The 72,089-nt window shown below is 40.4% G+C and overlaps 1 long non-coding RNA gene across 2 annotated transcripts; it reads left to right on the plus strand.

Annotated features, from left to right (window-relative positions):
• The first annotated feature begins 374 nt into the window (after positions 1 to 374).
• Positions 375 to 46,413, plus strand: LOC110350811 (uncharacterized). Of its 2 annotated transcripts, none has more exons than XR_015444446.1 (3): positions 375 to 540; positions 37,908 to 38,000; positions 43,860 to 46,413. It is a non-coding gene; the product is annotated as an uncharacterized LOC110350811 (long non-coding RNA). The 2 variants fall into 2 exon arrangements; XR_015444453.1 differs by lacking the exon at positions 375 to 540 and adding an exon at positions 34,027 to 34,099.
• Positions 46,414 to 72,089: the final 25,676 nt, after the last annotated feature.

Consider the following 72,089-nt stretch of genomic DNA (forward strand, 5'->3'; position numbering starts at 1 on the left):
CCATGGTGGAGGACAGTGGTTTGCAGTCTTTCCTTGCACTGTGGAATTACCCGGGGGTACTTTATGCAACCTTAAGGGCCAGACCAGTTAATCCTGACACCAGGGGTGGGGAGGGCCCAGAGATCGGCAGTCAAAGTCCCTCGAGTGGTTCCAGTGTTCAGCCAGGAGTGAGCATCAGGGCAGGGCACACCGATGTGCCCTGCTGTGCCACTGATGCTACCCACGGAGCGGTAGCATCAGCATCCCCTGGGAACTTGTTGGAAATGCAAACAACAAGACCTACGGAGGCCTGGGGAATCACATGTGAGACCCACTGAATCACAAATTCTGGAGGTGGGGCCCAGCCATTTGTGTTGTAACCAGCTCTCCAGGTGAGCAGGCTAAGACTTGAGAGTTGTTGCCCTGAGAGACTATTTGTTCCAGGAACTTCACCTCCTTATTGATCAGCAGCTAGGAGCTTTGCTGACATCCCGAGTCTCTTGTTGCCCTGACTTCGCTTGGCCACAGAAGGGCTCTTTTCTCCATGGCTCCCTGGTCTGGGTAAGAACCTCCCTTTTTCTGCTGCTCAGGTTGTGATTTTCAAAATACGGAGAGAAAGCAAAAAGGGAACAAATGACATTCTAAAAATAAAAACGACAGATTATTTAGAACACTGATACCTAGAAGTTAACTAAAGCCCTGTCATTATATATTCATTTAATTAATAAGTGTACAGTGAACCTCAGAGACACAAAAATGAATTAGGAACACCTCTAATGTGAAGGGCTCGGGGTTCTAGGGCAAGACAGATATAAACAATGTGTGTGATAAAACGCGAGAGACACCACGGTAGAAACCTGTTCCTCATAAGACTCATTAACAGGAGTGAGGCCAGGTTGGAGGAGACCCAAGGCTTGTACATTTTGAGGGACTCACTGAAAGAAAAGAATACGAAAGTATGAAAAAGAATTAGATGCAGGCGTTGATCTGGGGCCCGAGTTATGGCTGTGTTAGACCCAGACACAGGTCCCCGTGTTATCCCAGTTCCGGTGGAGCCCTGTGTCACGTTTTCCCACACCATATCCTTGGAAACTGAGCACGGTGCCTGGCACTTAGTCAGGACTCAGTAACTATCTGTTGGAAGGAAGAATGAATCAGTATAAACAAGAGGCACAAACTAGTTTTGGGCTTACCGAGCCCAAGGAGCCTTCCAGTGCAATAATTTAGGTTTGCCCTTGATCCTGTGATTGGTTTCTTCCAGAGCTCGCTGTTGTCCTCGAGACCTGGGCTGTCCATGTGGACATCCTTACCTTGTTTTTTGGTTCACCCCTAGTGCCTGGACCTTTGGGTGAGAAAGCTCCACCCCGTCCTAGCTTTAAGAGCTCTACTCTGAGTATTAGGTTTGTATTCTGCAATGTCATGGTTATGTCTTTCATTCATCTAGAAGCTTTCTTCTCTGGCCTCAGAAACTTTTCACTAGTTCTTGATCTGCATCTCGGGGTCAGTTTACTTTAGCTATAAATTGAGCTATGTTTTCTTATAATAGTTGGCTATACCTGTTGGTTAAGACTGGTGTTCCTGGAAGTGCCTTTGGCTGTAATCTGGCTTGACGTTCACATTCACTGCATAACACCCCATGAAGGAGCCCATCTTTTCTCAGCATAAAAGACTCATGCCTACACTTCCCATTCTCAGCCAGACAGCCTCCCATATCTGCTGCTCACTCTGGCTTGCTTACGGTCCTTTGACTTTTGGTTTCAGGCGCAAGGGCTCTATCAGTTTAGACCTTATTTTCATTGCCACGATGCATGGTATCACTTGACCTGACTGCCATTTTTTCTTCCTTTCTTTTTTTTGAGACAGCGTCTCATTATATAGTTCAGTCTGGACTTTAACTCACTATGTAGCCCAGGTTGGCTTCCAACTCTCTGTGATCCTCCTGCCTCAGCCTCCTGAGTACTGGGATTACAGACGTTTGCCACCACCCCTGGCCTGACCACCATGTTTCTAGATGCTCAGCTTTATTGCTTAAAATTCATTCTCTATGTCCCATGTCAGGTTTTTCTTTATTTTTGGACATTAATGTTTCCATTGAAAAAACCCCTGTTGTATTCTGCGGTGCCCGTAGTATGTTGCTTGTCTGTTTGGGTGAGGTTATGCGGGTGGGGTCAGTTTGGAACTATTTATTGAACTGGAGACTTATGAACAAAGCATACAACAGAGTGTGTTATACTTTAATAAAAGGTAGAAAACCAGCCAGGCATGGTGGCAAATGCATGTAATCCCAGCACTCTGGGAGCCTGAGGAGGCAGGAGGATAGAAAGTTTGAGTGCAGCCCGGAGAATTTAATGATTTAATGAGACCCTGTTTTCAAAAAAAAAAAAAAAAAAAATTGGCCAGGGAAGTAGCTCAGTTGTGCAGGGCCTGGGTTCCATCCCAACCAGTAAATATTATCAAAATGTTCATATTTGTAGATAGGTCTCTTTATTTTCATTTTATAGGCATAGAAGTACTGGGTTATAAACTTTAATAAAGGCTCTTCCTAAATTGCTTTCAAAGGAGTATGTCAGTTTATATTCCCACTATCGGCTTTAAATCTCATTACTTAAAAATGTTTTGATAACATTTAAACCAAACCATTATTCTACTTTAAATTTGTTTAAGTATCCATATATTTGAAAACAAAGCAATTTAGAAATTTTAAATTATACAAGCAATCTCTATATTTGTATATTTACATATATCTACATATATCTACACATAGTAAGCATGTATCCATCTATCTACATAAGCATTATAGAGAAACTGGAAATGTATAAAACTAAAAAGAAAAAAAATGAGCTAGATTATCTTTAAGCTCTAAATGCTATGACTGTAACAAGGATTTTGTGTCTAAGGCCTTATGACCAAAGTCATGGTAAAGGGGGCTGGCCTTGAAATCATCTCTAATATGAACTAAGTTTTTATTCTTCAATAAAAACCTAGGTACGTTTCAGTCTAATTGAAAGTCATCCTGGAAGTGAGGACACTCTTGCCACATGTCTATAAGTTGTATTTACACATCTACGAATAGATTCTCTTAGGCAGAAGTACATCCAATAGTCAAACGATGGCTACTTTACTTCTTTGTTTAGTTGTATTTCACTTCACTTGGGATCAAGCAATGATGGCAAGTCCAATGACTCATTCAGGAGCGATTGTTGCCCAGAAGATACGACTGCTCCCCAAATGTATCACTGTGTTTACAATTCTCCATCTTTCATGCAGAAGGACGAAATGCCTGTAGCTACTCTTCAGAGTCTCAGAGAAGACTAAAGTGTATGTGTTCAATTGTGTTAGAACTGAATCATTTCTCACCCAAGTCTCTCTTTCTAAGCTTTCTTTTAAAGCAAGAGCTTGGCCAGTTAACACTATCCTGTCTTAGGCTGATTTCCCTGAGTAGATCTTGTTTTTTTTGGTAGTGGGGATCAAACTCGGACCCTTGCACTTGTGAGGCAGGTGGTGGAACCACTGAGCTAAATCCCCAGCCCCCTCCATTGGGTTTCAAGGAGGCTGCTGTTTTGCTCACTGCATCTGTTAGTCATGGGGTCAGGTCTGCTCCCTGCAGCCCCTTATAGATTCCCAAGCATTTGTGGCAACCCATGCAGGTAGCAAAGCAGATTCAGGATGCTAGAGGCCAGGCACGGAGAACTAGACACAAATGCCTGGCACTGGGCATGAAGGCACACAGTGAGCATTCAAAGGGAGCTGGGCCTGGAGAGCACTTGCTGCAGCTGCTGTGGCTAACACAGGAGGGGAAGGAGCAAGGACGTGAGTGTTTCCTCTCAGTGGAGCTGACACTCCATGGCCCTAGTTCCACAATCTCTGGAGGCCACTGTTTCTCCTTGCCATCACAGGAAGCACCTGGGAGAACTTTCAGGTGTGGGAGGGAGGTAATGAAGGTGATAACTGAAACTCACATTTATGTTATGAACCAGGTTTGGCTAAGTGGAGCCTACTTAATGTTAAGTAGCTCGCTCTAGGTCATTCAATTAGGTCAGAACACACCTGGATCTTCACGGTGGCCTGAGAACAAGCTCGTGTTCTTGGTCACATGCAGAAGGAGCCCCAGTATACCCTCAGGCTGTGGATCAAGGCTCTGCCTTTCTCTGAGGACCCTGGAGGAGAGAATTTTTAATGAGGACAAGAACACAATTCTTCTTTAGGGCACCATTTCCTTAACAGCACTCCGCATGGCTTGTAATTACAGTGTTTGTGTTTATTTCTCAATGCTCCGAATTGCCTCAGTGTGGAGCCACAGGAGAGCCAAGACCAAGCTGTTGTTCATGCAGAGCAGCGTGCTGTGAGTCAGTGAGGGGGCTGCCCGCCATCCCACCTTCCTGACTGTGCTGGGCCGTAAGAAGGGGCCTCTCTTCTCACCCGCATGAAGTTGAAGACCAGTTTTCCAAATGATGGACGCATTTAGCATCAACTTTCCCAGTGAAAATGGAGACAATGGGAACTACTTCAAAGAGATGTTGACATGACTCGTGATCATTATGTGGAGGGTCTGGTATAGAACAGGATGCAAAAAATATTGAGTGGGATCAAGTGGAAAAAAACTGCTATGAGGGAGGCCGAGAGGGAGACTTTGTTATTTCCCCTTTGATTTATAATCTGATACTCATTCTCTACAAAGGGTTTACTACGGATTGGATATGGTTTGACCCCATGGCGTGTCCCCCAAGGTTTGATGTGGTAGAAGCTTGTTCCCAGTACATCAGTGTAAGAGTGGTGGGACCCTTAGAACAGTGATGGCGAACCTTTTAGAGCTTTCAGTGCTAACAAACAGTTGACTGCAGGACACGTGCCATAGGTTTGCTACCACTGCCTTAGGAGATAGGGCCACTTGGAAGGAGGTTAGGTCATGGGGGAATCATACTGAGAAGAGGTTAATGTAGTTCTAGTGGCGCACTGGTTAGTTCCTTTGAAAGCAGGTTTTTATAAACTGAGGGCACTCTATGTACTTGGCTCCTTCTCTACATGCTTATTTTCCTTCTTGCTTTTCTGCCATATTGTAACGCAGCCAAGGAGGTCCTCACCAGAGGTAGGACAGATAGAGCCACTTGTTCTTGGACATTCAACCTACAAAACTATGAGCTAAATAAACCCCCTTTCTTTATAAAGTACTCAGCCTCATGTATTTTATTATAGCAACAGTATTTCATGAAACCAAAGGACTAATACAGGGTTCTTGGCTTTGTTTCCAATACTAAATGTGTCTTGACTGTGGGCCACACCTAAATAGGCTGAGCACATGTTCAAGTTTGGCCCCAAGGGCCTTGTATTCTAGTCACCCCTGAGAGGTGACAGAGGGATCCCTGTGACCTCCACCTGCTGCCATCCATCAGTAGAAGTGTTGTCCCTTAACCACATGGCTCAGCTCCTGGAGCGAATTGGTTTTCCAAAGGCACTTCCATTAACTACTTAATACACTTCGGAGCCAGTAACGCTAGAAGCGTCAGATTATCAGTGAGAACGTATGTCTCAAGTAGGCTGGAACATATTTATTTCCCTACTCTTCGTGTCCATTCGGAGCAGATGCTTGTTGTCATGGTAACAGAAACAAGAGCAAGTAAGAGTTTTTGAGTGCCCTGGATGCTTTTGTACAACGAGAAGGGTGAGGTTGAACTGAAATGTGGACTTAAAATGAAATATCATTTTCATCTCTGTCTCTCCACTGAGGGCAGATGTCGTGATTGTGCCTGAATCTATTCTCCAAAAGTAAGCATATTCAGCCCCTGCATTTGAAGATTAAAGGAAAGAGAGACAGGGAGATGGAGAGAAAAGGGGCTGTTTTTTCTCTTGGTTCTTCCAAAAATGTTTCATCCAGTGATTTGCCTCTGGGAAAATTTTACCTATTTTTCTCTTGGGTCAGGGTCACTAACCACTACACATTAAAAGGTTTTGAGAAAATTTCTAACATTTCCCCTTCTTTGGTGGCATTTGTGGTTCTGGGGATCAAACTCATGACCTTGTGCTTGTGAGGCAGGTGCGGTGCCACTGAGCTAAATCCCTGACCCAGGTGGCTATATTTTAAAAATACATAGGTCAGATTCTTTTTTTTTTTTTTTTAACATAGATTTGATTTAACTAAACAGGCAAGCAAAAAGCAGTAGATTCACCCTGGAGTTTAGTGAAGAGTGAACTTGACTTATTCTGTTGGACCCCAATGCCTCAGCCCCACCAAGGACAAAGATGCTCTGATTCCAAGTGACTCCTTCACTCCAGAGAACTTTTCCCCTGTGCATCTGTGTTGGATGCATCTATGTCCCAAAGTCAGTATGTTAGTCAGTTTTCCTGTTGCTGGGACACGACACCCAACACCTGTTACTTAAAGGAGAAGGGGTTTAATTTGGGTCATGGTCACAGGGGATTCAGTCCATGGTTGGTGGGCTCCAAGGCAGGAGCATCATAGTGGAAGTGTGTGATGGAGCAAAGTTGCTCAATTCAATGGTGGCTGGGAAGCACAGGAGGGAAACAGTGCCAGAGAGAAAGGGGCACCAGATGTAGACCCCAGGGTAACACTCCATGACCCACCTGGACATACCAAGGAGCATGCTTCACTAATCAGCTAGGCATTTCTTAATTCAGTCAAGTTGACATATCAGGCTTAGTGGTCACAATGGCCAATAGAATAAACATTTGCCACTAGAAATCTGAGGTTGAGGCTTGAGGCCCAGATATGGCTGGGCCCAGATAAGAAGGATGTCTTCTTTTTGGAATCTTGGACAACTTACTGAACATCTTGAGGCCTCAGGTTCCTCATCTGTAAAAGAAACTATCAGTACCACCTTAAAGTTATTTTGAGTATTGGATGAAATAATGCATACAGACTACTTGGTGCTATACCCAGCCCATGCTCAATAAACTTTATTGTTGTTTATTAATAGGATTACCATAGTTACATTCATCATTGGGATCTTGTACCATTACACAATGCATCTTGGTTCTTATTTTTTTCCCCTTCCCCTGCCCTCCCTTCACCCCCTCCACCCTTCCCTATTTGCAAAGACTTTGTTTCCATTTTTTTCCTTTTCTCATATTTTTTCTTTTCCCTTTCCTTTCCCCTACCCCTCCTACTTCCCCTGCTCCTTTAGACCTTTTCTTCCTATGACACAATATCAATTACACATTTTTAATTACAATATCAAGATTTAGAGGACATTACCACAGATTTTACAGAATTTAAAAGGATATAGAAAGCATATTACAAAAAATCTTTTTTGAAATAAATTTGACAACTTCTATGAAGTACCTTGGAAGACAAATTAATGAAACTGACTCTGGAAGAAATAGAACATTTCAATAGCACCTATTAAAGAAAGTATATTCCTAGCTTGAAAACCTACCTATATGACAACAACAGGCTCATATACACTTTAACTGATAAATTATATCAAACATTTAAAGCAGAAAAAAGAAGGAACACTTCTCCCCTCATTTTAGGAACTCAACATTGTGCTAATCCTAAAACTGGATAAAGATAATAGAAGAAAAAAGTATGAACATAGATAAAAATTTGTTTAACAAAACAAACTATTAGAAGTCAGATCTGGCAGTATGTAGAAAGTGGTTTTATTATAGGGATGGCAGTGTTGGTTCAGCATTGGAAGATCCACCCGCGTAAGTCATTATTGTAACAGAGGAATGGAAAAAGCCATATGACCCTGTCAGTAGTTGGAGAAAAAGTATTGGACTAAATTCTACAGCTGTTCATGGTAAAAGCTATCAGGAGACTAGAAGTAGAACAGAACCTTCTCAACAGATTAAAGACATGTACTCCATACTTCCATCGAGAACGCCTTATATGAATGGAGAAGATACAATGCTTTCTCTCTAAGGTGGGGAACAAAGGCAGATTTGCTTACTCTTCATCAACCCATTAAACTTTGAAACCTAGGCCCAAACAAAATAGTCTGGCAATAAAATGACACAATTAGGATAGGATTGGCAAGGTAGAAGCAAAATCTTTATATGTACATGAAATGATCATCTACAGAGAAAATACTAAGAAATCTCTAGCAGCCCTTAGAAGTTGTATTTGAATTTAGCAGGATTAGAAAACACAAGGTATATATAAAAATTCAGGTCTATGTATACTTTCTATAAATGAAGAATTGGATATTGAAATTTAAAAGTTATGTAGGAGTACAAAGGACCTAGAAAAGTAAAAAGAAAAAGGAAAAAAAAACAGTGTTGGAAGACGTTTAGTACCTAATTTTAAGATTTCCTCAAAAGCTACAGTAATCAAGGCAGTGTTGGTGTAAGGAAAGACATATAGATCATTTGAATAAAACAGAGAATCTAGAAATAGAACCACACATATATGGTCCACTGAGTTTTGAAAGATTATTTAACGTTAACATTTTATAGAACATAAACTCAATTCAAGAGCTGAGGAAAAGATAGTGTTTTCAGAAAATGGCACTAGAAAACTTGGTATCTGTATATAAAAAATTAACATCAACCCTTTATTTCCATACATAAAAATAACTTGAAAGGATCTAAGAACCTAAATATGAAAGCCTAAAACTATAAAATTATAAGAAGAAATTATAAGGGAAAATGTTTATGAATTTAGGGTAGGCAAGAACTTCCTAGGATACAAAAAATATGATGTATAAAAGAAAAAAATTGATAAATGCGATTCCATCAAAATTTACAACTTTAAATGATATCGTTAAAATGAAAAGTAGTCCTTAAACAGACCATATTTACAATGCATATAACCTATGACCTGAACATATAAAGAACTCTTACAGCTCCTTATTAGACAACCCAATTAAAAAGTAGACACAAGAATGATAAATAGTACAGCATAAGGAAAGGTGTGCAACACTAGAATCAGAAAAATACTAATCAGTACAATAACAAGATTGAATTATACACTGATTAGGGAGATGAAGTTAAAAGTTTTAAAAGCCTTGTCATGACTTTTTCTTTCTTTCTTTTTTTTTTTAAATTAAATTCTTTTATTGGTACATTGTAGGTATACAACACAATTACATTTCTCATTGGGAATTGTACCTTTACATAATGCATCTTGGTTCTTATTTTTTCCCCATTCCTAGCCCTCCCTTCACCCCCTCCACCCTTCCCTATTTACAAAGACTTTATTTCCATTTTTTCCATTTCTCATCATTTTTCCTTTCCCTTTTTTCCTTTCCCCTGCCCCTCCCACTACCCCTACCCTTTTGGACCTTCTCTTCCTATTTTGCATCATTGATTATTCATTCTAATCATTGATACATTTTAGGTATACAATGTAATGACATTCAAGAGTGGAAATTTGCACCTTTACATAGTCTCTCTTGGTTCTTATTTTTCACCCTTGCCCAGCCCTCCCTTCAACCCCTCCATTCCTCCCTATTTACAAAGATTTTGTTCCTAGTTTTCCATTTTCTCATATTAATCCTATTCCCTTCTATCCTTTCCCCTAGCCCTCCCACTTCCTTCCCCTTTGCCCCTTTTCTTCCTATTTCACATTACCTATTATACATTTAGTCCTTATTTACACTTTCAGTTTCTCACACCAGAGAAACTACTTGGTATTTATACATGTGTGTCCTATTTATTTCACTTAAGAGTATCACCTCAATGTGCATTCACTTAGCTATAAATGTCTCTAATTTCTCATTTTTTATGGCTGAGTAGTATTCCATTTTATAAAAAAACCCACATTTTCTTTATCCAGTCTCCAGTTGATGGGCATTTGGGCTGTTTCCAAGTTTTAGCTATTACAACCTGTGCTGCTATGAACATGGATGCACATATATCACTGTGGTATGATTCTTTTAATTCTTTGGGGAAGATCCCCAGCAGAGGAATAGCGGGGTCAAATGGAACTTCCAGTCCTAGTTCTTTGAGGTATCTCCATACTGATTTCCACAGTGGTTGCCCCAGTCTACACTCCCACCAGCAGTGGAGCAGGGTTCCTCTTTCCTCACAACCTCGCCAACATCTGTTATTGGTGGATTTCATGATAGCAGCCATTCTTTCTGGAGTGAGGTGGAATCTCAGCGTTGTTTTCATTTGCATCTCTTGAATGACCAGTGATGTTGAACATTTTTTCATGTATTTATTTGCTATTTCTACTTCTTTGTCTGAAAAAACGTCTCTTCATTTCAGATGCCCATTTTTGGATTGGGTCTTTAAATCTGGGAGGTCTGATCTTTTTAAGTTCTTTATAGATTCAAGATAGTAGACCTTTGTCTGAGAAAGAGCAGGTGAAGATTTTTGCCCACATTGTGGGTTGTCTCTTCACACTGCTGGTGGTTTCTCTTGCTGTGCAGAAGCCTTTTAATAAGAAGAGATCCCACTTGTTGATTGTTTGTGCTAGTTCACGGGCAACTGAGGTTTTTTTCATAAAATCTTTTCCTACACCGATGTCTTCAAGGGTTTTACCTAACCTCTGTTCCAACTGGTTCAGAGTTTCTATTTTAATATTTAGATCTTTAATCCATTTTGATTTTAGTTTAGTGCATGGTGAGAGATATAGGTCTAGTTTTAATCTTTGGCAAGTTGAAGCCCAATTTTTCCAGCACCATTTATTAAAGAGGCTATCTTTCCTCCAGTGAGGGTGTTTGGCTCCTTTATTGAAGATGAGATGGTTGAGTGTGTCTGGCGTTGTTTCTGCATCTTCTAATCTGTTCCACTGGTCCTCAGGTCTGTTTCTTTGCCAGTACCATGCTGTTTTTATCACAGTAGCTTTGTAGTAGAGTTGCAGGTTGGGGATTGTGATACCCCCTGCCATGTCTCTGTTACCTAGAATTGCTTTTGGATTCTGGGTCTCTTCTTGTTCCAAATGAATTTTTGGATTGTTTTCTCAAGGTCCATGAAGTATGCTGCTGGGATCTCAATTGGAATTGCATTAAATCTATATAGCAGTTTTGGAAGTATGGCCATTTTCACTATATTAATCCTTCCTACCCAGGAGCGGGGGATGTCTGTCCATTTTCTGATATCATCTTCAATCTCTCTTTTCAGAGTGCCATAGTTTTCAGAGAAGAGGTCTTTGATTTCTTTCATTAGGTTGATTCCTAGGTATTTCAGTTTTTTGGATGTTATTGTGAAAGGAATTGTTTGCCCTATTTCTCTCTCAGTGAGTCTATCATTGGTGTAGAGGAAAGCTATTGATTTTTGTGTGTTGACCTTGTAACCAGCTCCTTGACTGAATTTGGTTATTAAGTCTAGAAGACTTATGGTGGAGTTCTTGGGGTCTTCTATATAGAGTATCCTGTCATCTGCAAAGAATGACAATTTAACTTCTTCATTTCTTATCTTTATTCCTTTTATTTCTTTCTCTTGTCTAATTGCCATGGCTAATGTTTCCAGAACTATATTGAACAAGAGTGGTGATAGTGGACATCCTTGTCTTGTTCCTGATTTTAGTGTGAAGGATTTCAGGTTTTGACCATTTAGTATGATATTGGCTGTTGGTTTTTCATAGATGGCTTCTATCAGTTTGAGGTAGAGACCATGTATTCCAATTTTTTGTAGGGTTTTTATCATAAATGCATGTTGGATTTTGTCAAATGCTTTTTCTGCATCTATGGAGATAATCATATGGTTTTTGTCCTTGGCTCTATTGATATAGTGTATTACATTGATTTATTTGCGTATATTGTACCATCCCTGCATCCCTGGGTTGAATCCCACTTGATCAGGGTGTATGATCTTCTTGATGATCTTCTGCATTCTGTTTGCCATTATCTTATTAAGGATTTTTGCATCTATGTTCATTAGTGAGACTGGCCTATAGTTCTCTTTTTCGGTTGGGTCTTTCTCTGCTTTGGGGATCAAGGTGATGCTTGCTTCCAGGAATGAATTTGGGAGTATTGCTTCCCTTTCAATTTCATTGAAGAATTTAAACAGTAGTGGCAGCAGTTCCTCTCTAAATGTCTTGTAGAATTCAGCAGTGAAGCCATCAGGGCCCGGGCTTTTCTTAGTTGATAAGTTTTTAATTACATTTTCAATTTCATTGGTTGATATTGGGTTGTTCAGAATTTTTAGGTCTTCTTCATTCAACTTTGGTAATTCATATGTATCTAGGAATCTGTCCATTTCTTCTGTGTTGTCCATCTTATTGGTGTATAGGTTCTGGAAGTAGGTATTGGTGATCCTCTAGATTTCTGCTGGGTCTGTTGTAATTTCACCCTTTTCATTCCTAATTGCATGGATTTGGACCTTTTCTTTCCTTTTTCTGACAAGGTTGGCTAAGAGTTTGTCAATTTTGTTGATTCTTTCGAAGAACCAACTCTTGGCTTCATTGATTTTTTTTGTCTTGTTCTCTTAGTCTCCATTGCATTGATTTCTCCTCTGATCTTTATAATTTCCTCCCTTGTATGAGCTCTGGGATTGTTCTGTTCTTCTTTTTCTAGAAGCTTGAGTTGCAGCATCAGGTATTTTAATTGGCCTCATTCTGTTTTCCTAATATGTGTATTCACTGCTATGAATTTCCCTCATAAGGCTGCTTTCATTGTGTCCCATAGATTCCGATATGTTGTATTGTCATTGTCATTTAATTGAAGGAACTGTCTGATTTCTTCTTTAATTTCCTCTGTGACCCATTGGTTGTTCAGAAGTGTGTTGTTCAATTTCCACGTGTTTATTAAATTTTTTGAGTTTCTTTTGCTATGGATCTCCAATTTGATTGCACTATCATCTGATAATATACAGGGGATAACTTCAATTCCTTTGCACTTACTTAAACATGTTCTATGTGTGAGTATGTGGTCTATTTTTGAGAATGACCCATGTGCAGCTGAGAAGAATGTGTATTCTGATTTTGTGGGGTGGAAGACTCTGTAAACATCTGTTAAGTTCATTTGTTCAAGAGTTCGATTGAGTTCTAGTATTTCATTAGTTATTTTTTGTCTAGTTGATCTATCTATTTGTGACAGTGGGGTGTTGAGGTCCCCCACTACAATTGTATTAGTGCATATATAACCTTTCATGTCCATTAGTATTTGTTTTATATAGTTGGGCACACTAGTGTTTGGTGCATAGATATTTATGATCGTCATCTCTTCCTCTTGGATTCTTCCCTTTACAAGGATGTAGTGTCCTTCTTCATCTCTCTTAATCAGTGTTGGTTTGAAATCTACTTGATCTGCCAAGAGGATAGCTACTCCTGCTTTTTTTTGGGTTCCTGTCACATGGAGCATTGTTTTCCACCCTTTTACTTTCAGTCTATGAGTTTCCTTTTGAATTAAGTGTGTTTCTTGTATGCAGCATATTGTTGGATTTTGCTTCTTGACCCATTCTGCCAGTCTATTTCTTTTGATTGGTGAATTGAGACCATTAACCTTGATGGTTATAACTGAAACGTATTGACTTGTCATTGCCATGACTTTTTCTTTTTGTTGGGTTCTCCCCTTTTACATTTAATTTCTTGTTGTGCCAGATGGGTTCATTCTGCTTTGCTTCCTGGGGTTGTGATCCTCAATGTCTGTTTCTAGGATATTGTGTAAAATTCTTTGGAGTGCTGGTTTGGTATTCATGAAGTTCCTAAGGTGCTCTTTGTCATGAAAGTATCTTATTTCTCCATCCATTTTGAAAGATAGTTTTGCAGGGTACATCAATCTGGGTTGGAGGCTGTTTTCCTTTAGGGCTTGGGATATATCACTCCAAGCTCTTCTTGCCTTGATGGTTTGTGTTGAGAAGTCTGCTGTGATTCTGATGGGCTTTCCTTTGTATGCGATTTGCTTCTTTTCTCTCACTGCTTGTAAAACTTTGTTCTTCTGTTGAGTTTCTGGAATCTTAACAATTATATGCCTATGTGTAGATTTTTTTTGATCAAGGCTATTTGGAGTCCTATATGCCTCACTTATCTGTGTGTCAAGCTCTTTTCCCCCACTTGGGAAGTTTTCTGCCATTATTTCTGTGAAGAGATTTTTTATGTCATCTGCACTCTCTCCTGTTTCTTTATTGACTCCAATCAGCCTTATGTTATTCTTCTTTGCATCATCTAGCAGCTGCTGGATTGATTTTTCATGTTCCCTTATAATTTTGAAGCAATTTTTCTTTTCCTGGTCACTAATTGCAATCTTATCTTCTGTATCTGAAATTCTTTCCTCACATTGGCTCATTCTGCTGTGTAGACTTTCAGTGGAGCTTTTCAGGTCCTGGAAATTTATTTGCATCTGTTTTATGGATTTCATTTGTTTCCTGTGTTGGGATTCCATCATGTTCCTGAGCTCCTCTCTGGATTTATTAATCATGTCTTGCACTAGGGGCACAATTTCTCCTGTTATCTGAGAAATTATTTCTGATTTCATTTTTTCCAGATCCCCTTTTGTTGCCAGTTCAGTGGGTCCAGGTGGTTGAGTATCAGAGTGTTCCTTCTCATTTCCCTTTGGGGTTGCTATAGGTGATCTGGAAGTCTGGTTTTGAGACTTATTTACGTGTTTTCTCATTTTGACTGGGGGGGCGGTGCTCTTGGCACCTGCATGGATTACCTCCTCTGAGCTGGGAGAGGTGGGCCAGGGGCCAGGAGCAGCAGTACGGATGGTGGCCCAAAAGCCCTTTACTGTGCGCTGGGAGCAGTGGGAGGGATGGTGGCCAGAAAGGCCCTTCCTCTGGGCCAGGAGTGGCAGGACAGAAGGTGGCCCCAAAGCCCTTTCCTCTGGGCTGGGAGCAGTGGGAGGGATGGTGGCTCGGAAGCCCCTTCCTCTGGACCAGGAGCAGTGGGACTCAGTACCGTGGTCTGGTGGTTCAGTGTCCTCTGCATCTTTGTAGTGTGGAACCAGGTGCCTTCCTGTCTGCAGCGGTCTGATTCGGTGTGTTCCTTGGGACTCAGGACCTTGGTAGGGTGTTCGCAGACCTGCCTGTCTGCAGCAGGCTCATGACTTTTTCTTTTTGTTGGATTCTCCCCCTTTGTGTTTAATTTGTCACATCCAACGGATTCATTCTGGTGAGATTCCTGGGGTTGTGATCCTCCTTTTCTTTTTCTAGGATATTGTCTAAAAGTTTTTGGAGTGCTGAGTTGGTATTCATGAAGTTCCTAAGGTGCTTTTTATCATGGAAGTATCCTATTTCTCCATCAATTTTGAAAGATAGTTTTGCAGGGTACATCAATCTGGGCTGGAGGCTGTTTTCCTTTAGGGCTTGAAATATGTCACTGAAAGCTCTGGGCTTTCCTTTGCATGTGATTGGTTTCTTTTCTCTCACTGCTTGTAGAAATTTGTTCTTCTGTTAGGTTTCTGGAATCCTAACTGTTATATGCCTATGTGTAGATTTTTTTTGATCAAGGCTAGTTGAAGTCCTATATGCCTCACTTATCTGTATGTCAAGTTCTTTCCCCTTGCTTGCAAAGTTTTCTGCCATCACTTCTGTGAACAGTTTTTTATGTCATCTGCACTCTCTCCTGTTTCTTCATTGGCTCCAATCAGTCTTATGTTATTCTTCTTTGCATCATCTAGCAGCTGCTGGATTGATTTCTCATGGTCCCTTGCAATCTTAAAGCAATTTTCCTTTTCCTGGTCACTAATTTCAATCTTATCTTCTATATCTGAAATTCTATCCTCACACCGGGTCATTCTCCTGCATAGACTTTCAGTGGAGTTTTTAATCTCCTGGAAATCTGTTTGTATCTGTTTTATGGATTCCATTTATTTCCTGTGTTGGGATTCCATCATGTTCCTCAGCTCCTCTATTTTTTTTATCTGTGTCCTCTCTAGATTTATTAATCATGTCTTGCACTATAGGCACAATCTCTGCTGTTATCTGAGAAATTATTTCTGATTTCATTTTTTCCAGATGCTGTTTTGTTGTCAGTTCAGGGAGTCCAGGTGGTTGAGTATCAGAGTGTTCCTTCTCGTTTCCCTTTGGTGTTCCTGTAGGTGATCTGGAAGTCTATTTTTGAGCCTTGTTTATGTGTCTTCTCATTTCCACAGAAGAGGAGGTCCTACTGCTGGCACCCTCGCAATTCACCTCCTCTTCCCTGTGAGCAGTGGAATGGCAGCCAGGGAGCCTCCTCCTGGGTGCTGGGATTGGCTCACCTCCTCTGCCTATAAATTAACTTTGTTGATATGTGTAGGTGGTCTCTTAAGAGTACCTGTTCATCTGGACCAACACCCCCTGTTGGTAGAGTTTGAGAACATAAAAGAAAATTCCAAGGCTTCAATGGGCAAATTCTCACTTGTGATTCTTTACTAAACATATTCAGTATATTTGTATATTTGAAGTGCAAGAAAAGAATTTAAAGAAAGAAAGCATGCTTCATGGCTAATATTTGCAAATCCAGTGTCATGAATATACATAGAGTTTTCCATCCAAAGGTCTATGTCAAGCAATCAAGCTATAACTTTGCTGTACCTTCCCAACTTGACACACACATCTTGGCAGCCCAAAGACGGCTTTGAATACATAATTTCTGGGCTTCCTGATGGTGTGTGGTGGCCCAGGGAGAGAAGCCCCCTCTCCCTAGGCCTAGCTCTGTCCTGCTTTCCCTCTGCTATACATACAGCCCCCAGGCTTGGGGGGAGCAGACTGGCCTGGTGCTCCACCCTCTGGAGGAGGGAACCTGGAAAGCCCTGCCACACAGATCCTATGGGTAACTGAGGATGTTTGCCTTGACCTTGACCTTGTCTTTGACTGATGCTTCTCTCCTGGACTCAGAGCAGAGCAAGCGGCACAGGCTCTGTGTGGAGCCATTGTAACGAGGGCCAAGAGCCAAGGCCACTTCGGCTAGTCACAGTTTTGTTTGCTGGAAATAGTTTGTCTGTTGTGCAGGGTCTTACTATCTGGATCATGGCTGTAACCTTTCACTTGGAGTCATAAGCATTCTCGGCCAGATTGTTATTTTAATTTATTATTTGTCACTGGCATCGCAAGACATTTGCATGCTGGGGAAGCCATTATTACTTCCTACATTTTCTAAAACAGGCAAAGATATGCCTAACCCAAGAATTGACAAGGTGGACCAAGTCTTTGCCGCTGAAACGTTGTTCCCGGAGTAAGCCAGCCACATCGGTGGGTCCTACATGTGTAAAGGTACTGGCTAATGTGCTCCCTGATAGTTGGCAAAGAGCTTTCAGATCCTGAGAGTTATTTTTACCCTTGGAGAGGGAATGGTTCATAGGCGGAGATTTCATTTTCAAATGTGCATTGTATAATGAGCCAAGATGGGCTAAGTGTCTCTACTAATTTCCTACTCTGGGAGTGACTCCCAGGAACTGCCGTAAAGTTGGAGCCTTGCAGAGGCCAGCAAACTCTGGGAAAGGAATTTTCTAGCTTCCCCCAACGATTTTTGTGCTTAAGAACTCAGGACTGAAGGTTTTTATAAGCCCTCACTTGCAGCGACTTGCAGCAAGATGTAATGGAAAGAGCGTTAGAGGCCTCAGCAGGAGGAAGGAGCACGCTCACTTGCTGGTGAGTGTGGACTGAGGCTCCACTCTCCCATCGGTGGGTGGAGATCCCTGTGTCCCACCCTCCCTGTGGGCTTGGCGGTCAGGCCTGTCGTGTGCATGGGAGCACAGTGCCTGACAGAGTCAAAGTGATAGCTGCAGTTAGGCCACTTCATGAATGTGAGAACTGCCCTGTGGATTTGAACCACTGAATGTTTTAAGAATGAAACAAGTTTTTAACGAAGTAAAGCATACATCCGGCAAATGGTGCAAATCCTGTGGACAGTTTGGTGCATTGTCCTCAGGGACTCAGATCCATTTAGCCAGTACTGAGATAAAGAGATGGCCAGCACCTCGGGTGCTTTCCTCCACCACCTTCTCTCAAAGCTGGTGCTGTCTGACTTCGTCAAGAGATGATTGTGTCTGTTTTTGAACTTAATATGAATAGAATCATCCAGAATGTTCTCATTTATGTCTAATTCCCCTGATTTGGTGTTACGTTTGTTAGTTTCTTTCTTTTTGCTATTTTGAAACACGATCTCACTATGTAGTTGAGGCTTTCCTTGAACTTATGGTGATCCTCCTGCTTCAGCCTTCAGAGTGCTGGGATTACAGGTGTGCACCACCATGCCCGGCTGTTTGTTAGTTGTTGCAGGTAGCAGTAGTTTGTTCTGAATCACTGGATTCAGCTGGTAGACTTAGTTTTTACCGCTAATCTGTCCTACCCACTTTCTAGAAAAGAGAGGTAAGAGCCAGAGGTGTTAAGTGGCCCAAGTTTACAGGTCTTCTTCAATAGAGGAATGTTATTAGATTCCAAATGTATCAGGGGCTCCTTCCTGAATTATCTGTAGCAGTAGCTGGTACAGTTCAAAAGCACAGTTTAATTATTTATTTTTGGCATTCTATGTCAGGATAAAAGAAAACAAACACATATAAGAAAACCAACATTATTATTAGGCCGTTTGGATAAGTATAAATCCTAGAGTGATTCTATTATGAACTTTGGGTTGGATCCATTCCAGCCCAGGAATCATCTATACCAAAACCTTGTACTGATAAGATGTTATCCTAATTTTGATAATTCTAGTAGAGTGTCTATACTTCTTACTATTTTTAATAGTCATGAGTTGGATCTGCCTACTTGATTCTAAATGCACAGTGTAAAATTTAAGGTTAATTTCTTTTAAGGTTAAACATTCATTGTATTCCTTTATAAGGCTACATATTGGCATATTTGTAGTACCATGTTTTACATAGTACGAACAATCCAGTATTTAAGATTTCCCTAATTTGGTGAATCCCCCTGGAGAGACACTGTTTTTAGTGCAGCCCCCGGAGGTCCCATGAGGTCCCCATGCCCCCATTACGGCAGTCCCATGTAGAGGCCTGTGTCAAAGTTCGTATGTGTTGCTATCATGACATATTTTATGTCATCCAGTCCACTCTGCTGCTGTAACTCAGAGAGGACAGATCCATTTGGTTGGGAGGAAAAGGGAAGGAAACATCTGGGAGCTGCAGCGGGCCAGAGGATAGGTTTTCCTGAGTAACAAAGTGGACTAGACTGTGTCTCATATGACATACAATCCCGTGACAGGATGGTTGTCACCTCCTAATAGAGGACAGGCATAGGAACCCTCTTGCCATGGAAGGAGTGTGGGCAGCCAAAACAGCCATGGGCACTTTGATTCCTCGGAATCACTAGTTAAGAGCCCAGACTCTGGAGTTTGAATTTTGGATCTTCCATTTACTCCTTGTGACCTTGGGCAAGTTGTTCAATCCTCTGTGCCTCAGTTTCCTCACCTGTAAAATCCTGATAGGATTGAGAAAGCTCCTTTATGTAAAATGCTTCTAGTAGCGCATTAAGTCATCGTTATAGCAATTATTCCACTTAATAAAACTACCCCACAAAAATTAGGGGCAGAGGAAAGAAATAACCCATACTGAGCTTTAAATGTATAATTTGATAATCTCGACTATATCCCAAGGTAAAATTGGGCATCAGTTGTGTGGTCTTTCAGTTCTAGCATGCTAGAAATATGTCTTCTATCAGAGTAATGAAATATAACTTTACTATAACAAAATAGGAAAGACCTTGTAGGTTTTTACAATGGGAGTTTTGACTTTATTTTTTAAAGTTTATTTATTTATTTATTTGGGTGCTAGGGATGGAACCCAGGGACTTATGAATTCTTTTTTTTTTTTTTTTTTTTTGAGACAGGGTCTCCCTATGTAGCCCAGGCTGGCCTTGAACCTGCAGTGATGCTCCTGCCTCAGCCCCTCTGATTGCTGGAATTACAGGTGTACACTGCCTTGCACAACACTGACAGCTCTTTTTCTGAGAGTGCTCTGTCCCTAGCAGCTGGGTAGGTGACTTCCTTGGCCTTGGGTGATGGACCCCTGGTGGTTCACAGTGGGACCTGCTCTTGAGATGGTAGGGGAACAGGTCTTCATTTTCTGGGTTCACCCCTATTTCTCCATACATTTCTACAAACTCTCACCGGAAACTTATTCTCTATGATGCATTTAAATGAACACTTAGCCTTTTAACTTCATAGCTTGAATGCTGGAGGAAATTTTGCAAGCTTGTTTTGTATTTAAAAGCAACAGTTTACTAACAAATGGTGACTCATTAATACAGGGCATTAACATCCTCTGTCAAACAGGGGCCTCACTCCTAGAAGGTTATTTCAGGAAAATCTGGGCCATCTTTAGAAGGAGCCCCAAATTCCTTCAGTACATAGCTGAAGCTCAGTCTATGGCCTTTTAATCTCTCCCCAGAAGTTCTGTGGATGGAAGCAGTTTGTCATGTAAAAGGACGGGCTATTGAATCAGCCTGCCTTGGTTTTTAAAGTCCTGACTTCCTTACTTTCTTGCTTTGCACCCTTGGGCAAGTTTCTTATTTCTCTGGCTCTTTTCTGTGTTTATAAAATGAGAGCAATAATAATTTCACTGGATTAGTCTAAGAATTAAATGAGATAATATGAATAAATGATTTACCCAATAAGTAATAGCATTATTATTTGTTCATTCAGTAATTTCTCTCCCTTCCCCTCTCCCCTCCTCTCCCCTCCTCCATTCATCTCTTTCTGGGATTGAATCCAGGGCCTTTGCACTGAGCTACATCTTAAATCCTTTTTTAATTTTTATTTTGAGACTGGGTCTTGCTAAGCCCCTTAATTGCCCAGGCTGGGCTTAAATTTGTAATCCTTCTGCCTCAGCCAACCAGAATGCTGGGATTATTAGATATCCACCACCATGCCTGGTTTAGTAATATCCTTTTTAGTAATATCCTTTGATTGTATAATGGTCAGAAGTTGGAAGTTTGATAACGTTTTCTGTTTTATTGACCATGGCATCTAGGAAGTGCTTTTGTTTGTGAAGTGAGATTGTTTTTTGACTCTGGTCCAGAAGAATTTATTTGTCTTCTATTTCCTTTCTAACACAGATACGCCCACTCTGTTGCAGGCTCTGTGATGGTAAAAGTCTTCAGTTGTCTGGGGCCGTGGGGTTAGGTGAGTGTGCTTGTCTCTGGGGTTGTGTGGCAGGCAGAGGCAAAGAAATGTTCAGGAAGTTAGGTCTCGACAAGGGCTTTATCTGAAGGATGATAGGCACCAGGTTAAATCAACGTTTGTCTGATATCAAAGTCATCTCCCTCTAGAGGAACAGGGAGAAATAAGCCTGGTGTTTTTTTTTTTTTTTTTTTTAAATCCTGATGTCTACCTTAGAGGATCCTTTCAAAAGAACTCTTATCCTTTCCTGGGAGAATTTCCAGCTGTAGGTGAGAGCTGCTGCTTCTAGGAAGAGGCTGGCCCCCTGTGGAGGCCGGGAGAGGCCACGCCTGCCTGGAGGTTGTGGGAACTCGCTGAGGGTCCACAGCACTTCAAGTGAACTCAAGTACTCACTTCCCCATAATCAAGGGATGATTTTCCTTTCACTTCTGTGCGTGAAAATTCCAGGTGATTCCCATGTGCCTGGCCTGCCCTAAGATACCTCTTGACACTTCTCAGAAGAAGTACAATGGCAAGAAAATACCCACATGCATAAAAAACATTCAACATAGGCCATTTGAGAAATGCAAAAACAAGTTTGAGTCACCATTGTACTCCAGCAAGAAAGGCCATGATCAAGAAATCAAATAATAACAAATGCTGGAGAGGCTGTGGGAAATAAAACCCCTTCTACATTGTGGATGGGATGTAAACTAGTTCTGTATAACCACTGTGGAAGTCAGTATGGGGAGTCCTCAAAAACCTAAAACCAGAAATCCCATCTGCCCCAGCTCTTCCCCTTCTAGGTATCCTCCCAGGAGAGTTAAAGACGTCATTTACAGTGATTCCTGCACACCCATGTTTGTAGCAGCACAATTCACAATAGCTAAATCTTGGAAGTGGCCTATATATCAATAGATGAATGAATAAAGAAAATGTGATGTTTATATACAATGAAATGCTATTCTACCATAAAGAAGGACAAACTTGTGTCATTTGTAGGAAAATGGATGTACCTTGAGACAATAATGAAAAGCGAAATTAGACACACAAGCTTAATGCTGCATGGTTTCTCTTATATGAGAAACCCAGAACATAAATTAAAGAGCAAAATAAAGGCTAGATGGTAGGAAACAGAGAGACAGATCTTTTGCAAAAGGGAAGGGGACCATGAGGTGGAAGAGGGAAAGAGAAAGGTAAGGGGATGAAAAGGGAATTAAGCTGTGTTACGTACATGTACCAACTTCCTAGGAGAAATGTAGTCATTACGTACTGCAAAGATGTATTAATAAAGAATAAAAATTGAAGAAAAAAAAGAATGAAGGAAATGGAAACACGGTCAGAGGTTCTGACCACCAACTAATGAGTTTCGGGGAGGAGGGAGAAGGGACTCAATATGATGCCTGCTTATGTGCACTTACATGACATGAGTCACCCTGTTGGGTTGACCCCATTAATTTGGAGAAGCACAGAGGATCTCTAGCTAAACCATACCCACACTGCAGGGCACGCTGGGCCTTTATTTACCCTTGAGTTCTGGAGAGGAATCCATTTACTTCTCTCCCACTCAGATGGAGTTGGTTAGTGGACTTGGGTCTGGGAGGTGTTTTTTATTCTGGGGTCACCAAGATGTTCAGGCTTGAGGATTCAGCAGGAGGGTGTGAAGCCTCGGGACAGTTGGACTTCCATGATGATTTATTACAGGAAAGGGTGCAAGGCAAGATCAGCAAAGGGAAAAGATGCATGTGGAGAAGTCTTGGGAAACCAGACACAAGCTTCCAAGGATTGTCCCTTCCTGCAGTCTTACATGATGGACCTTAAATTCTCCAGCAGTGAGTTGTGGCGACACATGGGAGAGAGACTCAGTATTCAAGGGTCTTCTGGGAGGCTGGGTAGGTAGACAGCCTCTGCTTGGCACATACCAAAATTCAACTCCAGACAGAGAACAGGTGTTCAGCATAAACATGTTGTTTGTGCAAACAGTTCAGGCCTAAGCAGGTGTTTATACCAGTTCTGGGAACAGAAACTTTCCTGAAATCCAGGTTCCTAGACCTCAGCCAAGGACCAACATGATAAACAAGGATTTCCAAAGCCAGCAGTCGGGCTGCACAGCTAACTGATTTTGGCGTGGATCCCATAGGCTGAAACCTCTGCAGCATGAAGCAGAGTTCTATTGATTGGTTTCCCCAACTCTGTTGTGGCCATGCATATAAGACTGACTTCTTCTTTAACTGTGTCTCCTACAGATGTGAATGGGGACCTCTCTGTTCAGACAGGGTGACTTTCCATTGCCTGGAGCTGGAGTTTGGGGTCGAGATGAGTCTCATGTGACTTATTATCAAAGACACCATTCTTGCTCCACAAGAGTATAGAGGCCACTTAGTGATTAAAGGTAGCATTTTTTTTTCAGTACTTGGGATCAAACCCAGAGTGCACCGAGCTATATCCCCAGCCACTTTAAAGTTTTATTTTCAAGTCAGGGTCTCATAAGTTACTCAGGTTGGCCTGAAACTTGCAATCCTCCTGCCTCAGCCTCCCATGTAGCTGGGATTACAGGAGTGCCCCCTACACCTGGCTTGGTAGTATTCTTTATTGTCTCCATAGGGCCCACCAATTTTTATTGTAGACCAATGCCAGCCAACTTTTTAGCAGTGATGGAAATGTTCATATTCTGCACCATCCAACATGGTAGCTACTAGCCACATGTGGCTGTTGATCATTTGAAATTTGGCTACTGTGACTGAGAAGCTGCATTTTTCACTTTATAAATTTAATTAACTTAAAAATGATCTTAAGTAGCCACATGTGCCTAGCTCGTGGTCACTCTATTGGGCAGTACGGTTCTAGGCTGTCAGTTGTGTGCTATCCTGCTGGTAAGAAGGATAAACCGTGACCACAAAGGTGATGGTACCAGTGGAGGTGTTTTTCTCCACAAAGTTTCCTAATTTCCCCAAATTTGGCCTCACTCCCCTGGGCTCCAACCACTTCTCCCCCATGTCCAGTCCTCCATTTTGCAGCCCCCACCTTCAAAGCAAAGCTTGACCATGAATCAACAATAGGATATTAATTAAGGGAGACAGGAGGCTTCTTCAACATTATAGACCAGGTGGGCCTCTGGAGCTTTCAATTACAGATTGTCTGGTAAAAGAAGTTCCAGAGACATCTTCAGAATCACATTTGTTAAAACAGTAATTGCACTACACAGAAATGTACCTGGTTGTAGCTTCCCCCGGAAGCAGACTAAGATGGAATTCGGTGTCAGCGCCTTGTTGAGCAGTGCTCTCTGGGGCTATGCTGCAAGGAATGGAGCAAAGCAGAACCAGGTGAGAGGGCTGAGGTTGCAGTAAGGGCCTCACGTGTGCTCTGAGGCTGGGGTGCCTGCTCGCAGTTGTCCCACACTGAGCCTTTGCATTTTCACATCAACCAGATCTGGGGGTCCTGGGGAGGCTGTGGAATTGTCACCATCATGGCCAAGGGCAAATCCTGTAGAAGGGCGAGGCTGTGAGCTCTCAGCAGAACATACTCTTGGCAGCTGAGGAAAGAGTATGACAGCATCCACTGCTAGAAGGTCAGAAGTTTGAGCCCAGCTTGGGCAACTTAGTGAGCTCTTGTCCCAAAATTAAAAACAAAAAAAAGGCTGGGGATATAGCTCAGTGTGAAGGCCCTAGTACCCAGTACCCTCATACTTCTTGACCTCTCCCCCAAAAAGGATTTAGTTTCATGTGGAAAGAAATGTGCCTTCTTTCCTTATGCCTTAGTGTTTTTGCAGAAGGCAGAATAATGTAACAGACACAAGCTTTGGAGTTGGTTAAGTCCAGATTGTGACTCTGGTTGGTTTCTTGAGATTTCAATTTCATTGACTAAAAATTGAGGCTAATGCTACCTGTTTGTAAGGATTGCTGTCAAAATGTATTAGTTCGATACGTGGAAAGTACTTAGCTCAGGCCTGATGTTTGGTGAGCACTCAATACACCATCACTATTATTACGGTTCTAGGAATTTTATAAGCATTTCTGCTGGGAGCATAGTAGAGTCCAATTGGCAATTTTTGGCAACAGCTGGTGACAGTGAGTTGTCCCTCACCATTGACAGTGGAGGGATTTATGGGCCTGCCTCTTTGTTCCTCCTGGCCTCCTTATTTCTTCAGGCAGAAGGGCCCAGGATTGGGATTAGCTAAATGGAAAAATCCAGCAATAAGAACAAAGGCTGGTGGCTGCTTTTCCTGGATCCGGAGAGGAGAGCAGCTACTCAGGGAGCCCTTGATCTTAGGAAATTACAAGAGGGTTGCTCATTTATGTTTAGGTTAATGATGTAGCCCTTAGAGATTCCTTGAGATGCATTCTCTGCAGACCCCCCAGTTTGTAATCACATTTCTATAATCTTGAGTGTTTGCATCATGGACATGACCCTTCGCCACTTTCAAGCACTCCACAAATATTAACTAATTAATCCATTTCATAAAAGAAGAGTTTTTTTTTTTTCCTTCTTGGCAGCCTGAACTTCCAGTCTCAATGATGGCGTAGTCACAGAGTGAAGGGATGCGCTTTATTAACACACTTTTCTAAGCTGGACTTCCGGATGGGGGAAGACAGAGCTGTCAAACTCAGCCCACTTCAGCTGACCCAGCTGGTCAGCCCCCAGCTGAGGGCCTCTTGTCCTTCCTTGCTCTCGTCCTACTTGTGGACCTCTTCTTCGGCTAATCTTGCAAGAGAGGGGGTTGTGGTGGGGACCACAGTATCTTAGACTTGGATGTCACGAGCCAGTAGATTTTAGAAAGAAAAATTGGTTTTCTCAGTGAGGACATAGAAAAGCCACTACTATATGTGTCATCATCATTTTATAACAAGCAAGGAAATCTTAACAGAACGAGGTGAAGAAGACAGTCTTGGGATAAAGGACTCCTTTTGGAATTGAGCACCTTCAGCTTCATGGAAACCTGTGTAGTGTGTCTTTTTCTGTTTTGTCTCCAACGCATGGGAGGCTCCTCATGAACTGGGCCTCATCTGCGGGCTAAGAGAGGACTGACCTGCTCTAGAGTTTCTCACATCCACCTAGCCTTGGAAGGGCATGGGGCAGGCTGTTTTACCCATTGCTATGCCTTGTACTTCATGTAATGTTTAGCACAGGTGTGGGCTCAGGATTTGCTGAATGGTTGGCTGTGACAGCAATGCTGGGACTCAGCTCTGTACAATCCACTCTGTACATCAGGAAGTCACATTCAATGCCATCCAAGTTTCTGTTTAAAGGAACAAAAACCAAAGACTGCGATTGGAAAGGAGTAGTAGAGTGCTTTGGGTTTTTTTCTTTCTTTTCAGGAGAATTCAACTTTTTGGGGTCACAATGGTTTCTGCAGAGTTGCAATGTTTATCTTAATAAAGATGCTGCTTGTTTATAGTTTAACCCTGCTTGCCAGCAGCCCCACCAAGGAAGAGGCCCTTGGAGACTGAGCTATTCATTTAAAAACTAAGTGCCAGGGGCAGAGGGAAGCTTGCTATGGTTTTTATTTTGAGGCCTAGAGATCAACATTAAACAACTGTTCTTTTTTTTTTTTTTTCCTAGAAAGCATTTTTAAAAAGATCTATTTTATTATATACTTTTTATTGTTATTTTATTTTAAAGCATCCCATGGCCACTATGTGTAATTGCATTTAAAGATCTGATAAATCTTTGATGAATAATACAACATCCCTCCTAGCTTATACATATTTCAAAGCCAGTTAAATCCCAGGAGATGGCAGCAAGCAAAGGGTTGAACATTATATATCTTTCCACATTCCTACTCAATCCCCTTTCTTTAGGGAAAAGCTTCTTTCTGTCATGATCAGCCAGAGATGAGGAATGAAGAAGAGATAGATTTTCATTAAGAATAGAGGTTTTGTATGAAATTTCTTCCTCTGTCTGAACATCTGATAGAAGCAGGGCTTTGAAAATGAACTCAGATTGGATTGTATATACATTTTTATTTTGAATGATGTTGAGTTATGCAAATATTTCCCTGAGTTATGGTCAACGTTTAGCTGAAAAAGAATTCCTAAAGCAACATTAATAATGTAGATCGCTTGCTTTCTAAACAATAACCCTGGTCTGTGTCCTGTGTGCTTCTTTGGAAATAGAGAGGGCTTATTTTTCACTTAGAAGATTTTGTATGAGTTAAAGGGTTTTTCCATTAAAATTTCATCACACTCTTTCTCGCTCAAACATGGCTAGACATAATGATACTATTATTTGCATTAGAAAAGTTAATACAATATTGTGATGTCTTCAGGGTATTGTTTCATGGAATTTACCAAGAAATCAACAAATTGAGAGTGTTTTAAAAACTGTGATCTGTCACTTTTGGAGCTGTTTTCTTTAAAGTGAGGCAGCTGATCATATCCTTGATGACCCCTGTTTGGCCTGGTGTTAAATTACTTACGGACACATTTTCCCAAGCTGAGGTCATCAGAGACCTGGTCTGAGATGGTGTCTGTGAAGGAGGAGTTGGGAATGCATCACTGGACCTGCTCCTCCTTGGCCTGGTTCACCTTTTCACCTCCCTTCTCTCTAATCTCAGGGCTTTGAGTTTGTGGGGCTGCAGACTCCCCAGTTTGCTGGTGTGTGTGTGTGCATGTGTAATTTTGGGTAACAGGATAGCTCTTGGGTTCACTTCCCAGAATTGGCAGCACTATTTAATTTGTTGTGTGACTTCAAACAAATTATGTGGTTGTTCTCAAGCTTAGGACTATATAGGGTGATCACATTATTCAGCGATCATTTAAATTTAAAAAAATTATTACAGTAAAAGATACATTACTGTGAATCCCCCTCAAAATCCTCCCCTCACTTTGAACACACTTATCCCATATTCTTGCTACTTTCTGGAGCAGTTCTGGAAGTCCTCTTTCATGATTTTATAAGACGTGATAAAAAAATACAGTGAACGCTGCTACCTAGTGGCATCCAGTGGAAAGGCAGACTCATAAAGACATGACAGTGTCACTGGATCTGGTACCATGTGACATCTGGCTCTTCCCCAAAGTCAGAATGACCATGAAAGGTAAACGTTTTGGATCAATTTCATTGCTGGTATTGATTTATTTAGAATTCTTATATCTTCTTGGTTCACCTTTGGTAATTCATATGTATCTAGGAATCCATTTCTTCCGTGTTTTCCATCTTATCAGAATACAGCTTCTCCAAGTAGGTACTGATGATCTTCTGGATTTCTACAGGATCTGTCGTGATTTGACCTTTTTCATTCCTAATTGCAAGGATGTTTTTGGATAAGGTTGGCTAAGGGTTTGTCAATTTTGTTTGATCTTTCAAAGAACCAACTCTGATTTAGTGATTCTTTGTATTTTTTGGTCTCCATTGCATTAATTTCTGCTCTGATCTTTATAATTTCCTTTCTTGTATGAGCTTTGGGCTTGACTTGCTCTTCCTTTTCTAGAAGCTTGAGGTTCAACATTAGGTTGTTTATTTGAATCTGCTCTGTTTTTCTGATATGGGTATTCACTGCTATAAATTTCCCTCATAGGAACGCTCTCATTGTGTCCCATAAGTTCTGATATGTTTATTGGTATTAGCATTTAATTTTAGAAACTGTCTTTTTAAAAAATTTCATCTGTGACCCATTGGTTGTTCAGGAGGGTGTTATTTAACTTCCATGTGTTATGAAGTTCTTGTGTTTTTTTTCCCATTCACTTCTAATTTCATTGCACTATGGTCTGATAATGTGCATGGGACAATTTCAATTTCTTTGCATTTACTTAAGCATATTCTATGAGCTAGTATGTGGTCTATTTTGGAGACCACAGACACGCACATCCCATGTGCAGCTGAGAAAAATGTGTATTCTGAAGTTGTGTAGTGGAACACTCTGTAGACATCTACTAAGTCCATTTGTTCAAAAGTTTGGTTCAGCTCTAATATTTCACTTTTGATTTTTGTCTAGTGGTCTGTGACAGTGGTGTATTGAGTTCCCCCATTACAGCGGTATTAGTGCTTATTTGGTTTTTCACATCCATTAATGTTTGTTTTATATGGTTGGGTGCACTGCTATTTGGTGCATATATATTTATGATTGTTATCTCTTCCTCTTGGATTGCTCCCTTTACAAGGATATAGTGACCTTCTTTGTCTCTCTTAATCAGTCTTGGGTTGAAATCCACTTTGTCTGCAAATAGAATAGCTACCCTTGCTTTTTTCTGGGTTCCTGTCACATGGAGTATTATTTTCCATCCTTTGACTTTCAGTCAATGAATTTCTTTTTGAATTAAATGTGTTTCTTGTATGCAGTATACTGTTGGATCTTGCTTCTTGATCCATTCTGTTGGTCTGTTTCTTTTGATTGGTGAATTGAGACCATTAACATTTATAGTTATAACTGATATGAATTGACCTATCCCTGTCATGCTATTTTCCTGTTGTTGGCTTCCTTCTTTCCTCTTCTGTTTAATTTCTTGCCTTGCCTGGTGGATTCATTCTTTTAATGTTCATAGAGTTGTAATACCTGTTATCTCTATCTAGAATTTCCTTCAGAACACTTTGAAGTGCTGGTTGGGTGCTCATGAATTTCTTTAGGTGTTCTTTGTCATGGAAGTATCTTATTTCTTCATCAATTTTAAAAGATAGCTTTGTGGAGTACATCAAACTGGGTTGAAGGTTGTTTTCCTTTAGGGCTTGAAATACTTCACTCCAAGCTCTCCTTGACTTCAGGGTTTGTGTTGAGAAGCCTGCTGTGATTCTGATGGGCTTTCTTTTACAGGGGATCAGCTCATAATATTCTGTTCTTGTGTTGAATTTCTGGAATCTTGACTATTATATGCCTTGGTATAGCCTTTTTTTGGATCATGGCTAGTTGTGTTCTATATACCTTACTTATCAGTATCTCAAATTCTTTTTCCCTATTTGAGAAGTTTTCTGCCATTACTTCTAAGAACAGGTTTTTCATGTCATTTGCACTATCTCCTGCTTTTTAATTGACTCCAATCAATCTTACGTTATTTTTTGTATCATCTAGCAGCTGGTGGATTAATTTCTCATGGTCCCTTGCTATTTTAAGAAATCTTTCTTTTCATGGTTAGCAATCTTGTCTTCTAGATCTGATATTCTTCTATATCTGATATTCTTACCTTACACTGGCTCATTCTGCTGTATATACTTTCTATGAAGTTTTTTTTTTGTTTTGGTACTGGGGATTGAACTTGAGTCCTTGCGCTTGTGCAGTAGGTGGCAAAACCACTGAGCTAAATCCCCGGCCCCTCTATGAAGTTTTTAATTTCCTGCACATCTGTTTGAATCTGTTTAATGGATTCTATTTCTTTCCTAAGCTGGGTGTTCATGGTTTCTCTTTCTTTCCTATGCTGGCCATTCATGGTTTCCATCATTTTCCTGAGATCTTCTTTGTATTTTTTTATTTGTATCTGCTCTATAGTCATGAAGCATGTCTTTCATTCTGGTCACCATCTCTGTAGTTATTTGAGAAATTATTTCTCCTTTGATGTTTTCTAGAGTTTCCTTCATCTGCTTTGTTATTTCCACTGTTACTATTTCAGAGAGTCCAGGTGGGTGGCTTTCAGATTGTTCCACGTCATTGCCCCCTGGATTTGCCTTTGGTGAGCTAGAAGTCTGAGAGGGTTGCATCTTGTTTAAGTAGATTTTCATTTTGTATTTTTTAAAAAGTTTAATTCCTGGGTTGATGCTTTTAACTTGCTTATGGTGAGTAGCTTTATTACCAGTATTCAGAACTCTTAAGAAATGAGTACTTCTCTGAGGTGTCTTCTAGGTGTATCTGGCTTTTGGGTTTTCAGTCTATTGTAAGATCCTACCTCATCAATTTACTAGGGATGAGAAATTTCTGCCTACTTGGCCAAGACACTGGTTCTTTGGCACTGGCCTATAGTTTTTTTTTTTAAAAGTCCCTTAGGCAATGTCATTCTTGGTATACCAGGAAGATTAGCACAGTTGTATGCAACAAATAATCTCTTAATATGGTGATTTTTCCCTTAGAGGAGAAGATTTAAAAGGGGTTGGGGGAAAAATAGAGAAATAGAAGAAGAGAGAGAGATTAGAAGAAAGGTTAGATGACAAAAGAAGATCATACAAACTTTGGGAAATCTGTGAAGAAGACAGGAGGGAAAGAGAAAGGAAGAAATAAAAATGAGAACAGAACAACAACAACAAAAACCTAGAAACTATGTTCAAACAATTAGGAAAAAACAAAATGAAACAAGAACAAGAACCAGAAAATAGGAAAAAGAAAGAAAAAAGAAAAGGAAAAGAAGAAAAAAAAGTTCAATTCAAGGTGTAACTTTGCAGTTACTGGTAAACAGTGTAGGTCAACAGAGTCTAGAGCTGAGTTAATTAATCCCTGCAAGCCAGCTATAGCTGTACAGTGGGGTAGTGGATAATCCCAGTAAGCCTGCATCTTTAGTTCTACTGAATTTCAGGCTGGTTTCTGGCTATGAGCCATGAGTCCATGTGCCTCATGCCAGCTTGAACTGGGCTCTCTGTTGGCTCGAACTTTGCTCCCTGACCTCTTGCTGACTTGAACTTGGCACTCTTAGAGACACTGGGAGCTACTAGATGGAGCCAGGCCATAGCTCTTCTGAGGTTGAGCCCAGCTGGCCCTTCTCTAAGATGGCTACCAGCCAATCACCCTCTCCTGGGTTACACCTGAACCCAGATAACTCACCAGCCACTGCAGTCCATTGTGTCCTCCGCTCTGCTCCACTGATGTGCTTCTCTGGGGAGGCCTCTGGGGTTGCCAGTGGTCACCGTGCATCTGCAGGTTCAACCTGCCTTTTCCACGCCATGAGTCCGGGTTCTGGGAGAAAGCACTGCTTGCCATCTCCCTCTTCTTCATTAAAGTCTCTCTCTTCACTGTCCCTATGGACTTCAATTCTCCCTTCAGATCCTTCCTGGGTCCCAGGGCCCACTTCCCTCCTTCTCCTCCTCATGCAGCTATATTCCAGTGTCAGGACACCAAATCCCAGAGAAGTTCTTTCTCTGTTGGTCACCATTCTGCCATCTTCCTGGAAGTTGCTTGGTTTCTGTTGAACTGTGTACTGGGTTTCTCTGATCCCCATGCCTATCCCTGGCTCAGCAGGAAGGAGGAGGAGGGTGCACTGTAACCAGGCCGGCATCCTTCAGCTCTACCTCAGGCCCATGAGTTCTGGAACTCAGCTTTGTGTGGGGACAGAGCAAAGAAGCAGGAAAATGCTGCGTTATCAATGCAGAGGCTGAGTTAGGGTACTGGTCTCCTCCTCTGCCACCTCTGCTGGGTTCTTCTCCTCTGGCTCCCTGTCATTGGGTGAGTGAAGAGGGTGGCTGCCTCCTTCCCTTTCTCTGCCGTGGACTCCTGTCAAGCCACCGACAGTTCCTGAAAGGGTGGAGGCAGAGAGGTATGGATTTAGCTTCAGGTTAATTAGGGCTGTGAAATAACTAACTGAAGGCTCTTTAGAATTCCTTGTGGTCTGCCGCCTGCCTCACAAGTGCAAGGTCCTGAGTTCAATCCCCAGTACCAAAATACAACAACAACAACAACAACAACAACAACAACACAACAAACCAATAGTAGAATTCCTTGTGGTATTTTGTTATTATTATTATTATTTGCAGTACTGGGGATTGAACCCAGGGCCTTCACCTTGAGTTGCATCCCAACCCTTTTTAAATTTTTTGAACAAGATCTTGCTGTGTTGCTAAGTTGCCCAGGCTGGGCCCAAACTTGTGATTCTCTTGCCTCAGTCTCCCAGAGCACTGGGATTATGGACAGGCACCACCATGCACAACTTCCTTTTTGGCATCTATGAAAAAATGATTAAAAGACAAAACTTTCATCATAGACCATCCCTTAGATAGCATATTTGTGTTTATTTTTGAACCCACCCTGATAGTTACTACCCCACCTCACCAAATCTACACCCCACTATTTTAGTACCTCTAGCTAGAAATGGAGGTTTAAGCCTCTTTAGATTATTCAAGTTGACTTGGTATTTTGAGTCACTAGGAGTTTTAATAGACTGGATGGCTTAAGTGAGAGAATGTAGTTATTTGGTCTTTGTGGTATGCTGGGAGTTATCTTTTGAGATAGTCATTTACACAATAGTACATTTTTGCATGTAATAAACAATAACTTCCTATTTTGGTGACAAATAAAATGTAGGTTGGACATTTGTAACTTAAAATCTGATAATCCAAAATTTTCCAAAATCTGAGACTTCTTGAGTTCCAGCATGATGTGATTAATGGAAAATTCCACTTGTGACCTCAGGTGGTAGGTTGTAATCAAAACACTGGTGCACTAAATGTGTACAAAATTATCATCAGGCTAGGTGTACAATGTATATATGAAACAGAAATGAATTTCGTGTTTATACTTGGGTTCCACCTGTAAGCTATCACATGATTGTATATGGAAATATTCCAAAATCCAAAAAAATCTGAAGCCTGAAATTCTTTTAGTTCCAAGCATTTTGGACAGTGGATACTCAACCTATAATAGCTAGAAGTGCTTACTTTAGGCCGATCCCTTGTGTTAAGTATTGTATAACTATTCTCTAATAATTTATTATAGTAATTCATTTAATTCTCCTTGTAGCTCTACTTTTACCCCCATCTCACAGATGAGGAGCCTTAGGGTTGGGGAGGCTGACTTACTGACCCATAATCACACAGCTAGTGGGGGTGTGGATTTGAGTCCCAGTAATCTGACAGTAAACCTACATTGTTTAACTATGGTGTAGGTTTTCAGCCATTCGGTATAAGCTGAACCTGGAATTCATTTCTCCTAAGCTTGTTTTGAGTAACTTTTAGATATGCAGCTAAATCTTATCACATAGATCCCTATGTTTTTCCAATGTTCAACCTCCTCTAGGCCATGAAATGTTATTGATATGTGTAGAAGAATGGCTTTATACTGATTCAGTCATCTCATTAGATCTGTGACTTCCAAAAAAATTTCAACTTGAATTACAGTTTTAGATTATGATCTAGTACATACATACATACGGTGTGGTTTGGATAAGTGCATCCCAAAGGTCTCTATACTGAACGCATGGTCCTCACGGTGGGGCTGTTGGGGAGGGGCCTCAGGAGGCGGAGCCTAGTGGGGAGTCTCAAGGTCACTAAAGCCGTGCCCATAATGAGGATTATGAGGTGAGCAATTTGCTCTGCTACTCACCACTGCCATGATGTGCAGTCCTACCACAGGCCCAAAGCAACAAGGCCAACTGATCATGGACTGGGACTTGCAAAATGGTAAGTCTACATAAACCTTTTCTTCCTCCTCCTCCTCCTCCTCCTCCTCTTCTTCTTCTTTTGTAAGAAAATGGTTTTATTCCTAATTTTTAGTTCCATACTGTTTACAAATACACTTTTACTCTGATAATACAGCTTTGCAACTAGCAAAGCAGTTGAACTAACACTCATAAATACAGGTGGGGAGACAATTAACATCCACTACCTTATTCTGTTAATGTCATTTTCTAAAAAAACAGTTGCAAACAGACTACATAACATATGTGGGCAAAAGGCAATTAAGTGAATCTCTTGAAACACTATATGTATTATAAACAGCATATTTTCAACATTTACATGATTCATGTCAAAATGATGCAATCCTAAAATATATTCCTTTTAAAGGATAGATTTGGGCCGGGGATTTAGCTCAGTGATTCCACCGCCTGCCTCGCAAGCGCAAGGACCTACCAAAAAAAATACTGGTAAATGATAGATTTATCAATAAAATATTATATATCTTTTAATACTCTGGTACAGTACTTAATACACTGCAGGAAAATTAAATGTAGGTCTAGCCATCAGCTTAATAAAGGATCTCTTTCCATTAGCTTTCATTAATGAAAGAATTACAATTAGGTCATAAATAAATAGGAAAATTATTAATTACATGATCTGAGGTTTAAGATGAAAACTTGTAAAAGTTAATTTGATATACAGCAAAGTTACACAACACACTAACACCAACTGTTTGATATTTTTGCCTTGTGTGAACTGCCCATAGTGAAACCTTTCCTTCTTCTAAGTTGGTTATCTTAGGTATTTTGTTATAGTAATGGAAAGCTGACTAACACACATAATTAAATCGTGACACTGTTTAAGTGGTATATGTTTTGATAGTATCCTGATCTGTTCTCTTGTATTCTTATTCTATTTGACTAAAATTAGGTGTTTTGATACCAACTAAATTTCATTCCTCACTAATAGGCCAGAGCCCACATTTTTTTTTTTTTTGGTATTGGGGATTGAACTCGGGTCCTTGCGCTTGCGCAGCAGGAGGTGAAACCACTGAGCTAAATCCCCGGCCCCAGAGCCCACATTTTTGAAAAATAATCCTTTAGCTGGATAACTTTTGCCTTTCTTTAGAAGTTCTCTGCTCAGTGTTGTACATTTCAGCATCCCTGTTGAGGATTTTTGACGTTGTGAGGAATAGCCGAGATAAAATCAGTGCTAGAGGACCGTGAAGAGGTGGTGTTCTCACTCTGAAAGAGGTCAAGCCTATAAATCTGGCTTATTTTGGAGCACTGAGAACCGTAACCTGAGATCCAGTGCCCCAGCAGTGATACCTAGAAGGGTACAAAATCTAATCAGCCAGCAAATAAGAGGTTGGAAGACTGATGCACTTGGGCAAAGGGTTCTGGAAGAATATTCAAAGATGAAAATTATCTTGGATTTGTAGTAGTTCCCCACCTGCAAGTCACCCCTCAGCCTTCAGCAGTACCTCGAGGAGAACTCAAGTGGCTCATGAAATTGGCCAGAACAGATTCAGTTGCTGAGAAGTGCCGCAGCCACTGACTTGCTTGTCACTGTGGTGTCCAGGGCCACACACTTCTAGCAAACGTAATGAAAAGGAGGCATCAAAGTGAGTTATGGAAAACAGTTGAGCATGGTCTGTTCTGTTTTGCCATTCTTAGACACTAGGTGTTGTTCATTTATTTGGTTTCTTATTTCTCTCTTTGGGTGTAGTTGATAGGAAAGGGCTTCATGCTAGTAGTTAATGTTTATCTAGTGTCACCTACAGCCTTGACACTTGCTTACAGCCTTATGTAGATTGTTTCCTTGAGTCCTTACAAAAACCCAATAAGTAGGTGATTATTTGCTTCATTTTACTAATGTGCACATGGAGGTTTATGAAAGCCATTGGACTTCTCAGAGATTACACAGTGAGTATGTGGTAGACATGGATAGAAACAAAACAGTCTGAATGTAAGGTTATTACTGGGGACTAAATCTCAGCCTGATGGTTCTACTTGTCTTCATTGTCCCTGGGAGGTGAGATTCACAGGAGGGTGTAGAGATTTGTGTGGAGGCAACAGGCACTCTTTCGTTCTTTCAGTTTGTATGTACCATCTTCTTGTGTGATTGAAAATACAGATTTTTGGAAAAATTATTGCAATAAACAATGTATTGCCATGAATCTCCTTCAGAATACTTCCCCTTACTTCAAATACACTTATCCAGTCATTCTTGCTCTTTCTGAAGCAGTTCTTGTGCTTTTTCATGATTGTCTTTACTTGCACTACCATTGCTGCCTTGATAGTGTGAATTGGTTCAGAAGTTTCCCTGTCATGTTTGTTTTGACTTAGGGGAAGAGGCAGAAGTTGCATGGTGCCAGATTTGGTGAATGAGGTGGGTGAGGATGCAACAGCATGTTTTTATGGGCCTGCCTTTCTGTGGATGGTATCAGCAGCACCCTTCACTACACTTTTCATTGTATCTTATAGAGACGCTCAGGAAAGAGGACTTCCAGAACTGCTTCAGAAAATGGCAAGAATGATGGACAAATATGTTAAAAGAGAGGGGGAAGATTTTGAGGTGGATTCATGGCAATGTGTCTTTCAGTGTAATAAATTTTAAAAATTGAAACATTCACTGTATATTGTAATCACACATTGTACGTGGTGCAGTGGGTCCTGCAAGTGAAACTTCTACTCTTTGTCTTTCAAGATTCTCATTGTTTTAGGAAAAGCTGAATAGTACTGGATGCTCATATGAAAGAGATTGGAACTTAGTAGTTTGATGGACTATCAGGAGGCTAAGGAGGGGATTGGAGAACATGCGTGACACTCAGGGTGGGCAGATCTTGGAGGAGCATGCATCGTGGCTGACAATGGGAAATTCTGTGAATGATCTAGCAAAGCACAGGGTCAAGAGATGTGGGTGACAAATACATGGGAAACCATGGAAGCTGTGAGTGGCCTCCAGGAGGCCTGAGCAGCCAGGAGCAGAAAAGCCCAGCCTTGGGCTGAGATTCTGGGACTTGACCTCAGTTTCTGGATGTCTTGCAAAGTTGGGGGAGTGGCAGGGATGGAAGAACTGAGCATCTAGAGCTGAGCAGGGATCAGCCTGAGCTTAGAGATGAGGGCCGAATGGATCTGGGTGTGGAAATGGGAACATTGGGAATAGTAGGATGGGTTGTCACTATGTTAGTAACAAGGACACAAATGGCTTTGTTCAGAGTGGCACTTCTACAGGGCAGAGTATACCAGGAGGCAAGGTGAAATATTAAAAATGATAACTTACAAAAGAAAATAAATCTACTAGTTTCTGGCTTTTTTTTTTTTGAAAGGAATAACAATATCTTGACAGGGGCTGGAAAATAATTAAGTGCACATGCATGTGTGTGTGTATGTGTGTGTGCGTGCACACGCGCGTGTGTGTAAGGGACTAGGAGAGTATTAGAAAGTCTTCTTCTGCACGACAGCCCCCTAACCATTTGGAAGTGAGAGCACCAACAATAGCTACGATTTAACAGTCACCGACTCTTCAAGCATATTCAATGGCTAGAGAAGATTCAATTATTCTTAAGAGATTTAAGGTGATCTCAGCTTATTTTGCTGGTTTGTATTTTATTGGTGGCTGAAGGCAAATGATTGCAAACTCCAGAAAGCTCTTCGAAGTGGAGGTGGCTGGCTGGTACCAGCCTCTTGCTCTCCTTGCTGTCCCCTCAGCTGTTATTTAGAAATCTTGCAAGAATCAAACACATCTACTGTGAAGAAGTTGCCATCGATAGTACTTTTCATTTGTTCTTTCTTTTACCTTTTCCCAGGAAGATAGCGACAGCACAGAGCAAATCCCACTTTTAATTCGTAGAGGAGCGTTGCCATTCATATCCGACGGACGATTACATTCTGAAATCCCAGTGAGTGTGAGTTTTATTTCCGACTTTTTGTGACTCACCCTTTTCTAAGGTGCTTTCCCTGTATCTGTAAAATGGAACAATTAATCTCCACCCACATTATGAAAATCAGCTACAAATGCCTGATGTACATTTCCAGTTTCTTTTGGAGAAACATAAAATATTATCATTGTGTGGAATTGATAAAGCTTAGAACCTAAGTGTGCATTTGTAGGGCACTAGAACATGATAAATGCAACTGAAACAGACAAACCTGGATTACAGTATATACTGACTTAGAGTCTCTGGATAACAAAAATGTCTCCCAAAGGAAATTTAAAAAATCAAGACCAGAATAAAAATATTTGTATATAACATTTAAATTTTCTTAGGTCTTCTTGGCAGTTAAAAATCTAAGCCAGTGCCTTCCAAGCTTTGTTTGTAATTTGTTTTTATTGTTTTTAAATGATATATTCCATGGGAAATCAAAAGGTAGCCTGTGGATAAGGTGTTTGGTGCTCAAATAAGTTAAAGAAATGCTAGGTTGAACCAATAAAATGAAATGGTTTTCTTTCTGTGCGTCGTGCGCCTCCAAAAGAGGGAAATAGTTTGCAGCATTTCTAAGCTTCTTTATCCAGGGAATACAATTTGGAAAAAGCTGTGATGGGCCAGAAGCAAATTCAAAAGTGCTTATATTTAAAATGACTTTGGTTGCGTAAGTGTTCTTGGTAACTAGTAATACTGGGATTAAATTATTTTCATTCTTTTGTTCATCTGTCAAGCTATGAGTATTTAAAATTAATACTTTAATATCCTTTCTGGGAGATTTTACAGCCTGCTTATTACATAAATATGTAACTGACCATATAATACACGATTCTGTTTTTAGGTGCAGGACTAGGCTCTTCATACACACATGTACATCGATAATGCACTTATGGGCGCAGTATAATTCTGTTTTTTAGTTGTTTTCTGGGCTTCTTCTGCCTCTGTCTGAACTCACCCTTCCTTTTCTCTGTGTTTATAAACAGAAATGGGCAGATGATTCAAGGAGAAGCAGCAATATAAATACTATTAATGGTGGCTCATAAATCATTCAGTTTAATCAAGATTTCTTATGTATGTAGTATTTAACAAATCACTTTAGTCTCCTTGAAATTAAAAGAAAACTCTGTAAAAAGCCATGATATTGGAATTCTTTTTCAAAAAATTTTCAAAGAATATTAGGGTCCAGAATATACTGTAAATAGGTTTTGTCTGTGTTTGGTGAGAGTTATCAGGATTCTGGCAGGAGAACAATGTTTTAACTTGGCTCCTTGGAGACTTGCTGAGTTAAATAGCTACAAAATTTAGCAGCAACTCTTGGAGGCTAGAGTTTGAATTGTCACTGCCATAATTTTGGTATTGTCCAATTTACCCATTAAGGCTGGGAGTGGTGATGCATGCCTATAGTCCTAGCACTCGGGAGGCTGAGGCAGGAGAATTGCTGTACATTTGAGCCAGGGCTTCTTAGTGAGTTCAAGGCCAACCTGAACTACATAGCAAGACCCTGTTTCAAAAAAAAAAAAAAAAAGTAAGCAAGCAAGTACGTATTCTTTTGTTTTCTTTGCTAGAGGCCCAGGGTGTAGCTGGTCCCCAGTTACCTGCTGCTAATGGTGGTCCTGTCAGCTCGTCTTTCCATTGAGTCTTCTCAGGGCATCAGGGACCACACGTGGTTCCATCTGATGAATGTGTCACTTTATTCTCTTGGGTTGCTTAGGAATTGTTTTGAGTAGGATGAGAAAGAGCTTCCTTTCAAATGAGCACTGTTTCTCTAATGAGAAAGTGATCAACGCTTCGAATTTCTCCTGGGGAAGGAACTGGCAAGAAAACATTTTCCTCTGGAGCTGTGTGGTTTAAGTGCCACAAAGACACAGCAATGGACATCGTGAGGACCCTTGGACACAGGACTCCGAGAGGCAGGGGTGGAGTCTTCTGGGACGAACACTTTCTGTTGACCTGCTTCCTGCTGCTTCTGTCTCTGCATTTCCAGGCATACTATGAGAAATGGTTCTCAGAAGAGCCATTGTCGTCCACCCCAGGAAGAGCCCATGACAAAACAAATAGTTATTTCTGGAAACATTTTGGCCTGTTTAGCCAAAGGAGATAAATATTAAATGATTTCTCTCCAAACATAATATGTGCTATTGAGGCCAAATGTCAAATATCTCCGAAAGAACATGGTGGAAAAACAATTGTGATTTTGAATGGAAATGATTTTTATTACCGGTTCAGGATTTAGACCTTTATAATGGCTACCCATGCATGATGTCCTTGCCTGCCTCAGTCACAGACACTGGAGATTTCTGAGGAAGCTGTTTGTGCTCTCTGATGTGTAAAAGGGAAAAAGAAGTCTTTTTGTAGTGCTGGGAATCACACCCAGGGCCTCACACATTCTAGGCAAGTGCTTTTCCACTGAGCTCCTCTCTCAGCCTTGATCTAGGAAATGGGGATGAAAGTATCAGGCCAGTCCACGCATTCCCAAATTCTCACTGTTAAAAATCAATCAGCGAAAACATTTCTACTCAGAATACCATTAAGCCCTGAGCCACTGTGAGGTGATATTGGTGTGATTCTTCTGATGCCTCAGGTAGTGTGGAAACTGACTTGGGTTCTGTTGTCTTTGGCGACAGCAGGAAGTAGGTAGAGGAAAAGGAGCATTTATGCCTTTGGAGATGAGCAGGCTGCAGTGGGCTGTGGGCCGGAGTGAATTGCCTTTGCTGCTGCAGGAAGAACCTGTACTTGGCAAGAGAAAAGGACAGGGAGACGATGAGAATACGTTTAAGATTCCCAGCCCATGTTGCTGGAGAGTGCTAGTAGCACCTTGCTTGAGCCATGCAGATGGACAGAGCTACAATTCCCACCTGAGTAGCTGTTGCTGACAGGTGTAGGTTTTAGATTGAGTTTGCCATGGGGACAGTGTGGGTCTGGTGGCCTTGGGGGTCAGAGAGCTCTGGGGAGCAGCAGGTTGGCTGCAAGCTTGGAAACAGGCCCAAGGAAAAGCATGGCGAGAGAACCAGGCCCCCTTAGCCTCCTGAATGGAAGGGATCCAACACTGGTTCTATGTAAGCAGCTCTCTCTTCTATAGCACAAAGCACCTTTGGGCTAATGAAACAAGTAAAGGGAAGGAGATGTATTTAGGGACCATCAGTGAAAAGGTAAAGACAATGAAATCTGATCCCTTGTTGCTACTGTTTTTAGTGCCCACAGTCCTGGGGCCAAGGGCAGGGGGCATTGGATTTAGGGACAAATGGATTCAACATATCCAACCCTAAATCTCTTGTTTCTGCCTCTCTTCCTGGCAGCCTCTTTCTCTTATACTAGTTGCTTCTCTGTTCAGCTGGAAACATGGCAGTGGGCAGCTCTGTCCTCCTTCATAGCTGGTGACCTCACAAAAACACAGGTCCTCACTAGCTCAAGCTACAAAATCCACAGGTGTAAAGGACCTCATGATCTGACAGCTCATGTGCCCAAATTTTGAGCCAATTACCAATCAGGTTTCATTAAATGAAGTTTGTCAATTGTAACGACATCAAAAAATACATGGACAAAAATTATTGTTTTCATTATTTTCTCCATCTCTTCTTTACTTGGGTCATGGTTACTTGTTTTGCAAAATCTGCTGCAAAGGTGACCTTTCCATGAGATCTCTTTTAGCCCCTTGGGAATGGGTTGAGTGTCTCTTCTTTGTGTGCTGTAATGCTCTGTGACTCCCTTGTGACTCACGGATTCACCCCTAGACTCTGGGAATTTTGAGGGTAGAAGACTCTATGTCTGGTGTCTCTATCTTCTACATACAGTGAATGATCATACACCATGAGGCATGAGTTAAATGCACACTGAACTGAGGCTGCCTCTCAGAAGTTATTGTTGTTGTTATTATTATTATTATTATTTTGTACCAGGGATTGAACTCAGGACCTTGTGCTTGCGAGGCAGGCATGGTGCCACTGAGCTAAATTCCCGGTCCAGAAGTTATTATTTAAAGCAAATGCACAAACAGGATCTGTCACCCTGTGTCTGTCTCTGTAAGTCTAACCAGATACTAACTGCACTGAGGCCAGATTATCAGAAGACAATAACAAGAATCAACTTTTGTTGAATACTTATTATTATTATAGATAAGGAAACTGAGGCACAGACAAATAATGTGCTTAAGGCTCCACAACTAGTAAATAAATGGTAGGCATGATTTTCAAATGTAGTTAGTCTAGCTTGAGAGTCTGTGTTCTGAATTATAGGTTGCAAGTTCGTAGTGTTTTCGTAAATGAGTTTTAATTATGTACTATCTTCATAGAAGTAAGAGTTTTTGTTGGTGGTGAGGGAACAAACTCTCTAAATCTTATGTTTTGCTTCTCAGTCCCAAACTCAGTCACTCTTTTTATTAGTTGCTTTTTTGTTGCTTGGAAGAAATGCCTGACACATACAACTGAAAAGGTTTATTGTGGCTCAGTTTCAGAGCTTTTAGTCCATGGTTAGCCGGTTCTAAGAGGAAGCATCATGGCAGAAGGGTGTGGTGGAGGAAAGCTGTTCACCTCATGGCACCTAGGAAGCAGTGGACAGAGGAAGAACCTGGAGAGAGAAAGGGGAGGGGACAGGATGTACCTTCAAATGCATACCCCAGGGACCTACCTGCTCTAGCTAGGCCCCACTGCCTAATAACATCCAGCTATGAGCTCGTCATTGAGAAGATTAATACCCCTACAATCACATCACCTTCCAAAAGCCCCACCTCTGAATGCATGAGCCTTTTGGGGGGCATTGATGATCCAAACCATAAGACTCTCCCACACCAGCTTCCTTACCACCAATATCAAAAGACATGAGCTGAGCCAGCCTAGTAAGTGAAGGAGAAGCCATAGTGAGGGAACTCCAAGGGGTTCTGACAGGAACACCACCTTCCAGTCCAGGCAGAAATATGGCCTGCACACTTGCAAAGATAAATACCCCCGAGATTGTCTGTGCTGAGTGCTGCTGGGTGAATAATCCAGACAATAAAGGTTTTCTATTAGTGACAGTATTTTAAAAAGGGACAAAAATGTCTAGATTTGAGACCCAGGAGATGACGCACACCCCAAGAACTATCAGTTTCTCAAGCATTGTGGAGCTGTTGTAGTCACTTTGGGAGAAACCTGGTGCCTGTTTTGGCGCTCGGCTGTGTTCCTCACTGAATTATTCACCCCTGCTTGTCCTTGGCAAGTTGGCCACCCTGTCTGCATTGCACTTTAACCATTTTCCTCTGCTTGCTGGGTTAGTTATGAAAGCTAACCAGGTCATCTGTGAATATTCATAGCAGAGTTCTTAGCTCCCAGCCTTTCCTAAGTGTCGAGGACAAATCTAGAAGTTTGAGAAGTGGAGAGAAGTGCTGGCTGATTCACTTGGCTTTCTGTAGTAGTCCTGTGGGCTTTTAGAGAGGAGCATGCTGTGCAGGAATTCATTCCACGCTGCAGTGTCGTTTAATGGCGTGTGATCTCCCCAGTGACAAACTTCTCCACGGGGAGCCTTGTGGGTGCAGCTGTGAATTCAGCTGGGTGTCAGGGAGCACCAGAGATGTAAGCTGCCGGGATGAACCCAGACTTCATAAAAACAAGCCATCATAAGGTAGCTGCAGGTTCTTCACACTTCTCCAGACTGAGCAAAGCATTTTGCTGAAAAGTTGACCCACAAAAAATTCCTGATAATTCCCAACTGGTTTAAAATTTGTCTATGCGATTGAAACCAGGAGCATTTCATGTTCCCTTACATTCTGTTCTTCTAGGTTCCTGGGGATCTGTTTTTCTTTTTCTCACACTGTTGCAATGGTGACACCCACTTGCTTTTACTGTCTGGATCCTCTTCTCATAGGTGTCCATGGGAGCCAAGAGCCAGGATGAGGGGCAGGAAACAGACTCATCACAGCGTTCACTTTCCTGCCACCAAGTGGGAAGGCAGCAGGAGGAGGAGTGTTTGCTCTTTGTGGGCTGGAGCCCCCTGGATGATCATCTTAGACCATGGGCTTCAACTTCCCACCATGCTCCATGGGAAAGTCTACCATGAGTCTGCAGCAGTCTCCTGGTATAATCCTGATGTGAAGCAACTCAAAGGACCTTGACCTTCGTGGCTCTGTTGAAGCCACAACCTGATCGCCAACATTTCCCTTCTGTGCCCGGCAGAACTGCTACCTCTCCTGGCCCCTCTAGTGTCTGGCTTACAGATAGGAGATAAAGATAGTCTTAATTCATTTTCTGTTGCTATAACCGAATAACTGAGACTGGGTAATTTATGAGGAAAAAGTTTATTTTGGCTCCTAGTTCTGGAGGCTGCAAAGATTGGGTGGCTGCACCTCACGTGGGCTTTTTGCTGCATTCTAGCATGATGCAAAAGTGGAAAGGAGAAAAGATCGCAACTGTTACTGTAGCTCAGCCATCTTCACCCGAAAGGTGCTGCTGATCCATCCAGAGAACTCTGGCCTCATGACCAGCACCTCCCGCTAGGCCCCGGCTCCCAACACTGCCTCCTGGGCCCCGCACCTCAGTGAGTTTCAGTGGGATCAAAGCATATTCAGACAATAACAAGGGAGGGGAGGACTCTACTTCTTAGTGGCATCTTTGTGCCTCAGTTTCCTTATATCCAAAATGGGGATAGTAATCTGGTAAAACGTGCTCAAGAATTACATGAGATTGGCATTGAAAGAGCTCAGGAAAGTGACTGGGACATGAGAAGCACTGGAGTTACGGCCTGGTGATGATACTGCACTGAGGTTAGAAGGTGGGGCCAGGCCATACAGGTCTCCCAGCTCCCCAGGGGCATCTCAGATGAGGGCTGGAGGTGCAGGAGAAGGTAAATTGTGCCTGATCACTCACTCCAGCCATTCCCTTTGGCCTCGGTTGGTCTCGATCTTTGGCCTAGACCACCATCTTCTGTCCATCCTTCCTGATACACACATGCCTGAATCCTCACCCACATGACCAGCTCACCTTCAGGAAGCAACGGGATGCCAGAAGTGACTGATAGGGCCGCTGCCTGTTCCCACTGAAGTGCTCAAACCCTAAAAAGTGAAAAGGCCTTTCAACAGCATTGTGAGGAGAAGCCTGCTTTGAGTCTGCAGGTTGCAATCTCCTAGAGGGTGGGTATTGAGTGCTGGGTCCTGCAGCTGCGCTGTTTGTGGAGTGGGCAGCGTGTTTTGTGGTGTGCAGTGATGCCGGGTGAGAGCAGCCTGACCTGCGTCCACGCCGTTCTCAGTCATTGTCAGGCCAGAGTGTGAACGCCTGAACTCATGGGTTTGCTGACCTGACCCCACCTGGCTTTGACGAGGAGGCGGGAGGCCTCCATTTCTCTTGTTGCCATTCTAGGCTTAAAATTAACATCAGCCAGAAAGAATGGCTATCATCAATGGATCAAATAACAAAATGCTGGCAAGGCTACAGAGAAAAATGAACCCTTCTACATTGTTGGTGGGATGTAAACTAGTATAAGCACTATGGAAATCCGTATGGAGATGCCTCAAACAACTAAAATTAGAAACTAGAAACTAAAAACTCCATTTGACCCAGCTCTTTCCCTTCTAGGTATCTTCCCCAGAGAGAAAGGCATGATAGTACAGTGGTCCATGCACACCCATATTTATAGCAGCACAATTCACAGTAGCTAAATCTTGGAAGTAGCCTGTATGTCCACCAACAGATGAATGGATAAAGAAAATGTGATGTTTATATACAATGAAGTACTGTTCTGCTATATAGAAGGATAAATTTGAGTCACTTGTAGGAAAATGTATGTATCTTGAAACCATAATGTTAAGTGAAACAGATTAGACACAAAAGCGTAAATATTACATGGTTTCTCTTATATGAGAGATCTAAAATATAAATAAAGAGCAAAATAAGAGACAATGGAAATAGGGAAAAGGGGGTGAAGAGATGGAGGATTGGAGAGGGAAAGATGGAGAAGGGGATGTGGTATGTATGTGTACCAACTCCCTACAGTGAATGTAATTACTATGGGCTGCAAATATGTACTAATAAAAATACCATCTCCAAACAAACAAACAAATTAACATTAGACAAACCTTGTTAGGTTGACAGTCTGAGACACAAGTCACAATCATGGGATCTTGGTAGGTTTTAGCACTTATTAGTTGAAAGAGAAAGTTGAAACCAACTGTATCAAATATATAAATATTGCAATCACTTTTAAAAAAATATTCCACATATAAATAAGGAATACAATATTTTCCTTTCTGTGTCTGACTTATTTTACTCAGTATAATATCCTCCAGGTTTATCCATTTTGTGACAAATGGCCATATCTCCTTCTTAAATGCAAAATTATAGTCCACTCTGTGCATGTGTGGTGTGATTGAAATATACAGTGAATGTTTAAAAAATTTTATTACACTAAAAGATACACTGCCATTCATTTCCCCCCAAATCCTTCCCCTTCCTTTGAACACACTTGTCTCATTGTTCTTGCCATTTTCTGAAGCAATTCTGGAAGTTTTCTTTCATGAGGGTCTTTATAAGGTGTGATAAAAAATACAGTGACTGTTGCTGCTGAGTGCCAGCCAACAGAAAGGCAGCTCCTAAAAACATTACAGTGTCCCTCACCCACTGTATTCACTGAATCTGGCATCGTGTGGTTTCTGGTTCTTCCTTAAAGTAAAAATGACCGTGAAAGATAAGTGTTTTGAATCAGTTCAGGACACAGAGGCAGCCACGAGAGCTCAATTTCAGTGGCAACAGTCATGAGACAGGACTTCCAGAACTGCTTCAGAAAGCGGCAAGAAGGATGGGATATATGTTTTTGAAGTGAGGGAGAGCATCTTGAGAGGGGATTAACAGTAATTTTTAAATTGTAATAAATAAATAACATTCACTGTAGTTTTCTAGCATACTTCATATGTATACCATTTTTAAATTCATTTATTCAGTGATGGACACTGATATTATTTTCATTTCTTGGCTTGTTGTGAATAATCCTTCAGTGAACATGGGAGTGTGAATATCTGTATGCAGTGATGATGTCCTTTTTATGAGATGATGATTTCATTTCTTTTTTGCCTATATACTCAGAAGAAAGATGCTGGGTCATAGAGTAATTCTGTTTTTCTTTTCTTTGGGAACGTCCATACTGTTTTCCATAATGACTGTACCAATCTACATTCCTGTCAACAGTGTACTACGTTCCCCATTTCTGCACACCCTTGCTAACCTGTCAACGTTCCTTTACTGATGTGTGTTCTCCTCCTGGCTTCTCTGGCACCAAGCACTCTTGGTTTGCCTCCCCACCATGCTGCCCCCTTCCCTGTCTCCCTCTCATGTGGAAACCCTGAGCCCTCTTCTCTTCTTCCTCTAGACTTTCTCTGGGCAACCTCAGTTGTTCCTGAGCAGCTTGTGTGTTCCCGTGACTGCATCTAGTTCTGACTTCCTTTGTGTGATCTAGATGTTTCTATGTGACAATATTCTGGACACATCCTCTCTGGTGGTGCCAGACACTTTTAACTTGAAGTGTCCAAAATTAAGTCCTTAATCTTTCCCCACTACCCGTTTCCCTCCCATATCTGCTCTTATTTTCCACTTAGTAGGTAGCACCACTATGTACCCTGTTGCCCATTGAACTTCGAGTTTGCCAATTCTACCTCTAAAATACATACTAACTCCATTTCCACGTCTTACCAGAAGCCAACTTCATCTGTTATTGTTGTCGCAATAGCTTCTTGTCTCCCCACGTCTCCTTTTATATTTCTCCTATTCCTTCAACACACTGTAGTCAATGTAATTATTAAAGGCAAAAATTTGATCGAGTCATTGTTTACCATTGCTGTTAGGATAAAACACCAAATAAACACACAACCAATGAGACTGCATCTGATCTGGTTTCTGCCAAATCTTGCCAGTCTTCTCTTTGCTTACCATATCCAGCTGCGGAGCCTTCTCCCAGTCCTGAGTATGCTTTGAGCTTTCTCCTGCTCTGAGACTTCCCATGTGCTATTCCTTCTGCCTGGAATTCTGTTCCCCACTTTTCACCTGACTAATTCCTATGTGTAGGTCATGTCTCAGGAATGAGGTTCCCACAGCATAAATGCACTGAAAGCTTCCTCTGCTTTTCTATCCCTCGTGGCTCTCTGTTCCTAAATGCTCTCACTGTTCTTAATTCTGTCCCAGAAAATATGAATTCACTCACTAAAGGTGAGATCAGGTGGACCTGGAAGGTTATTTCTATCATCTGTGTGTATTTGGTTAAACAAATATTTATGGGACCACAACTATGTGTGAGGCTTTCATAGGCCTCTTCTTATTACATTCTTACGACAATTTCTTACAGTGGATTTTAGTATTACTACTTTATGGTGAGAAAAATGAGGTTTGGGGAATTAAATGGCTCTAGGTCACAGAGCTAAAACTGCTGTCTTTTCCTTCTGCTATGGTAATTGCATTTTTAAGATCATGAATTCATATGTAAAATGAACACAGCCCAGTGTTGACTTATGCCTGGTACGTCTCCTTTTGGAGGACTTCAGCACACATTTTAAGGGATTCTGTTTTATAAGAGGAAGATGCTAGTGGCCCAAAGATCCTGCAAATTGTCCAGAATTTAGCCAGGCCCTGTGTTTAGGAGGGGAGCGCACGTGATTCACTCTGCATCAAGTCAGGCGGAAACGTGGTCCCGCCCTTCTAGACAGACATCTGTTCAAATATAAATTTCCTGTTTATGGAGGCTGCTGCTCTATTGAAGTAAAGGTCTCGATACGGCCGAACAAGTCAATCATTTTAAACCTTGTTAGTGTGACAGCCCCTTGTGTATTGTTTAACTGGAAATGAAACACAAATACGCCAAACCCCTGCAGTATCCGCTTCACGGTGCATAAATCCACCGTGCATCATGTCACTTGAAATTTGATGGCAAGCTACCAAATGGCAGAAAAGACTTCATCCTCAGAGGACTATGCAAATGAGGCAGGCTTGGAACAATGAGGGGAGAGGGCAAAGCCTGTTCTTTGCTCCCCTCCAGGTCCTTCCCAGAAAGACTTCCCTAGGGTCACCCTTAGTGGCCACTGGTGAATTATCCAAATACAAATGACCAGTGTTTAGTTCCACATGCATATCTGCCCTCAGATCTCTGCTAAATAGGATCGAATCGTTCTTCTTGCTCTCTGCTAGCCAGGCTGTGTTATTATTGCTTGCAGCAAAACCTCCTCAGACCCTTATTAAGCTGTTTTAATTGCTTTCCTTGGTTTGCTTTCTCTTCTAATCCAACCTCAGAGGTGAGGAGGAATGATCTGCTCTTAGTTATGCTAAAACAAAGATGCTCATCTCCCCCGCTCCCCCCCTCCCCGGTTCATCACACATCCATGCCATAGAAAGCCTTGCTGTTTCATTTGGGAAGATCTGAGCCAGCCCAGCAGTCTGCTGATAATAGGTCTGGACTTTGGTTAAATCATTTTGCCACTGATCATATTTTCTTGGTTTAGGTTTTCATGGAGAGAGATTTCTTTGTAGCCAGCTTTCCTGGGAAGATTTATTCAGAAATCATTAGAATCAGAGTTGGAAGTCTGAAGGGATGACACTCTTCCAGTTGCTGGTTTCAAGTGGGTGAAATAATTCAAAACTAACTGTTAGCTTACAGACCCAGCCCTGTGGGTCACGGCCCAGCCTGTCAGGTATTGGGAGGTTGGCATGTGCAGGGGCGGGTCCTGAAGGACCTGGCTATGAAGCTTGATCAGGTAGGGCACTGGGGAAATGAGTGGCATTGCCACATGGAGCAGCAGGAGCCTGGCAAATGACACAGGAGTTAGAAATGGTGGCCCAATGATGGAGGTCCACTTGCAAAGAAATCATTGGCTTCCTCACTGATTCTTTAGGAGTATTTAAGAGGGGCTCTGAGTTTCTTAAATGCTCAATGTGCCTGACAAGCTTGCCTGTGGCTTTCTTGAAAACAGTGAATGATCTTTTTACCTTTGTCAGATATAACCTCCCCTTTATTACTAAATTCAGTGGTATCTCAGTTTACGAATTTAATTCTTTCCACAATTCTGGTCACAAACCAAATTGCATGAGAACTGCATCAAATCCAATGGTTAGGTTCAAAGTTGACCTCATGGGGAAGTTTGATTCAGTTCTCATCCAATTTGATTTGTGACCAAAATCTTGGAAAGAATTAAGTTCATGAACTGAAGCACCACTAGACCTCTTTTTTGAGCAAAGGAGGACTTTATTAAATATTGTAATACAATTTATTCCTATCCTTCCTTAAGACTATCTCTCTTTAACCTTTGAGGAGATAAGACATGGAAAGACATATACCATATAACATATAATATTTAAAAACATTCTTATGATAAGCTCTTGAAATATCCAGGCAATGAATGAAAATATTCTTGAACCATTTTAGGTTAGGTGTACCTTACGAGTTATAAAACATCAGGTTCTATCTCTTGATGAAGAGAGAAAACATGCTGTGTTTGGAAGGCAAATAATTGTTGTCTTGAAGAACATTTGGTTTTGGAGGAAATGTGTTGATTTCTCAGGGAAAAACAGCTTATTTTCTCATTTCAGAATGGGGCAGTTGCTCAAAAAATATTTTACATGACCAGAAATAGGTTAATCTTTGTAGACTTCAAAACTAGTTTTTTTTTAAGATTAATTTTATTGGTACATTTTAGGTGTACAATATAATGACATTTATCATTGGAAATTTGCACCTTTATATAATCTCTCTTGGTTCTTATTTTTCCCCCCATTCCCCTGCCCTCCTTCCCCCCCCCATTTACAAAGACTTTGTTTCCACTTTTCATTTTCTTATATAAATTCCATTCCCTTCTTTCCTTTCCCCTACCCCTCCCACTTCCCCTTCCTCCTTGCCCCTTTTCTTCCTATTTCACATTATCTATTATACCTTTTAGTCCTTATTTACACTTTCAGTTTCTCATACTAGAGAAACTATGTGGTATTTACACATGTGTGTCCTATTTATTTTACTTAACAGTATCTCCTCAGTGTGCATCCATTAAGCTATAAATGTCTCTCTAATTTCTAATTTTTTAAGGCTGAGTAGTACTCCATCTCATAAAAAACCCCAACATTTTCTTTATCCAGTCTCCAGTTGATGGGCATTTGGACTGTTTCCAAGTTTTAGCTATTACAAACTGTGCTGCTATGAACATGGGTGCACATATATCACTGTGGTATGATTCTTTTAATTCTTTGGGGAAGATACCCAGTAGGGGAATAGCTGGGTCAAATGGGACTTCCAGTCCTAGTTCTTTGAGGTATCTCCATACTGATTTCCACAGTGGTTGCCCCAGTCTACATTCCCACCAGAAGTGGAGCAGTGTTCCTCTTTCCCCACAGCCCCACCAGCATTTGTTATTGGTTGATTTCATGATAGCAGCCATTCTTTCTGGAGTGAGGTGGAATCTCAGCATTATTTTCATTTGCATCGCTCAAAGGACCAGTGATGTTGAACATTTTTTCATATGTTTATTTTCTATTTCTACTTCTTTGTCCAAGAAATGTCTGTTCATTTCAGATGCCCATTTTCGGATTGGGTCTTTAAATTTGAGAGGTCTGATTTTTGTAAGTTCTTTATAGATTCTAGATAGTAGACCTTTGTCTGAGGAACAGCACGTGGAAAATTTTTCCCACATTGTGGGTTGTCTCTTCACAGTGTGGATGGTTTCTCTTGCTGTGCAGAAGCTTTTTATTAAGAAGAGATCCCACTTGTTGATTGTTTGTGCTAGTTCACGGGCAACTGAGGTTTTGCTGATAAAATCTTTTCCTACCCCAATTTCTTCATGAGTTCTACCTAACCTCTGTTCCAGCTGATTTAGTGTTTCTGTTTTAATATTTAGATCTTTAATCCATTTCGATTTTAGTTTAGTGCATGGTGAGAAATATAGGTCTAGTTTTAATCTTTGGCAAGTTGAAACGCAATTTTTCCAGCAACATTTATTAAAGAGGCTCTCTTTCCTTCAGTGAGGGTATTTGGTTCCTCTGTCGAAGATGAGGTGGCTGAGTATGTCCGGAGTTGTTTCTGCATCTTCTAATCTGTTTCACTGGTCCTCAGGTCTGTTTCTTTGTCAATACCATGCTGTTTTTATCACGGTAGCTTTGTAGTATAGTTTCAAGTTGGGGGTTGTGATTCCCCCTGCCATGTCTCTGTTGCCTAGGATTGCTTTTGCTATTCTAGGTCTCTTTTTGTTCCAAATGAATTTATGGATTATTTTCTCAAGGTCTGTGATATATGCTGCTGGAATTTCAATTGGGACTGCATTAAATCTATATGGCAGTTTTGGAAGTATAGCCATTTTCATATGTTGATTCTTCCTACCCAAGAGCAAGGGATGTCTTTCCATTTTCTGATATTTTCTTCAATCTCTCTTTTCAGAGTGCTACAGTTTTTTTTGGTACCGGGGATTAAATTCAGGACCTTATGCTTGTGAGGCAGGCGGTGGAACCACTGAGATAAATCCCCAGCCCTAGAGTGCTACAGTTTTCAGAGAAGAGGTCTTTGATTTCTTTTGTTAGGTTGATTCCTAGGTATCTCAGTTTTTTGGATGCTATTATGAAAGGAATTATTTGCCCTATTTCTCTCTCAGTGAGTCTGTTGTTCATGTAGAGGAAAGCTATTAATTTTTGTGTGTTGACCTTGTATCCAGCTACTTTACTGAATTTGGTTATTAAGTCTAGAAGACTTTTTGTGGAGTTCTTGGGGTCTTCTATATACAGTATCATGTCATGTGCAAATAATGACAATGTGACATCTTCGTTTCCTATCTTTATTCCTTTTATTTCTTTCTCTTGTCTAATTGCTGTGGCTAATATTTGCAAAACTATATTGAAGAAGAGTGGTGGTAGTGGACATCCTTGTCTTGTTCCTGATTTTAGTGTGAAAGATTTCAGTTTTTGACCATTTGCTATGATATTGGCTGTTGGTTTTTCATAGATGGCTTTTATCAGATTGAGGTACAGACCATCTATTCCAATTTTTTTTGTAGAGTTTATATCATAAATGGGTATTGGATTTTGTTGAATGCTTTTTCTGCATCTATTGAGATGATCATATGGTTGTTGTCATTGGCTCTATTGATATAGTGTACTACATTTATTGATTTGCATATGTTGAAGCCTCCCTGCATCCCTGGGATGAATCCCACTTGGTCAGGGTGTATAATCTTCTTGATGATCTCCTGCATTCTATTTGCCAGTATCTTGTTAAGGATTTTTGCATCTATGTTCATTAGTGATATTGGTCTCTTTCAGTTGGGTCTTTCTCTGCTTTGGGGATCAAGGTGATTGCTTCCAGGAATGAATTCAGGAGTATTGCTTCCCTTTCAATTTCATTGAAGAGTTTAAACAGTAGTGGCAGCATTTCCTCTCTAAATGTCTTGTAGAATCAGCAGTTAAGCCATCAGGATCTGGGCTTTTCTTAGTTGGTTAGTTTTTAATTACATTTTGAATTTCTTTGATTAATATTGGATTGTTTAGAATTTTTAGGTCTTCTTCATTCAACTTTGGTAATTCATGCATGTCTAGGAATCTGTCCATTTCTTCTGTGTTTTCCATCTTATTGGTGTATAGGTTGTTGAAGTAGATATTGATGATCCTATGGATTTCTGCGAGTCCATTGTAATTTCATCATTTTCATTCCTAATTGCATGGATTTGGGGCTTTTCTTTCCTTTTTCTGATAAGGTTGCCTAAGGGTTTGTCAATTTTGTTTATTCTTTCGAAGAACAAACACTTGGCTTCATTGCTTTTTTGTATCGTTCTCTTAGTCTCCATTGCATTGATTTCTGCTCTGATCTTTATAATTTCCTCCCTTGTATGAGCTTTGAGTTTGTCCTGCTCATTCTAGAAGCTTGAGGTTCAGCATCAGGTTGTTTAATTGGGCTTGTTCTGTTTTCCTAATATGAATATTCATTGCTATGAATTTCCCTCATAGGACTGCTTTCATTGTGTCCCATAGATTCTGATATGTTGTACTGTCATTGTCATTTAATTGTAGGAAATGTCTGATTTCTTCTTTAATTTCCTATATGACCCACTGGTTATTCAGAAGTGTGTTGTTCAATTTCCATGTGTTTATGAAATTCTTGTGGTTTCTTTTGATATTGATCTCCAATTTCATTGCACTATGGTCTGATAATATACAGGGGATAACTTCAATTCCTTTGCCCTTTCTTAAACATGTTCTATGAGTGAATATATGGTCTCTTTTGGAGAACAACCCATGTGCAACTGAAAAGAATGTATATTCTGCTTTTGTAATGTGGAACACTCTGTAAACATCTGTTAAATTCATTTGTTCAAGAGTTCGATTGAGTTCTAGTATTTCATTACTTATTTTTTGTCTAGTTGATCTATCTATTTGTGACAGTGGGGTATTGAGGTCCCCCACTACTATTGTACTAGTGTTTATTTGATTTTTTATGTCCATTAGTATTTGTTTTATATAGTTGGGTTCACAGAAATTTATGATTATCATCTCTTCCTCTTGGATTGTTCCCTCTACAAGGATGTAGTGTCCTTCTTTGTCTCTCTCTCTCTCTTTTATTTTTTTGTCAGTACCGGGGATCAAACTCAGGACCTTGCACTTGTAAGACAGGCGCTGGAACCACTGAGCTAAATCCCCAGCCCTTCTTTGTCTCTCTTAATCAGTGTTGGTTTGAAATCCACTTGATCTGCAAAGAGGATACCTCCTCCTGATTTTTTTGGGTTCCTGTCACATGGAGCATTGTTTTCCATCCTTTAACTTTCAGTCTATGAGTTGCTTTTTGAAATAAGTGTGTTTCTTGTAGGCAGCACATTGTTGGATCTTGCTTCTTGACCCATTCTGCCAGTCTATTTCTTTTGATTGGTGAAGTGAGACCACTAACATTAATGGTTATAACTGATACATACTGACTTATTGTCACGATTTTTTCTTTTTGTTGGATTCTCCCTCTTTGCCTTTTATTTCTTGTCATGCCCAATGGATTCATTCTGCTGGGCTTCCTAAGGTTGTGATCCTTGTTGTCTTTTCCTAGGATTTTGTTTAAAATTTTTTGGAGTGCTGGTTTGGTATTCATGAAGTTGCTATGGTGCTCTTCATCATGAAAGTATCTTATTTCTCCATCAATTTTGAAAGATAGTTTTAGAGTGTACATCAATCTGGATTGGAGGCTATTTTCCTTGAGGGCCTGAAATACATCACCCTAAGCTCTTCTTGCCTTGAGGGTTTGTGTTGAGAAGTCTGCTGTGATTCTCATGGACTTTCCTTTGTATGTGATTTGTTTCTTTTTTCTAACTGCTTGTAGAACTTTGTTCTTCTGTTCTTAACTATTATATGCCTATGTGTATATTTTTTTGATCATTCTAGTTGGAGTCCTATGTGCCTCACTTATCCATATGTCAAGTTCTTTTCCCCTGCTTGGGAAGTGTTTTGGCATCACTTCTGTGAACAGTTTTTTTATGTCATCTGCACTCTTTTCTGTTTCGTCATTGACTCTGATTAGTTTTATGTCATTCTTCTTTGTATTGTCTAGCAACTGCTGGATTGATTTCTCATGGTCCTTTACTATTTTAAAGCAATTTTTCTTTTTCTGGTCACTAATTGCAATCTTATCTTCTATATCTGAGATTCTGACTTCACATTAGCTCATTCTGCTGCATAAACTTTCAGTGGAGTTTTTAATCTCCTGGAAATCTGTTTGCATATGTTTTATGGATTCCATTTGTTTCCTATGTTGGGATTCCATTATGTTCCTCATCTCCTCTATTTTTTAAAATCTGTGCTCTCTGTAGATTTATTAATCATGTCTTGCACTATTGGCACAACCTCTGCTGTCATCTGAGAAATTATTTCTGATTTCATTTTTTCCAGATTCTCTTTTGTTGCCAGTTTAAGGAATATAGGTGTTTGAGTACCAGATTGTTCCTTCTCGGTTCCCTTTGGGGTTGCTTTAGGTGATCTGGAAGTCTGGTTTTGAGACTTGTTTAAGTGTCTTTTCATTTCAAGGTGTGGGGAGGGGTGTGTGCTGCTGGAGCCTGCTTGACTCACCTGCTCATCACTGGGGACAGTGTTGTGACAGCCTGGAAGGCCCAAAACTAGTATTTTAGAGGAACATACACATACTACTTCAGTTTATATGATGTCAGACAGTCTATAGGTTTAATAATCTTTTCATTGCTTCTGGGCCCAGAGAATGTGTTGTTTCAAGTTTAGGTTGGTTTTCATAGAGGAGGAAAAGAATAATAATTTAAGCTTTTTTTGTTGTTGTTGTTGCACTTGTGAGGCAGGTGGTGGAACCACTGAGCTAAATCCCTGGCTAAGCTTTTTGTTTTGAGAATGGAGCAATCATGATAATCATTAACATACAATTGTTGCTTCTAATGTTATTCCATTACATCTTTCTGAGCAGCACCATAAAATTTGATTTTTCTTACAGATGTTCTAGAACACAGGTGTGGGACAGTCAGACAATCATCACTGTCCTACAAACAGTTGGAGGAAACAAAAGAAGATATGGTTTATGCCCTTAAGAATATTTGCCTTTAGTGGTTGAGGGTACATCTAATTGTGTGCTTAGTGTGCAAAGCCCTGGGTTTGATTCCCAATACCAGAAAACCAAAAGCAAAATAAAAACCAAAACAATGCTGGAAAAGACAGAATATGTGCTTGTGAAGGACATTTTAAAGATAAATCAATGAAGATATGTTGTCAGTATTTATACAATTAACATATAAGAATTAGAGCTACCATTTTCAAGTGGTTCCTTTTACAGGATACTTGTCCAAACATGATGTAGGGTGTTAATATCCCTGTTTTGCAAACAAGGAAGTTGGTACTCAGAGAGGTTGGATGATCTCCCCTGAATCATCTGGCTAAGCAAAGATGGAATCCAGGTGGGAATCTGGCTGGGTCTCACTCCTGAGCTGACCTCCAGGCCATGGCAGGACCTCCACAAATAGCGGCTTGGTCTGGCTCACTCCTGACCTTGCCGTGGTGCCTTGCATGGTGTTTGCCCAGAGTAGATGCTCACAGATGATTTAACAGATCCACATAGCACTGCTAAAGCACAAAAAGTTTTTTCCTCTCCTGGAGCTGTAAACACATCATTGCATTAAATTTGTTTTCTTTGAAATAAACTTTATATTTTTGGACATGAGACCTTTTCCCTCCCTGGGGTGTATGGCTCTGCTTTCTCAATTGCTCCTGTCTTTGTCAAAGTGTGAGGTCCATTTTGGGTTTAAGGAGGGCAATATTGGGTGGGGCTGGCTGAAGCATCCCCGCCAGTGGCTCTGCAGCCAGGAACTTGGCTGCTGTGGTGTGTGTGTGAGGGGGCATTCTCTGGACAGCTGGTCTCTTCAGATGTTCTAGCATGAAGTAGAAAGGGGGCAGGGCTGCAGCTCTGAGCCAGAGTTTGGCCTGTTTGTGCCTTGGTAAGCACAGGCTGGGAAATGTTCCTTATTATCCCTCATTAGAAGATCATGCTAATTTACAGGCCCAAGAATGAAGTTATGTGCAGGCTGCACTTTTGAACTCATTAGTGACTATATTAAATCACATCAAAATGCTGTTCATGCAGCAGGTGTAGTGGTGAATTGGGCTCAGACAGAGTCTTGGGTATGAAATGTCAGTCTGGCAATGTTATTCCCTCTTCTTCTATTGTTGGATTCCTCCACCAATTTGGAACATCTGTTCATATTTGCTTACTGAGCCCTTGGGGCTTACTTATCCAAAGTCATGCTTAACTTCATGAAATTACCATATGAAGGACAGTTTTCTGCCACTCTGCTAAAGATGAATGGCACATCATGAGAAAGAGCAGAGGGGAAGGATCATGGCATTTTCACCCTTTCCATTTGCTGCAGATGATTAGAGGATGTGCACTGTACTCACATGGGAAAATGATCTTGGACCTTGCTTGGGGGCTTGGGTGCTCCCTGGTTAGTGGCTGGGCTCTCACTGTGGTTTTAAATCTGGCCTCTGGGAAGAGGGAGTCAGGACCAGAAAACCACAGATATCTATCAGTATCTCTATCTCTATCTATCTCTATCTCTATCTCTATAGATAGATATCTCTATCTATCTATCTATCTATCTATCTATCTATCTATCTATCTATCTATCGAGAGAGCATGCATGAGGAGTGTTGCTGCTTCTGCTGGTGGATAACAGGGTGCATCAGTAGTGATGACTCCTGCCACAAGACCACAGAGCAGGTGGCTCACACAGCAGACGCTGATCATGTTCCATTCTGGAGGTCAGAAGTTGGAGGTCAACGTGTCAACAAGGATGGTGCCTTCTGAGTGCTGTGGGGGCATCCTGTCCTGTGCCCCCTTCCTAGCTGCTGGTGATTTGCAGGCAAGAAATGTCTCTGGTGTTCTCTGCTTGTAGCTGGTGCATCCCAGGCTCTCTCTTCCTTTCTGAATGCCACTGCCTGAGTGCATGGATGTGCTCCCCTCTTTATCAGGACATGGGTCCTACTGGATTAGGAATCATCCCAATAACCTCATGTCAATTCGATCCTCTGTAAAGAGATTTCTCTTAAGAAAATCACATTCTGAGGCGTAGGGATTGGGATTCCAACATATCTTTTTTTTTTTGAGAAGGGCACCATTTAATGCATAACACAAAGGTAGGGGAACATAAAAAGAAATATTTGTTTTTCTTTTCTTTTTTTAAAAAAATTTGTTTTTGACAGAAAAAATATACACTGTCGCTGCTCTTCCTAGCACTCCCTGGGTTGGAATCTGTGAATGTGGCATTGAGTTTCCTTCCAAAGGCTTTGCTAGTATTATTCTGATGTCCCGGGGATGCTGTCCCAGTCCTGTCCCCCATTGTCACACAGTGTGGGATGAACACAGACCTCCTTATCCCTCCTCTACTGGGGCTATAGGTCTTGCTGCTGTGGGCCTGGCTGGGGGTATGAGCAGCCTTGGCCAGATGGACAATTGTAGTTTATCAGCCATCCCTGGTTTTCTTCTGAATAACTTCTAAGACAAATTAATGAAACTAACTCTGGAGGAAATATAAAATTTGAATAGCACCTATTAAAGAAAGTATATTCCTAGCTTGAAAATCTACCTATATGAGAACAGCAGGCTCATAAACATTTTAACTGATAAATTATATCAAACAATTAAAGCAGAAAAAAGAAGGAACACTTCTCCCCTCATTTTAGGAACTCAACATTGTGCTAATCCTAAAATTGGATAAAGATAATAGAAGAAAAAAGTATGAACATAGATAGAAATTTGTTTAACAAAACAAACTACTGGAAGTCAGATCTGGCAGGATGTAGAAAGTGGTTTTGTTATAGGGATGGCAGTGTTGGTTCAGCATTGGAAGATCCACCCCCCAAAGTCATCATTTTAACAGAGGAAAGGTAAAAGCCATATGATCCTGTCACTAGTTGGAGAAAAAGTATTGGATTAAATTTTACAGATGTCCATGGTAAAAGCTATCAGGAGACTAGAAGTAGAACAGAACCTTCTCAACAGATTAAAGACATGTAGTCCATACTTCCAGCGAGAATGCCTTACATGAATGGAGAAGATACAGTGCTTTCTCCTTAAGGTGGGGAACAAGGGCAGATATGCTTACTCTTTATCTGTCCATTAAATTTTGAAACCTAGGCCTCACCAAAATAGTCTGGCAATAAAATGACACAATTAGGATAGGATTGGCAAGGTAGAAGCAAAATCTTTATATGTAGATGAAATGATCATCTACAGAGAAAATACTAGGAAATCTCTAGCAGCCCTTAGAAGTTGTATTTGAATTTAGCAGGATTAGAAAACACAAGGTATATATAAAAATTCAGGTCTATGTATACTTTCTATAAATGAAGAATTGGATATTGAAATTTAAAAGTTATGTAGGAGTACAAAGGACCTAGAAAAGTTAAAAAAAAACCAACAGTGTTGGAAGACATTTAGTACCTAATTTTAAGACTTCTTCTAAAGCTACAGTAATCAAGGCAGTGTTGGTGTAAGGAAAGACACATAGATCATTGGAATAAAACAGAGAATCTAGAAATAGAACCACACATATATGGTTCACTGAGTTTTGAAAGATTATTTAACATTAGCATTTTATAGAATATAAACTCAATTCAAGAGCCAAGGAAGAGATAGTGTTTTCAGCAAATGGCACTAGAACACCTGGTAACCGTATATAAAAAATTAACCTTAACCCTTTATTTCCATACATGAAAATAACTTGAAGGGATCTATGAACCTAAATATGAAAGCCTAAAAGTATAAAACTTTAAGAAGAAATTATAAGGGAAAATGTTTATGAATTCAGGGTAGGCAAGAACTACCTAGTATAAAAAAGACATGATATATAAAAGAAAAAAATTGATAAATGAGATTCCATCAAAATTTAGAACTTTAAATGACATCAATAAAATGAAAAGTAGTCCTTAAACAGACCATATTTACAATGCATATAACCTATGACCAGAATATATAAAGAATTCTTAGAGCTCATTAATAGACAACCCAATTAAAAAGTAAACATAACAAGATGATAAATAGCCAGTACAGCACAAGTAAAGGTGTGCAACACTAGAATCAGAAAAATACTAATCAGTACAATAACAGGATTGAATTATACACTCGTTAGGGAGATGAAGTTAAAAGTTTTAAAAGCCTTGTCATGACTTTTTCTTTTTGTTGGATTCTCCCCCTTTGCGTTTAATTTGTCACACCCAATGGATTCATTCTGCTGGGCTTCCTGGGGTTGTGATCCTCATTGTTTTTTCCTAAGGTATTGTCTAAAATTTTTTGGAGTGCCGGTTTGATATTCATGAAGTTCCTGAGGTGCTCTTTGTCATGAAATTATCTTATTTCTCCATCGATTTTGAAAGATAGTTTTGCAGGGTACATCAATCTGGGTTGGAGGCTGTTTTCCTTTAGGGCTTGAAATACATCACTCCCAGCTCTTCTTGCCTTGAGGGTTTGCATTGAGAAGTCTGCTGTGATTCTGATGGGCTTTCCTTTGTATGTGATTTGTTTCTTTTCTCTCACTGCTTGTAGAACTTTATTCTTCTGCTGGATTTCTGCAATTCTAACTATTCTATGCCTATGTGTAGATTTTTTTTGATCAAGGCTATTTGGAGTCCTATATGCCTCACTTATCTGTATGTCAAATTCTTTTCCCCTCCTTGGGAAGTTTTCTGCCATCACTTCTGTGAAGAGTTTTTTTTTATGTCATCTGTACTCTCTCCTCTTTCTTCATTGACTCCAATCAGTCTTATGTTATTCTTCTTTGGATCGTCTAGGAGCTGCTGGATTGATTTCTCATGTTCCTTTACAATTTTAAAGCATTTTTTCTTTTCCTCCTCACTAATTGCAATCTTATCTTCTATATCTGAAATTCTATCCTCACATTGGTTCATTCTGCTGCACAGACTTTTGATGGAGTTTTTCATGTCCTGGAAATCTGTTTGCATCTGTTTTATGGATTCCATTTGTTTCCTGTGTTGGGATTCCATCATGTTCCTCAGATCCTCTATTTTTTTTATCTGTGTCCTCTCTAGATTTATTAATCAGGCCTTGAACCATGAGCAAAATCTTTGCTGTTATCTGAGTAATTATTTCTGATTTCATTTTTCTCAGATCCTCTTTTGTTGCCAGTTCAGAGAGTCCAGGTAGTTGAGTATCAGTTTGTTCCATCTCATTTCCCTTTGGAGTTGCTGTAGGTGATCCAGAAGTCTGTTTTTGAGGCTTGTTTACATGTCTTTTCATTTACATGGGGTGTGGGGATTGCTTCTGGTGCCCACGTGGCTCACCTTTTCTGCCCTAGAAGCTTGGGTGGCAGTGGGGGAGCTTCCCTCCAGATGCTGGGACCAGCTCAGCTTCTCTGCCCTAGGAGCCCACGATGGCAGTGGGGAAGCTTCCTTCTGGGTGCTGGGACTGGCTCAGCTTCTCTGCCCTAAGAGCTTGGGATGGCAGTGGGGGAGCTTCCCTCTGGATGCTGGGACCGGCTCACCTTCTCTGCCCTAGGAGCTTGGAATGGTGGTGGGGGAGCTTCCTTCCACGTGCTGGGACTGGCTCAGCTTCTCTGCCAGAAAGTACTTTTAAAAGACTGAAGCAAAACTTGCTTTGTAATTGAAAATGACATAATGCCTATCCAATTCCTAAGAATATTTAGGACCACTTAAAAAACTGAGATCTAATGCACATTCCATAATATTTATCTTTTAAAAGTATTCTTACTATTCAGTGGTCTTCAGTATATTCACAAAGTTGTACAATCATCACTATTATCTAAGTCATCACTCCTCAAAATAGCTTGTATTCGATAGTTATCCCCTCTTCTCTCCTTCCCCCAACTCTTGAAAACTTCTTTTATATGAATTTGCCTGTTCTGGACATTTCATATAAATGTATCTGTACAATAATGGCCTTTTGTGTCTGGCTTCTTTTACTTAGCATGGGATTTAAAGATTCATCCACACTGAAGTACAGAAAACACTTAGCATGTGCTTTATTTCTTTATTATAGCATAAGCTTCATTTCTTTTTATGGCTGAACAATATCCATTGTATACATACATCACATTTTATTTATCCATTCATCAAATGATGGGAAGTTGGGGTTTTCTACTTATTGAGTGTAAGGAATAACCCCATTACAAATATTTATATATTGTTAATTTTTTGTATGAATATATTCAATTCTCTAGGAGTGAAATTGCTGTTTTATAGTAGTTCTATGTTTAACTTTACAAAGAACCATTAAACTGTTTTTTAGAGCAGCAGTGCTATTTTATATTCCCATAAGCAATGTCTGAGAATTCTGAATTTTTTCACCTCCTCAGCAACAATTGTTATTGTTTATCTTTTTGATCATAGCCATCCTAGTGAATGTAAAATATGTTCTCATTGTGATTTTGATTCTCATTTCCCTAATGGCTAATGATGTCAACCATCTTTTCATTTGTTTATTGAAATTTGCAAGTCTCTTTTTTTAGGAGAAATGCAATCATCTTTAATTTTCATTTTGCAAAATGTTTCCTTGTTCACTCATTGAGTAAACATTTAGTGAGCATACACTTATGTGCCAGGTGTGTGCTACACTCTAGGGACAAAGAGAGGCATGGCAGAAATTTCAGACTGATAGGTAGTCAAGTAACTGTTTGCACAGGGACTTCATTCTAATGACAAATTTTCCAGGCCATTGACGCCTCAGGTGAAAGTGGCTGGCTGTTCTAGGGTATATCTAAGACTTATTTGGTCTTGGATGGAGCCCTGATAGATTTGCATTCTCACTCAGAGGACAGGAAGTCATGTCTTTGAATCATGAAGCCAAAATTTCAGCAAGGAGCCTACAGAAACACTGCCTCTGCAAAGCAAATGGCAGTGATGACAAGCTCTCTTCACTTTTAGAGCTCACTGGACAAAGTTCAGAGCAAATGTTGAGCCCTGAGCGAGGCCTGGGCTGGCAGGAGAATATAACTGGTCTGACTCGTGGATGAGGGCATGGGGCTTGGTTCTTTCAGTGGATTCTAGAGAATTCTAGAAGCAATCTGCATGGTAGCTTGGGCGAACAGTGCTGTGCTATCTATAGCCACAGGAGGTTATTACTACTTGGGCTAGGGCCAGATCACAGGAGAGGGAAAATGGTGGATAACATAATGACCAAGAGGACTAGCAGAGTGCCCTGAGGAAACTCCTGAATTAGGAGAAATTTGAAGGGATTCTGGAGGATCTTCAAAGTGAGTATGGATTGAGGCAGAGGAATACTAGCTGTCACTGTTATTTTCTCCCTACTTTTAATCCCATGCTGATTTGACATGGAAAAATATAGGATAATCATGAGGAAGACATGGTCTCTCCCTAGATAAATATGTGGAAAAGTTGGGAAAACAAATGTCAGAACTAATTTTAACACAATGAGATAATTACCAAGGGAGGTATGAATGAAGTGTTCATTAGTTGTTCCCTTGAATAGCTGCTTTCTATGTGTGCCAAGTCACCCCCAAATTTGGCTCAGCTAACTTATCTAAACTCTGAGCTCACTTTCCACGTTTGATGTTGGTTCTCTTGTGGTTTCTTTCATTTCCAGCTTGTTGATTTTTTTTTTTGCTCAAGTTAATTTTATTAACAAAGAATACAAACTATTTTGAAAATAAGTAAACTGAGTTAAAGCATTCAGGAAGACATTAGACCTAAAAAAAATGAACAATATTAAGTAAAATATAAGCCGATGAGATGTCTTTCACATGTACATATCATTTGTTATTCATACTTTTAAGTAGTATCTTGGTCAACTTTCAGGGTAATTTTCACAAATATATAGCATTGCAAACAAATGCAGAAGCACAATGGTAAAGTTTGGCAACTTTGGGAGGCTGCTTATGAGTATAAACGGAAACCATATATCATAGTTTCACTTTGTTGTAAGCCACTGTGCAATAATCGAGGCATTTTAGAATATTGACACTGAAATCAACATTCAGCTATTGAAAATAAAGATGAAAAGAAAGAGTTAAAAATATTTGTTGCCCATAGTTGTATTTTAAGGGGCAGAAAAAAACCAAAATACTTTTAAGTAATCCTACATATGTCCACAGGAACCTGTCCAGTCTACATTACCTTCCAGCTTGTTGAGTTTTACCCAGTTTCTTTCTATCTAGTTCCACGGGAGTGACGTCCCATTTACATGATTTACTTGACATTTAAAATCTGAGTAGCTCTCTCTACCATGATGCAGGCCTTCCCTGTTCTACCTGGCCTGGGATGTAGGAAGGCCTTATGCCTTTATCAGCATGTTGGTGTCCCTGGGTCTTCCGTCTGGGAAAGGAGAGGCTGAAGGGCTCCAAAGATGGAGAAGAATTTTGAGTTGGATTTTGAAGGCATTTTGAGATTTTTCTTGTGAACACAAAGTGAGAAGATAGACACAGAAACCTGAAATGGCTTAGTGAGTTTTAAAGAGTGTGCACAAGGGATAAGTTGGTGAGGCCTTGGGGAAGAAGGAACCCTTCCACATTGTTGGGGGGAATATAAACTAGTATAATTACGGAAATCAGTATGGAGATTCCCCAAAAAACTAAAAATAGAAATTCCATTTGACCCAGCTATCCCCCTTCTAGATAACTTCCTGAAAGAGTTAAAGACATCATATTATAGGGATACATGCATAGCGGTGTTTTTAGCAGCACAACTCATAATACTGTAGCTAAATCTTGGAAGCAGCCTGTATGTCCATAGGCAGATGGATGGATAAAGAAAATATGGTATGTATACACAATGGAGTACTATTCTGCCATAAAAAAGGATAAACTTGGAGACGCTGAGAACCCCTTGGCATGCCCACCAGCCACCCCCCCCCCACCTCTGGCCTCTTGGCTGTGCAGCTACCTGTTCCATACTGCAGAGGCACAGAGAGGCAGAAAGGCCATTGTTCTGAGCTGCAGAAATGAACAACAGACAGACGGCCTCACTCAGGCTCCATGATGAAAACTGAAGCCCACTGGAGAAGTGAAGAGAATCTCTGTAATAAAGGCACACCAGACCACCGTGCTTGGTAAGTTGGAGGGATCATCACCTCCCATTGGAACCTGGACTATCTTCAGGGGAAGGGCAACTGGGACCTGCAGTAGAACCTTGCAGGGTTCAACCCTGAAGGAGGACAGGGAGCTCAACTTGGGTCTTGCAGCCAGAAATCTGCCTGAATCTCACGGGCCTGTGACTGGCTTGCTGAGACTCATTGACTTCTATCTGCACACTGCTGCCCACATTGTCTGTTGTGACAGCAGAGACATACCCTGAAGAAGGCCATTCATTTTTATCTTGTATTTGTTCTTTTCAAAATTATCACTACTTTTTTGCTCTTATTTTTAATTTTTTTATTTTTCTACTCTTTTCGAAGTTTTACTTTTCTCTTTTTTCTTTCTTTTCTCTTTTCTTTCTCTCTCTCTCTGCCTCACTCCCTTGCTATTCCACATTGTTCTTCATCTCCCTTTGTATTCCTGTTCTGCTCCTAATTCATATTTCTTCTTTATTTTTCTTTTCTTCTCTTCTTCCTTCTCTCGCCTGTGTTCTCTGGCCTCACTGCTAACCTTCCCCTATCTTTCTACCTACCTATCCCTCCCTCCCCAACTCCTTCTAACTCCCCATCCAAAGGGTAAAGTTTCTATATTCAAGAGTTTATTCACTATAAACATATGTTGGGTTGGTCCTTGATTTTGATTTAACTCACACAGTTAATGGTGATAGATTAATAACTACCACAAATTGTCATTTTCTAAGATGTACTTCATGCTATGGTGTTGCTGATTGTATCACTTGGGCTAAGGTGTTGTGATTGAGCTAATCAGTTGTCCTTCCTGGTATAATGAAAATGAAAGAGCCTCAAAGCCATTAGAGACTCAAAACCTAAAGACCAGCTATATCTGGAAGACACCTCTGAGACGCAATCATTCCATAAGGGTTTTAAATACAAGTAAACAAAGGTACTTACAGTAATCAAGTTCAAAGTATCAACCCAGGAATTAAACCAAGGCCAGTACCAAAAACAAAAATGAGAAGACATTTAAGCAAGACACAAACTTGGACTTCCACCCCACAAAAGGCAAATTCTGGGGGAAATGAGGTGGAAAAGTCTGATAATCAACCACCTGAACACCTTGAACTGATAGCACAGGAAGTAAAAAAAACAGATGAATGAGGCTCTAGAAAAATTCAAAGCAGAAATAACATCCCAGATAACTACAGAGATGGTAAGCAGAGTGAAAAACATGATTAGAGGCTCTAGAATAGAAACAGATAAAAAAATAGATGAGCTCAGAAACATGCTGGAAGCCATGAATGCCCAGCATAAGAAAGAAATGGAAACCATGATCACCCAACATGGGAAAGAAGTGGAATCCATGAAACAGATTCAAACAGATATTCAGGAGATTAAAAACTCCATTGAAGGGCCGAGGATTTAGCTCAGTGGTTCTGCTGCCTGCCTCACAAATGCAAGGATCTGAGTTCGATCCCTGGTCCAAAAAAAAAAAATCCATTGAAAATATGTACAGCAGATTAAGGGAATGTGAAGATAGAATATCAGACTTAGAAGATAGGATTGTGGTTAAGGACCATGAAAACAGAGATTTCTTAAAAATAGTAAGGGACCATGAGAAATCAATCCAGCAGCTGCTAGATGATGCAAATAAGAATAACATAATACTGATAGGAGTCCACAGAAAAACAGGAGAAAGTACAATTGACATAAAAAAAAACTATTCCCAGAAGTAATAGCAGAAAACTTCCCAGACAGAAGTGGAGAATTGGACATACAGATTAGTGAGGCATATAGAACTCCAACTAGCCACAATAAAAAAAAAAATCTACACCTAGACATATAATAGTCAAGATCCCAGAAATCCAACAGAAGAACAAAATCCTATAAGCAGTTAGAGAAAAGAAACAAATCACATACAAAGGAAAGCCCATGAGAATCACAGCAGACTTCTCAACACAAACCCTCAAGTCAAGAAGAACCTGGAGTGAAGTATTGCAAGCCCTAAAAGAGAATAACTTCCAACCTAGACTGTTGTATCTTGCAAAATTATCTTTCAAAATCTAATTTGATACTTTCCTGAGAAATTTCATGAACACCAAACCAGCACTCCAAACAATTCTAAACAATATCCTAGAAAAAGACAATGAAGGTCACAACTCCATGAGGCCCAACAGAGGGAAGCCACCAGGCAAGGTAAGAAACTAAAGGGAAAGGGAGAAAAATAAGAAATAAAAGAGTCAACAACAGTACAACATCATGACAAGGATGAGTCAATATCTCTCAATTATAACCATCAATGTTAATGGCCTCAATTCACCAATCAAAAGAAATAGACTGGCAGAATGGATTAAGAAGCAAAATCCAGCAATATGCTGTATACAAGAAACATACCTAACTCAAAAAGAAATTCATAGACTGAAAGTAAAAGGGTGGAAAAGAGTTCTCCATGAGCCGGGAACCCAGAAAAAACCAGGGGTAGAAATCTTATTTGCAGACAAAGTAGATTTCAAACCAAAACTAATTAAGAGAGACAAAGATGGTCACTACATCCTTGTGAAGGAAACAGTCCAAGAGGAAGAGATCACAATCATAAATACATATGCACCAAATACAAATGCCCCCAACTATACAAAACAAATACTAATGGACATGAAAAACCAAATAAGCACTAATACAATTCTAGTGGGGGACCTCAACACCCCACTGTCACAAATAGACAGATCATCTAGACAAAAAATTAACAAGGAAATTCTAGAACTGAACCAAGTTATTGAACAAATGGACTTAATAGATGTTTACAGAGTGTTCCACCCCACAAAATGGGAATACACATTCTTTTCGGCTGCACATGGGTCATTCTCCAGAATAGACCACATGCTAGCTCATAGGATATGTCTAAGTAAATGTAAAAGAATTGAAGTTATCTCCTGTATATTATCAGACCATAGTGCAATAAAATTGGAGATCAATAACGTAAGAAACTGCAAAACCCCCACAAACACATGGAAATTGAATAACACCCTCCTGAACAACTAATGGGTCACAGAGGAAATTAAAGAAGAAATTAGACAGTTTCTACAAGTACGTGATAATGCCAGAACAACATACAGGAATCTGTGGGAGACAATGAAAGCAGTTCTACGCAGGAAATTCATAGGCGTGAATGCTCATTTTAGGAAAACAGAGAGAACTCAAATAAATAATCTAATGCAGAACCTCAAGCTCCTAAAAAAAAAGAGCATAACAAACCCAAAGCTCATAAAAGAGAGGAAATTATAAAGATCAGAGCAGAAGTCAATGCAATGGAGACTAAGAGAACGATACAAAAAAATCAATGAATCAAAGAGTTGGTATTTTGAAAGAATAGATAAAATCGAGCACATTGAGGTGATATTCTTAAGTGAAATAAATAGAGCACACATGTGTAAATACCGAATAGTTTCTCTAATGTGAGAAACTGAAAGTGTAAATAAGGACTAAAAGATATAATAGATAATGTGAAATAGGAAGAAAAGGGGCAAAGGGGAAAGGGAAATGGGAGGGGTAGGGGAAAGGAAGGAAGGGAATTGAATTAATATGAGAAAATAAAAAGCAAACAAAGTGTCTGTAAATAGGGAGGGATGGAGGGGTTGAAGGGAGGGGAGGGGAAGGGGGGAGATATAAAAACCAAGAGATTATGTAAAGATGCAAATTTCCAATGATGAATGTTATTATATTGCATACCTAAAATGTACCAATAAAAGGATGTATATAAAAAAGAAAGAATAAATAAAATTGATAAACCTTTAGCCAACCTATCAAAAAAGGGAAAGAAAAGGCTCAAATCCATGCAATTAAGAATGAAAAAGGTGAAGTCACAACAGACCCAGCAGAAATCCAGAGGATCATCAAGACCTACTTGGAGAACCTGTACTCTAATAAAATGGAAAACAGAAGAAATGGACAGATTCCTAGATACATACAAATTGCCAAAGTTAAATGAAGATATAGAAATTCTAAACACTCCAATTACAATGAGTGAGATTGAAAATGTAATAAAAAATTTACCAACAAAGAAAAGCTCAGGTCCTGATGGCTTCACTGCTGAATTCTACAAGACATTTAAAGGAGAACTATTTCCATTACTCTTTAAACTCATCAAGGAAATCGAAAGGGAAGCAAGGCTTCCAAATTCACTCCTGGAAGCAAGTGTTACTTTGATTCCAAAACCAGGGAAAGACCCAACCCAAAAAGAGAACTACAGGCCAATCTCCCTAATGAACATAGATGCAAAAATCCTCAACAAGATACTGGCAAACAGAATACAGAGGGTCATCAAGAAGATCATACACCTTAAACAAATTGGATTTATCCCAGGGATGCCAGGATGGTTCCACATATGTAAATAAATAAATGTAATACACTATATTAACAGAGTCAAGGACAAAAACCATATGATCATCTCAATAGATGCAAAAAAAGCATTTGACAAAATCCAACATCCATTCATGATAAAAACCTTGCAGAAATTTGGACTAGAAGTTCTTTATCTCAACCTGATTAATGCTATCTATGAAAAATCAACAGCCCACATACTAAATGGTCAAAAACTGAAAACTTTCATGCTGAAATCAGGAGCAAGACAAGGGTGCTCACTATCACCACTCTTGTTCAATATAGTTCTGGAAACATTAGCCACAGCAATTAGAAAAGAGAAAGAAATAAAGATAGGAAAGGAAGAAGTTAAACTGTCATTATTTGCTGACAATATGATGCTTTACATAGAAGATCCAAAAAACTCTGCCAAGAGACTTCTAAACTTAATTGACAGATTCAGTAGAGTAGCTGGATACAAGATCAACACTCAAAAAACAATAGCCTTCCTATACAAAAAAAACCCCAGACTTACTCAGAGAGAAATTAGGGAAACAATTCCTTTTATAATAGCATCCAAAAAAATGAAGTATATCAGTCTAACAAAGGAGGCAAAAGACCTCTACCCTGAAAACTATAGCACTCTGGAAAAAAGAGATTGAAGAGAATATAAGAAAACGGAAAGACATCCCTTGTTCCTGGGTAGGAAGAACCAATATCCTGAAAATTTCCATATTTCCAAAAGTACTATATAGATTTAATGCAATGCTGAATGAAATTCAAACAATATACTTCACAGAACTAGAGAAAACAATCCAAAAATTCATTTGGAAGCAGAAGAAACCTAGAATAGCCAAAGCAATCCTAGGCAACAGAGACATGGCAGGGGGTATCACAACCCCCAACTTGATACTATACTACAAAGCTACTGTGATAAAAACAGCATGGTACTGGCAAAGAAACAGATCCAAGGATTAGTGAAATAGATTAGAAGATGGAGAAACAACTCCAGACATACTCAGCCACCTCATCTTTGACAAAGGAGCCAACCACCCTCATTGGAGGAAAGATAGCCTACTTAATAAATGGTGTTGGAAAAACTGGATTTCAACCTGCCAAGGATTAAAACTAGACCCATACCTATCACCATGCACTAAACTAAGGTTTAAGTGGATTAAAGATCTACATATTAAGACATAAACACTAAACTTGCTGGAAGATAAGTTAGGTAGAACTCTAGAAGACATTGGCATAGGAAAAGACTTTATGAACAAAACCTCAGTGGCATGGGAACTAGCACAAAGAATCAACAACTGGGATCTCATCTTATTAAAAAGCTTCTGCACTGCAAGAGAAACCACTAACAGAGCTAAGAAACAACCTACAATATGGGAAGAAATTTTTAGCACCTGTACATCAGACAAAGGACTACAATCTAGAATATATAAAGAACCAAAAAAAAAATCAGCCCCCCCAAATTTAAAGAACCAATTCAAAAATGGGCATCCAAAATGAACAGACATTTCTCAGACAAAGAAGCAAAAGCAGCAAATAAGCATATGAAAAAATGTTCAACATCACTGGTCATTTGAGAGATGCAGATGAAAACAACACTGAGATTTCACCTCCCTCCAGAAAGAATGACTGCTATCAAGAAATCAACCAATAACAAATGGTGGTGGGGGTGTGGGGAGAAAGGAACCCTTCTCCATTGTTGGTGGGAGTGCAGACTGGTGCAACCTCTGTGGAAATCAGTATGGAGATACCTCAAAGAACTAGGACTAGAGGTCCTGTTTGACCTAGCTATTCCCCTGCTGGGTATCTTCCCAGAAGAATTAAAAGAATCATACCACAGTGATATATGTGCACCCATGTTTATAGTGGCACAGTTTATGATAGCTAAAGCTTGGAAACAGCCCAAGTGCCCATCAACTGGAAACTGGATAAAGAAGATGTGTTTTTTTTTTTTTTTTAAATAAAATGGAGTACTACTCAGCCATAAAGAATGAGAAATCAGAGACATTTGTAGCTTAATGAATGCACATTGAAGTGATACTCTTAAGTGAAATAAATAGGACACATGTGTAAATACTGAATAGTTTCTCTAGTGTGAGAAACTAGAAGTGTAAATAAGGACTAAAAGGTATAATAGATAATGTGAAATAGGAAGGAAAGGTCCAAAGATGGTAGGGGAAGTGGGAGGGGCAGGGGAAAGGAAAGAAGGGAAAGGAAAAATTA

The sequence above is a fragment of the Heterocephalus glaber genome, unplaced genomic scaffold, assembly GCF_053883595.1.
Source record: "Heterocephalus glaber isolate CG9 unplaced genomic scaffold, H.glaber_assembly_v1.0 deba00000331, whole genome shotgun sequence".
NCBI lineage: Eukaryota > Metazoa > Chordata > Mammalia > Rodentia > Bathyergidae > Heterocephalus > Heterocephalus glaber.